Consider the following 72,089-nt stretch of genomic DNA (forward strand, 5'->3'; position numbering starts at 1 on the left):
TTCGATTGCGCAGCAAAGGTACAGAATGAACCCTAGTTTTGCAAAGCAGGTTAAGGAGGAGATAGATAAGTTGTTGACAGTAGGCTTCATCAAGCCAGTGAATGAGGTGTCATGGTTGTCTCCCATTATAGTGGTACCTAAGAAGAATGGGAAGCTGAGAGTATGTGTGGACTATAGAAAGCTTAATGCAGCAACTATTACTGATCCTTTTCCAATGCCGTTTTGTGATGCAGTTTTGGATGCAGTTGCAGGGCATGAAATATATAGCTTTTTGGATGGGTTTTCTGGGTATAATCAGATTCACGTTGCTGTGAGGAGGATCAATACAAAACAGCCTTCATTACTGAGTGGGGTGCATTTGTGTATACAGTAATGAGTTTTGGCTTGAAGAATGGACCACCATCATTCAACTTTGTCGCACATAAGGTATTTGAGCCATATTTGCAGGAGTTTATGAGGGTTTTTGTAGATGATTTTTCGGTTTTGGCAAGAAAGACTTGCATTTGCTGCATCTGAAGTTATGTCTAGATAGATGTAGACAGTTCAGAATGGCACTGAATCCTTACAAGAGTGTCATAACTGTTAGAAGTGGGGTACTACTTGGTCATGTGGTTTCAAGTGAAGGGATGGCCATTGATGTAAAGAAGATTGAAGCCATCCAATCTGCCAAGGCTCCAGTCAATGTTAAAGAGTTGATGAGATTTGTGGGTCAAATTAAGTGGCATTCAAGGTATCTCAGATATTTAGCTAATGTGTGTTTACCACTAACACACTTAAGTAAGAAAGAAGTAGCTTTTGTTTGGGCTGATCCTCAGGAAAGATCATTCCAACTTTTAAAGAAGATGATCTCTATGGCGCCAGTTCTACAGTCTCCGGAGTGGTCTTTGCCTTTTCATGTCTTTGTGGATGCGTCTGATGTGGCCGTAGGAGCCGTGTTGATGCAGGAAAAAGCCAGAGGTTGGTTTAGGCCAGTGTATTATGCAAGCAGAGTCCTCACATCAGCTGAGAGGAATTATGTTGTCACTACTGAAAGAGAAGCATTGGGCATGGTATATGCTTTGAAAAAATTTAGGCACTATTTGTTGGAAAATAGGGTAATTTTCCATGTTGACCACCAAGCTTTGTTGTACCTAATCAAAAAGCCAATGCTAACAGGAAGGTTGGCTAGGTGGATGTTGTTATTATAGGAGTTTGATTTTGTTATCCTTCATACTCCAGGAAAAGAACATGCCATTGCTGATTACTTGAGTAGGTTAGAGACAAGTGAAGAACCAGTGGGAGTGAATGATGATTTACTAGATGCTTCATTATTTGAAGTTCAGCCTGCTGTGTCGGATTCTTGGTATGACCAATTATTGACATTTCTGACTGACGGCACTATCCCAGGTGAGTTTACTGCAGATCAGAGGAGGAAGTTTGCCTTGAAGAGTAGACCTTTTTTGGTAATTGCACGGGCATTATATAGGAAGGGCATTGATCAAGTCATCTTAAGGTGTGTTCCAGATTTTGAACAGAATGCTGTTATTCAAGAAGCACATTCTGGTGCAGCAGGTGGACATTTCTCCGGAGATATAACAGGCAAGAAGATTCTCCAGGCTGGATTGTGGTGGCCCACAGTTTTGAAGGATGCACATGAGTATGCTAAGAGGTGTGTCATATGTCAAAATACTGGTCATCAGCCAGATAATAAGGATAGAATGTCAGATCATCCTATTCTGCCACTAGAGCCTTTCCAGAAGTGGGGGATGGATTTTGTGGGACCTCTTAAGCCTACAACAAGGAAAGGATGCAGCTATATTTTGGTTGCAACAGACTATTGTACTAAATGGGTAGAAGCTATAGCTTTGAAGGATAATAAAGCTTCAAGTGTTGCAAGGTTCTTGTATCACAACATAATGACCAGGTTTGGGTGTCCTGTGGAGCTTGTGAGTGATAGGGGATCTTGAGAAAATGCCTTTTATACATTTGGCCCTTATTCACACTTGGGCACCCAAAACTTACTTAACTAAGGCCTTGGGTGGCCAATATCTCATAATGTACACTTTTTATAGTGCCTTTTCATGACACTTATTAATGTCCTCAATTGGAGGATCATACTTGTTAATCCAAAATGGGATTAACATCCCCCCTACACCTGATGTAGGTTTTGTCCTCAGAACCTATTACTGCTGAGGTCGAAAGACATGGTCACCAAACTCATGACGGTAAAAGTTTCGGTGTGATTGAAGCTTTTTGAGGGTTCTTCTGAATGTTGAGTGTGATCGCCAGAATCCTGTGTCCACCATGTCCTCAAATGTGGTTACGATCATGAAGCATATGTGTTGTGAGAAAATGGCACCACCATACTCGTTTCTCCTGATCCCAAAGTGATGCACTTGTGCCCACTGCCCCTTCCAGTCCAGCATGCGACAGATTCAGTAACTCATCCAAGCCTTCCATAATTTCCTGTATGAACTGTTCATAGTCTATATTCTATAGGATTGACTGCTGTGGTATTCTTTCTTTGTCCTCCAGACACCTTCTTTTGCTCGGACTAGATGTATCTTCATCTCTTGGTATTTTACCTCTATTAAGTGGCACTACTGGATCTTGCACTGGGATTGATGTTACTATTTCAAGCTCTCATGGCACTGCTTTTACTGCTGTCTCTGGCTCCATTCCTGCAAGTGTGTCTGTCAAAGTAGAATCCTTGAGCGAGGACAGGTTTTTTAATATTATCTGAGCTTGGCTTTAAGGAGGAGTCGTTTGTTGTGTTTGTTCTTGTGTTATCCACAGGCTAATGGTCAAGCAGAGAGTACAAACAAAATTTTTTGTACTATCTTGACAAAAACCTAGTCGAATGGACTGGAGCATAAGCTGACAACAGTCTTATGGGCATACGTTCCATGGAAGAGGAAATTATCCTAGGACGATCCTAGATTTGCACCAGCAATTGTAATATCCAATGGGAGAAGAGGATTGCACTACTGAACGAGGGCGACAATATTATATCCGTACCCTTATGGAGCCTGACAAACACAGGAAAGTAGGCCATGATTGAGGAGATAGCAACACCAAGCACGGTGACATCAACTCATGAAGTAAAAAAGGCAGCAATTCCGTAATCCCAACGTAAAAAGCATCCGAAGTCACAAAGTACACAGCAATGGGTGCCCAAGGTTCAACTTAGAATCCAACCCCACAAGGAGGAGATGGAGGTTCATAAGGAAACAATAAAAAGGGTTCAAAAGGGAGTCAAAAATGAGAAATGGCCTTCACAAGCAGGTTGGCAGTACTCCAGACAAATCAACACTCCACAAGGCATTCGTAAGCAATGGGTCCGAAAGGATTTACTATTGGCACAAGGATACTACCAAGGCAATACGATAGTGTGGGTGCCCAAACCCCACCCAATGGCCACCGTTGCAAACAGCTCCGAATACAAAGGAAAGGGTAGTAAAAGCATGCGGAACCAACTCCCAACTAAAACCAATGCTCAAATTGCACAAACACTGGTGTGGAGGAAGAAGGCGACTCAACAAGATGGGTTAAATATTGCCAAAACAATACCAGTAAACACTTCGATCAAGGAGCTAGACAAGGACCTTGAAGGGAAAAAAAAGTTCAGCAAATGGACATGGATAAAAGCTCCAATCCACAGGACTCAGTAGTAAAACTGTTCAGTTGGGTGGAGGAAAGAATCAAACACTCCCACACGGAACTAAAATGTTTGCAACAATACCTACCCAGAAGTGCCAAGGTGTCACCTTGGTTCACATGGTAATAAAAGATGAAGGTATCCATTAGTCACGAAATGGATACAAGGTAAAACTGGGTATCATTCACTCCTTTATATGCATGTTTGAGTGACTGAGCATGAAGAAAAATAGAAGGTATCAATCTTGCACACTCATGATCTGAAAAGGTTCATGCCGTGAACGAATACAAAAAGGTTCACACCATGAACCAATGTTAAAAGGTTTACGTCGTGAACTAATCCAAAACAGTTCATGCTGTGAATTGGTGCAAAACAGTTTACGCCGTAAACTGGTGCAAAACAATTTACATCGTGAACTAGTCCAAAATGCTTCACGTCGTGAAACGGTCACTTCTCACGAACCAATCGCAAGATGACATGTGGAATTCTTCATTAAGGCAACCAACTAGTCTGACAGCTGAGCCATAAATTCAAAAATCTTTCCTTTTTTCGTCATTTTGCAATAGTCTTCCATCGTGTGCTCACCGCAATCGTGTGCTCTTCTTGCATCACATCCCTCCTCGCTTCTTCAAAATCTAAACGACATTCGCACATTGAGGTGGGAGATTGGGCTCTTCTTTGTTTTTCTTGTCTTTTCATCTTTCAAAACTTTGATCACATAATTAAATGAATGTCTCGGGCACACAAAGTCGTTACACATCAAACACCTGTCTTGCATTATTCATCAAACGATTTCTTGTTATTTTCTTTGTGTTCGCTCCAAACTCTGCTAGGCGGTCTCATCCCAACATACACTAATCAAATCTATGAGGAAAACAAAACATAAATACTAACTGCCCAAAACCTACACTTTCACGCTTTTAACTCTCACGGATTTCCATCTCACGAAAATCCACTTCATGCTTTTAACTTTCACGCTTTTAACTCTCATGGATTTCCATCTCACGAAAATCCTTCTCACATATTTCTGTCTCACGGTAATCCACTTCACGCTTTTAACTCTCACGGATTTCCGTCTCATGGAAATCCGAAAATCCTTCTCACGGAAATCCACTTCACGCATTTAACTTTCACGCTTTTAACTCTCACATATTTCAGTCTCACAGAAATCCTTCTCATGGATTTTCGTCTCACGTAAATCCACTTCACGCTTTTAACTCTCACAGATTTCCTTCTCATGGAAATCCTTCTCACGGAAATCCACTTCACGCTTTTAACTCTCACGGATTTCCGTCTCACGAAAATCCTTCTCACGGATTTTCATCTCATGGAAATTCACTGCACGCTTTTAACTTTCACGCTTTTAACTCTCACGGAAATCCACTTCATGCTTTTAACTCTCACGGATTTCCTTCTCACGGAAATCCATCTCACGGGTTTTCCCCGACTCACTCACGAGATTACTCCTCACGACCTGCACTTTCATGGTTTGAGCACCTGCACCTTCACCTACATAATTGACCACTTCAACTAACACACCTTGTTATTTCTCACACCACTAACACCCTTCATCTCACGGCGATTAAGCTTCTTGCCATTTATTTTTAAAAAAATAGGGAGTGGTACCTGTCCCACCAGTCTAGAGACTAATCTTCTTTACATGTACAGGTGTCGACCTCAAACCCCGAAGCCGCGAGACCCCCGCGGGTAACACAGGCCAGTGCTACGGGCTCCTCGGTGAGCCAGAAGAAGAGGCCAACATGGGGACCAAAGATGAATCACCTGGGCCCATATGCCCAAGCCTTCCATGGTGCCATCATCAGTAAGGAGATCCATACAGCACATGGAAAGGTGGCGTTGCAGTACCACAGCACAGATTGCCTCCAAATGCTGGAAGAGACAGAAGTAAAGGACAAACTAGAGAAGGTGGGCCTTGGCAGAATGGCATAGATACTTCCCAAGAATATCGACACGGAGCTTTGTGCCGAGTGCATCAAAACATATGATAAAGCCACCAAGCGGGGTACAGTAATGAAGGCTGATGGCACAACAGAGAAGGTCTCCCATCGATAATTAAGACGTGATTAGTGAGCAATTAACTGATAGCTTAATGTTGACATGGATAATCAAAAACTAGCAAATTCTCATTAGGCCAATGCCTCAATTTATAGGGTTTATATCCAAGCATCTAATCCCACTGATTTCTCCTTCATTCACTCCACCTCTTTTGCTTGATTCTCTCCACCTCTCCAAGAATATCTCCACACCTCCTAAATCTTCTCATGCTACCCTTTATTCTCTCCCAGTAGATTCTTCTCACCTTTTCACAGGTTCTCTCACATTTACACATTCTCTTTTACAGCCTCTAGCCAAGGGCTTGTTCCCGCACACACCCTATTCACTTGTATATTTCAACACCTCCCCTCAAGTGAATACTCCTAGCACACCTGGACCCTATACCAAGTTTCCCTCTTACTTGATAGTCCGAGCGACCAGTGCCTCAAGTCCCTAAACTCATAGTCCTTGACACTCTCTCTCTCTCTCTATGTGTCCAAGGCTACTACAACTGCCCGTGACCTTGACTAAAGTGCTCACACATACATCTACCACATGGCCTACATCATCGGTGGCTCAGAGGCGGTTTTACTCTATTGGGGCAGGTTACATTGGGTTGTGGGGTTTCTCTCTCTCTCTCTCTCTCTCTCTCTCTCTCTCTCTCTCTCTCTCTCTCTCTCTCTCTCTCAAAAAAGATGATCCGACTCCACTTCCTTAGGAGCCTCCATGAAGTTTGCCGATGTCGTTCCTTCTCCACTGGGTTTGCTATAGCAGTCTCTTGCCATGTGTCCTGGCTTTCCACAGTTGTGGGGCAAGTGAAGGTCCTTCCTCCTACTCTGCCTCTTCCTCGTCCTCGGGTGAAGAATGCTTTTTCTTCTCCTATTTTTGAGTCGAGCCATTTCTTCTCTTTTCCTCTGGTCTCTTGCTCTAGTAGAGCTCCATCTATCTCGTGTAGCTTCAATTCAAGTACATTCTTTAGTGTTGCTACAATGTTTTCATATTCACCTTTGTCCACACTCTTTAGAAGCACTGCTAGTGCCTTATCATCTTCTACCTTTTTGCCAATAGCTGTCAGTTGTTGCTATCCCAACGAGCTTGTTCAGCAGTGGGTAAAACAGCAGCAACAGTAGAGCTGCTAGAACCTGCAACATCCTCAACAGATCCTACATCCACAGAACCTGGACGTACATCCATACCCTGCACAATGTTCCACACTCCTTTTGCAACTAAAACATGCTGCATCATGTATGCCCAAAGTGGGTAGTTGCTGTCTCCATCCAATTTGTCATCAGCACAGATAACATGCGAAATACATCATTGTTGTTATCAGCCATGGCCACTGAGTGAAACTGATGCAAAAGCTACCTGTAATGAAGCAAAGATTGAACAGAAGACAACTTGTGCTATGTAGCACGGTCCACAATAGAACACGTATGCCTGTTTTGCAGAAAACTACATTGTCAAAATTTCTGCACAAAATGACGAAAAGACTTGTGCAGAACTTGAAATGCAAAAACGGAGCCCAAAACGAACTCAAATGCGATTTCTGAGAACGCAAATCTCTACGACACAATTTGCAGAGCACAGGGTCCTGCAAGCGCTTGTGAAAGCTCACCTCAATCGAAGAATGTGAGTCGGAGGGTGCCGACGACGTAGCCCTGGGAGCCGATGCCTGCTCTGATACCAATTGTTGGAATTAGGGTTGCAAGAAAGCACACAAAGCTTGGAGAAGAAGAATCAAGAATGCACACAACACAAAGTGTATTAGATTGTGTCAATGTACAAAAGATAAGTTAGCCCTAGAATGATGGGCGTATATACAAGCCGGGGGAAAAAACCTCCTAAAGAGGGAAAAAGTGCAATGGCGGTCCTAAGTGTGTTCACACACATCACTGCCTATATATATAGCAACACAAAGTATCAAATTAGATGGGTCTTAGAATACATAGTTAAAGTTGGGACCAAGTTATACGATGGAAAAGATATAGTGATGCTAGATCTTAACATCACACAAAGCTTACTCGAGATAGAAATAAAAAATCCATATTTAAAAGAGGAGCATTCTCAAATGAGGGCTCCCAAAATAGGGCGGGATATGGCCCTCCTTTGTATTTGTATTTTTGGATTTCATCCAAGCACATTATGGGAATGATTGAGATATTGTGAATGTTGATCAATTTTGTAAAGATCAAAGTGTGTATGCTAATGTTGTGAATGTTGATTAATGTACTTGTGCTTTCGGATTTCATCCAAGCACATTATGGGAATGATTGAGATATTGTGAATGTTGATCAATTTTGTAAAGAGCAAAGTGTGTATGCTACATAATGTAAGAAAAGCATACTCTGTGTTCTTTCATAATGTATGATTCCTCCTCAGCCTGAATAATGAATAGGCTCTACTTCAATCCCCTGTAGACATTCCCTCTTTCTGAATACAAGAAAATATTATTTTCCTTGTTTTTGTCTAGAGAGATAAAAAATTCTAGAGAGTGGTAAATCAATATTGAGATATTTTTGGATATAAAAATTTTACAAATATCAAAAATATATTTCCATGAAATTGAAAAATCAAAATAAATTTTCCAAGGTGCATTAGGAATCAATTAAAAGACCTTAGCCTAAGGGTCAAGATTTTTTGAAATTTTTGGATTAGGGTTCAATTAAGGTTCCTTTGACCAATAAGATTAATCCAAGTGTTGGGATGAGATAAATCCAATGAATAAAAGAAAATACCCAAAAATGAGTAAATTCCCACATAAGATGAAGAGTTGACTGAGTACAAGATTTATTAGTTAAAAATTATGAGATATTACTAAAAAAATGAGATATTTTAGAGTAATCATTCATTTTTGACACCTTGGTAAGGAGGGGGGGAGCCTTCAAGGAGGTGCCTATTTCACACATGTGAAGGAGTTTTAAACTCAAAAATATTAAGATATTTTTATCTCTCCTCTCTCTAGGATCAAACCAAATCAAAAAGGGAGCCAAACTAGTCCAAATTCGGCCAAACTGGATCAAACCAAATCAAAAAGGGAGCCAATCTGGTCCAAATCTGTCAAATTCAACCAAACTGAAGCTAAAAAATTCTACAACTTAGCTAGACTCAGTTAGTGGTCTCCCTCACCTATAAATAGCCAAATTCAACCAAACTGAAGCTGGAAAATTCTAGAACTTAGCTAGACTCAATTAGTGGCCTCCCTCACCTATGAATAGACTCATTCTTTTGCATTCTCATCTATGAGCTAGACCATGCCAGTATTACTCTAAAATAAGCATATTTTCTATTATCCTCTAAAAATCCTCTACAATTTGGAGAGATTGGAGCTTCTCTCTCTCTTCAACCTTCTTTGGAGCTTTCCTCAACATACTAACCAATTAATTAGTTAGGTGCCTCTCCTAAGACTAGAGAATCAAGCAAAACAAGAGGTAAAGTGTGACTTTATGGTCTTTTTTCTTAATCTTCTAAATGTTTTTCACTTCTCAACCCCTCTCAAGCTTGAGAAGTATTCAATCGAATGGTTTTTCAATGCAAATGAAGCTCTCTAATGAATTCTAATGATTAATCATAAAAAGTTTACATTTATGCTTAGTTAAAATGTTTTTTTAAGCATATCTCTCTCTCCCCCAAAGAATAGTCATTCCTATGACCAATTCTATATTCAAATGATGCTTCTCATGAAGCAATTCTCAAATCTAAAAGCAAACTCTATGCTAGTCAAGCTAGAGGCCAAAGGAGTGGCTTTTTAATGCTTTTATGTTACTTAAATTATGATAAGCTTAGGAATCAAGTCCATAAATTGGATATTGGTCCAAATGATAGTTATTCTATCATATTGTATTATTAAACCTTATGCTTTTCAAAATTATTAAAAATTATCAATAATAGCAGAGCGGAGCTATGGCAAAATTTTTAGAAAATTAACACATAAATCATTTTCATGCATAATGTGAAAAGAGGACTTCCTACCATATTCTAGGATTGGTCATCCTATATTAAATGAATAATTCTCATCATATCCATGGAAATTTAATTTTTAATGTTTATGCATAAATAGTTAATTAGAGAAAAAGAGAAATTTCTAGTAATTTCATTTTTATGATAAAAGAGAAATTCCCATGATAATGGAGATCCATGTATTCCAATAGAGAAAGAGAAAAATTGGAATATTAAAATAATGGATATTTTATTTAAAATTAAAGAAGAATTTTAGATAAATTATTTTTATGTATGAAAAATTTAAATGATGAAAGAGGAATTCCCATCATAATTGGAATTCAATCATTTAAATGAAAAAAGTGAAATTCTTAGTATAATGGAATTAATGGATATTTTTATTTAATTTTTAAGAGAAAATTTAGTTAAATTTATTTTTATGCATGAAATATTTAAATGATAAAAGAAAAATTCCCATCATAATTGGAATTCAATCATTTAAATGGAAAAAGTGGAATTTTTATCATATTTGAATTAATGGACATTTTTATTCAATTTTAAAGAGAAATTTTAGTTAAATTTATTTTTATGCATAGAAAAAATTTAAATGATAAAAGAGAAATTCAATCATTTAAATGGAAAAAGTGGAATTCTTGTCATATTAGGATTAATGGATATTTTTATGTAGTTTTTAAGAGAAATTTTAGTTAAAATTATTTTTCCATGAATAGATTTAAATGATGAAAGAGGAATTTCCATCATATTTGGAATTCAATCATTTAAATGGAAAAAGAAGAATTCTTGGTATATTGGAATATTGAATATTTTTATTTAATTTAAAGAGAAATTTTAGATAGATTTAACTTATGATAAAAGAGGAATTTCCATGATATTTGGATTGCACTCATTAAATGAGAAAAAGAAGGATTTGAATTAATTTTTAGTGTCAAAAGATGAATTTCCCCCATAATTCTACCTAGGAAATTAAGGTCGAGAAATTAAGTGATAGAAAGAATATCTTTAGATATTTTATTTGTTTAAATCACTAAATTGGTATTTACCCAAAAATAGATGTTTATCTGAAGGAAATCCTTGTTAGAACTAAACCGAATGAATTTGGTTAGACTACGAGAGGGATGGACAGTAAACCTACTTGTCCATCTCTTGATTTGAATCAAGCAAAAACTTCGTGGATCGATTCCAGTTCCTAAATACAAAGTGAACTAAACTAGTTTCCCTTTGACCGAAATCACCAAGAATCTAGTCAAATGATGGGTAGATTACCTGATGAGAGATCAAGGATCCTCATTATGAAATTGGGAATTATGAAAAAAGGGGTTTTGTGGAACCAATCTCAAACTGGGAATTTTACTTGCATTGGAACCTCTGTTTTTCATTTAAAGGACTGTTTTACGCCAGAATGCTGGTGGAGGAAGCATTTGGCATGTGTTTTACTAAGAGGAGGTTTGTTGCAACAACTGGCGGGGAGTCGTCAAGGGACGTCGCTCGCGGCAAAGCAGCTTGCCGAGGTCTTGACCAACCTCGGTATGGTTAAAATGGTGCGCTTCCGGTACGATGGGCGAGAACCGACGAAGCGGTCCTTGAGTGAAGTGTTAGGACACCTAAGGAGGATCCTAGAGGGTTCTGACCAGGTGATGCACGGGCTCGCGGTTGCTAGGACACCCATGCATGCGTCGAGGAAGATTCGGATGGACTAAAAGAAAAGATTTTGTGAATCAAATTTTGATATTGGATCTCGTTGGTTGGCCAGCTGGTCTTCAACGGAGAGTCCATAAGAGGGCACATTTTGTAATACAATGGACTCAGAATTTTGGAGGATGATGATCAGTAATATTATGATTTCTATTGAAGGATTGTTTTAAAGCCAGCCAAATCTGTTATAAATGGCAATTTCACATTGGGTGTGTACGTGGTATGCCTACCTTAATTTTTGCATGAATCACCGGCTAGGGGGCCTGGGAACTCTTTTCCTTGGTACCCGAGCCCAAATCTTTATAAAGGAATCCCACCAATATAGTTAACCCATGGGCCGGTTGGGGTTAGGCTGGATCGGAGGATTCCTGCGAAACAATTAAGATGTAATTAGATACATTAGTTAGATTAAGTCCTGAGAAGACCTTGTTCTGTGGGAGGGGATCAGCGGTTGTGCCTCGTTAAAGGAGGAAAAAAGCGTTGATTCCATGGACCAAGTGCAAGTCTCTTCTTGATCTGACCATGTGACTTCAGGTTTGGTCATATCAGTTTAACTAGTTAAGACTTTGACTCGTTAGAGTAGTTCCCGCGTTAGAAGATATTCCCATGGCGGAATCGCCCGTGCCTTCCGGGCGAGGGGAGTTTTTCCAGGCTCAGTTTTGGAGGAACCGCTCGGGCTAGTCTCTCATCCGGACATCCGTGCGAGGCCCCGAGTGTGGATCCCTGCCCCGTGCGGGAGGCCGACGCCGCTTCCACCGCCGGCGCCCCGGAGGGGGTAGGGGTCTCACACATAAAGGATACATGAACATGATGCTATACAGATCACTTTGGAAATGGGTTTCTCAAAGTTGGTCAAATTGATAATCTTGGTAAGTAGATCGTTATCTTGATCAAATGTTTAAGAGGCTTGGTCATATGTTCAAAAAGCAAGTATCCTTTTTGTGTGGTAGGCATCCTAAGTCCAAACAACAATGTCAATAAATTCAAATTATGATCTAGATTAAAACAATTCTGGAACAGATTGAAAATTTCCTAATCTACACAAAATAAGTTATTTTTCTTTAGATGTTGAAATCATTTCTTTAGAGCGATGATATTAACAGAATATCACATAGAGGAACTAAATATAACATCAAAATGTTACTATGTAATGTTTTCGATGCAACATATGTTACTATGTAATGTTTTCAATGCAACATATGTAGTGATGTAATATACATAACAAAAACTTTATAAAATTAGCATTGGTAGAAGTGCCCTATATGTAATAGTGCACTTTGGACCAGAATGATTTTTTATGGTACCTATAGGACCATATCTTTGAATGCCAACAATGACATGAGGTTCTATTGAATTGAGGGATGGTAATACTAATAGACATTAATTTTTGTATTGAGAATCCAAATTTCATGTCTCCTAGTGATTAGTACTAATAACACAAAAAACCATGCATAAGTTGTAACAAACTCAATGTCTCAACTTGTGGAAACTACTTTTTTCACCGCGCCAAGGTGGGTCCATTGTAAGATACAAGGGACTTTATTTATTAATTTGTAACAGACTCAATGTCTCAACTTGGAAACTACTTTACACTACCAAGGGGGGTCCACTTTACACTACCAAGGGGGGTCCACTATACAAGGAAATTTATTAATATAAATTTTTAAATATATTTTATTTAAATAAATGTGATACACACACACACACACACACACACACACATTTGAATAGTAAACCTGAAGTGATTTTGATGTCTACATATGACATTTTATATATATGCTATTTTTAAGGTACATAAAACTGATGTTTTTAAGCATCATATTAGGAAATTTAATGGCAAGACAACACTCTTTTTTATCTTATTATCTAGCTTACATGACACCTTGGTAACCTAGGAATCATGCTTCTCTTTGAGTTGCGAGAAGATATTTTATATCTCACATGAAAAAAATCTTCAACTTCCCCCATTTAAAAATTGTGACATCAAGCAAGGATATATTCTAAGCTCATGTTGTTGAACATTGATACGTGAAAAAAGTTGCAACTTTAATGATATAACCATTTTGCAAATATAACTTGATCATGAAATGATAAAGGTGTATGAGAGATTTTACTAATTCTACATTCAAGTCAAAATTTTTGAAATGATAAACCACCTTGGGCTTTGTTTCTGATAATTAGTCAATCTTTGTTTAAATTGCACCTATCTTAAGACCACACTACTACAATGATGAATGCATAAAATTAAATAAAGAATCTTGATTATTCATAACTCTTTTTAAAGTGAGTGTTGGTGTAAAAGGATTTTTTTTTGGGTTTTTAAAACTTTCATGCCTTTTCAATCATTATGTTCATGGTAATTATCATATAAAGCATAGGTATATCTTGAAAAGTTTGGTAATAAAATTGTATTATAATTTTACCTCTTCTATAGTTGTCATTACCACCTTTTCCAACTTTTCTCCATAGTTTAAAATTTAAGGATTATATCAGGCTAAATTATGACTATATAACAAACACAAAACCAATAAAAATTCATGGAAGTGCAAAACAACATGTAAGTGTGCAATGTAGAGGGTTCAAATAAAAAATCAAGACGGTGGTGAGTTTATTCTTCTCATCATAGAGATGTATAGTCACATCAAAACAAAGATCTTCCACTTGAGGCTTCAAAAGCTCGACCATGTATTATAAGCCAAATTAAAGAGGTCACTAAGCCTTTAAAATTGAAATTAAAGGCTCCTAAGAAGTTGGAGTAAAACTACAAGGTTATATACATGAAGAACAACATGATTTTAAACATCCAAGCCAAACATCCAAGCCTCTAAAATGTTTTATGTGATTTAATTCAACTTGAGTGAAGAAGGAACTCAATTTTCAAACATCATGAGAGAGTAGCATGACAATACTATTGTGAGCATTATTGCACCCATGTTACAATCAACACTTTTAACAACAATTTCATTGATGATGTTGCCCTTTTTAATTTGCATTTTATGACTTTGTTTAATAATACTAATATGAGAAGGTGCGACTCAACCATCACCAACTTCACTTTATAAAAATGGTTAAGTAATAACCAATACTAGTGGTGTTTAAAAGTGTCTTTGTCATTAATGGTAATTATAAATGTTATATTTTATTTATTATTGACAAGATTTCTTGAAGCATGTGGTCATTATTGTGAGGTCATTAGCATCTAGTGGTAGAGCTTCATTATAGGGTCATGGTCTTATGTTATCTAGCTTTGTTATTGTCATATCATTACTTTTTCATGTGATCCCTTTCCAATGACATGAATAAAGGCTCCCACATGATCACCTGGCAATACTGAAAGTTAGATTCAATAACAAAAGACCTTGAGGCTGTATATGTCTCCCTTTTGAGTGACAATGAAACCTCCTCTAGATGTACAACTTGAGTTGTTATGTGGAGATAATAATTATATATCCTTGCCACTTTGCAATTGGTTTTTGGGACACAAAATGTCTTCCAAGTAGGAAGAGGAAGAATAAATTTGTATTTATGATGGTAACTTTTTGGTATTTTATGGCATGTAGTTTATGGGCTTGGAGTGTATGAAAATACACGATTAATTGAAATTATACATGTATTGTTGTGAATGTGTGAAAATCTCATGCTTCTCATAGGGAAAACAAGATTACGACAAGTGGGTGAGGGCAAACACTTGGTTGACGACTTCATATAAAGCCTGCTCTTACAATCACTTGGTACAACACAAGCATTAAACTCATGCCAATAACTAGCCTCTTTATTTTAGAGGGTAAATAGGAGTAGGAATACAAGAAGCACGCAAGTAAAGGTTCATTCATATCTCCACATAATGCACATGCCAACAACAATAGAAGCATAATTCACAAAGTAGATCAAACCTAATAGCATAAATATAAATGACCCTTATTAAGTCATGAATTGTTTTAGTAATTTCAACCTCCATCATTTTAGCTTTAAATGACCCTTATTAAGTCATGAATTTTTTTTAGTAATTTCAACCTCCATCATTTTAGCTTTAAACATCATCATTGTGTTATATAAAAAGGGTCTCCACCAACAAAAAGTGGACTCTGCAATGATACTCTCACTCGGGCCAACCACGGTAGGCATATTGATTTGTGTTCCATGACTTTAAATAAAATCATGAGCTAAGGCCTCAACCAACCATCTAGTTCTATGGAACCCTCTCTACTAGCTTAACTAAAGTCTGAACCAAACATCTAGTTCTATGCACCCCTCTCGTTTGGAATGCTCATAATGATAACCAAGCATGGATTGCTGTTAAGGAGATGATATAAAGTGTTCCAGCAAAGGAAAGAATGGTACAATGAGTTTGGTTAGTTAGCTACTGGTAAAGCGTCTACACAATTACGCCATTGTGTTATTTTAGTCATGAGTGAACACATTAAACAAATCTAGTTCTGCTAATATTTGGTCTCTTTGTTTGGAGTTTCATGTGTTTGCCCCAACTATTGAAGCTCTCATGTAATTTGACAAGGATGGAGGTTTGCTAAAACACGAACATGCAATTTGGCGTGATGAGTTGAAGGCTTGAAGGCCGCTAGGAGATGATGTGTAAAGCCCCTTGATTGTTGATACATGCTATATATGGCTACATAGAGAACCAAGGCTTTCAAAAAACACTATGAACTAGGTAGTACAAAGATAAGGAGGTGATAGATACCTCTAGGAAATTGTCCTCTACAACAACCAAGTATATTCTCTCCTCCAAAAGAAAGTTTGTCTACCAATGGCCACACGACGACGGTGCACCCTTTACACACTTTTGTGTGGCGGTGTTTACAAGTCGGTGTTCACAAGGCTTCTTCAATGCAATGGAGTGGCAAAATCTCAAAGAAGTGGCATAGATCACTCCCTAATGTATGATGGTACATGGATATTGTGAGTTGTGAAAACCAAGGAAAATGAGGCACTATTTACTTTGACGTTAGAGAATGTCCCTTGGCTGCAAATCGCAAGGAAGAAAAGGGGAACTTGTTTGATGTGGCTTGGACAATCACGGGGGGGCCGATGAGAGTGTTTTTGTGTGAGTGGCAATGAGCGATGCCATGTAGGCGACGAGCCACAATGGGGAAGTGGAGAGGAAGTGCAGCTTGTGGACAGAACATTCAAAAGGGCAAAACAACTCCCAACGAACGGAGAAAAGCGGGATCTAAGACGCAGCAGGCAGGACCTACCATCTCCGAATCGATCCAGCGGGGAAAAGTTGAAAGAATGGCTATTACACTGTATTATTTTTTAGTCCCTCAAAGTTGTAAAATAATTGCCCCCCCCCAAAAAAAACCACGCGTTGGAATATGTTTTGTCCGCTGCGTCGAAATCGGGGCCCACGTAGATTCCCACGTCAGTGCCAGCCAGCCCCTTCCGCGGGGCCCTTTCTGCTACGTGGTGAGTGGTCATTAGTTCAGCAGAAGTTGAAGATTGGGATCGCAGATTTCCAGCCAATGGGAAGACGTGCAAGGCATGTTTGGGGCTGGGCGGGCCATGCACGTAGGCGGGGCCCGTCATATGTTTAAAGAGGGGTTTTAAATGCCCCGGATCAGCTAGATTTGGTAGATGGCACTGGTTTGGCAAAGCGTGCCAAAATAGGGGGTGGTATTAGCGGTGTCGCTAATGTTCTGGTTTTGACCTTCAGTTTCTGCCTTCATTTTTCATTCCCCGAGCTCGGGCTGGCTCGAGCTCGAGTTGTGGAGCTTCCTGCTGGCTATGGCGTCAAAAAGCAGGAAAAGAAAAAAAAAACAACCTTCTCTACTCTAGCCTGCCACCATTCATTCCTGCTTGTCAGTGGTTCCTGCCACATTCACGCCTGCTGCTTTCCTTTGACCTGTTCCTGCCACAGTAAAGTATGAAATTCTTTACCCATTTCTATTTTCCTGTCGTAATTTTGATCCAACTACTACTACCGTCGCTGGCCGTCCATGAGCGTCTCTTCCCTTCCGCGCGCCCGTCCATGGGATAGCTTCTGCAACAGCAGATCTACCATGTGCTGCGATCCGAACTCCGGCGCCATAGCTCTGGTTAGTTCACTCTCCTTCGTGTTCTGGATTTCTTACTCAAGTGTGGTTATGGCGGCTGTGTACGAGCTGATCTCTTGGAGGTTTATCGGTGCAAGCATCATGACAATTGTCATGTCTGCCGTCTGCGTACTGGGTGTGTGGGTCTAGACACCGTTCGTATGACGTGTGCAAGAGATGCGCTTGTAGCTTCTACTGTGAGACTATGGGATGGTCTTGTTCCCAAGAGAAACTCTTCGTCTTGATTTGGATGGCCGTGCGGAGTTTACTCTTCAGTTACTCTCTTACACGATACCTTGAGGATGAGATTTATGGACGGCCGTTTCAAACAGACGTTGATTACGGAAATCTTGTGAGGTCTGCGGCTGGAAGTTAATGACTGTCTCGGTCATGCGTATCGGATACAGCAAAGCGGTTAAGCATGGTTTAAGGTTTTATGTTTACGAGGTGAACCTGCTGCCTGCATAGAGGTCTTAGCCTTGCTGTCCCGCAAACACTTGGTGCGCTTACATGTGACAATTAAATCTACTTTTTCCTGTCGCCGATTAAGAGATGACAACCATATTGACTCCAGTGTTTTTCTTGTTAATTGGTAGAAGTCTGATTATGGGTGGTGGTGCAGAGGTGAAAGAAGAGAGGCGTAGGGATGGATGCGTATGAGGTGACCAGACTGGTGTACTCCAGAGTTCAATCTCTGGAGCCGGAGTTGGCTTCTAAGATAATGGGCTACTTGCTCCTCCAAGATCAGGGTGAACAAGAGATGCTCAAGCTGGCTTTTGGCCCGGACTCTCAGCTCCATTCAGTCATCTCCAAGTCTAAGCAGCAGCTGGGGCTTACTCTGCCGCCTGCCCCTCCTCCCCAAACGCCTTTCGCGCCGCTATCCTTCCGACTCCCTTCCATGTTTTCGTCCATAACTTCAGCTTCCTCCCCGTCTCCATTACTCTTGCCTGCCGACCCCTTCCCTTTTTATGTTGACGACGCCCTGTCGCCGTCGAACCCAGCCTCTGCCACCCCTTTCCACCACCCGCAGCAGCACCACCCCCACTTCGCTGGCAGCGTTAACGACGGCTACCCCCCACAGCCCGATGTGATTTCTAGCATATTAGTGGACAAGTTCCACCCAGATGCAGGGGCTAACTTTTACTCCCGCCCACTTTCCGCCAATGCCCGCCGCCCATCTTCGCTCTCAGACTTCCCCCTTTCGCCGGACAGCGCGTGTCTTTCTCCCGCCTGGAAACCTTGTCTCTACTTCAGCAGGGGTTACTGCAAGCACGGGTCAAACTGCAGGTTTCTGCACTCGCATCACACCGTGCGATCGGATCCGGCGTCTCCGAACTCCTACACATACAACGGACAGCGTGACTACCTTTACGACGACGGCCTGTTTCAAGGATCTCTAGAGAGGTTAGAAATGGAGCTGGAAGAGTTGCTGAGAGGTAGAAGAGCTCCTGTTTCCATAGCTTCCCTCCCCCAGCTCTACTACGAAAAATTTGGGCGAACGCTGCAGGCAGAGGGCTACCTAACAGAGAGCCAACGACACGGCAAAGCTGGCTTCAGCCTAACCAAGCTTTTGGCCCGCCTGAAGAACACAGTCACACTCATCGACAGGTGCTTCGACCCACTACTCCAATCTCAATGTTGCTCTTCGCCTAACGGCTTGGTTGTTTAACTTAGTTTCTTAAACTTCTCTTTTCGCACCATGACAAACAGACCTCATGGCCAGCATGCTGTTGTGTTAGCTGAGGACGCTTTGAGATTTACTGCCTACAGGGGTGAAAGAGATGATTTGAGTGCTGTCAATCCGGGCTCTCGCCAGATCTACCTGACCTTCCCTGCAGAGAGCACTTTCTCCGAAGAAGATGTCTCAGGATACTTCAGGTCTGCCCCCCTTAATGCACTTGATCTAGTTCTTTGTAGCTACAGCGGTTATGCTTCCTTGCTGTGGAAGTTTTACTGGGGAGATTAATGCCTCCAATCTCTTAGTGTGCTCCTTGTTGTATGGATGTTAACCTTTGCTTCTGGTATGTGCAGGGGCTACGGTCTTGTCCAGGACGTGAGGATCCCCTTCCAACAAAAGAGAATGTTTGGGTTTGTGACCTTTGTACACCCTGAGACCGTGAAAACTATTCTGGCAAAAGGCAATCCCCATTACATATGTGGGGCTCGGGTGCTTGTCAAACCTTACAAAGAAAAGAGCAAACACAATGACAAGTTAACCCCTTTCTCCCTTCTCCTTTCGGTGAAGCAATTGCTAGTTCTTATGGCTGGTGTGGTCATGTCTAACCCGTGGTGATCGGTCATGTTATCAGCCGAAGACTAGTAGAGAGGGATCACTCAAGATTTCTTCCAACTAGGAGTTTTGATGGCAGAGAGTTTCCCTTTTCTCCAGGTGTGGGATGGCGCAGGTTTACCTTTCAATCCTGCTTTAGTGCTTTGATGTGCAGCACCAATTGAGTAGCTGTATGTAGGAGATATGCAACCAAGTTTGCTCTGTTAAATAATTTTAGTTTTTTTTATTCAATTTGTGGTATGCAGGAATTCAATATTTAGACGATCATGATATGTTGAGGAGGCAAATTAATGAGCAAGCCTTGGAGTTAGAGAGAATGCGTTTTGCTGATTTGCAGTTCGAGTCATCACCAATGTTCGCGCAATTAGGGGCTCCTGATACTGAGCCCACACAAGGGCAGTTTGGCCGAGTCTCAAATGGGCTTGCCTCTTCGAGTGAAATGGCCAAGGCAGCTGATGGTTGGTGGTTCATCCTTCTTCAGCTCACCCTGCCTCTCTACGTGAATTATCTCTAAGTACTTTCCCTAGCTGTCTACTGCTGCCCTTTTTCGTGGGTAGAGATCACCAGAGGTATTGGGCAGCTGGTGTGTACTGTGTTACATGGAGCTGACCCATCTCATTGTTGAGAGCTCATAACAGCTTTCTAAGAACAGGGGTTGACCAGGATTTGTAGCAGTCGTTGATGCAGGCAACAAAGAGACCAGGATTTGTAGCAGTTATTGACGTTCTGTTGCTCTTGGTGCAGACCTCAACAATATTCAAGTTTCTAGCGCGTTTGGGTACATCTTGGACGTCTTGGATGGAGATCTCAGTGAGAATGAGCAGCCCAAAGAGAAGGGTCGAGTCACTCAACCAAGGTAGTTCAAGATCAATCATTAACAGTCAGAATCTTAATACGTTCTTGCTCTCAGTTGTTGATGACTATGTCCTGTGTCTGTTTATTCCACCTTGCCAGCGATGAGCACAATCTTCCTGATAGTCTCTTTGCTAGCCCAAAAGCCGACCAAGTTCAGTCAAGGCCCTCTACTGCTCTTGAGAGTCCGATAAATTCCACCTCAAATGTACTGTCTCTCTTCTCGTCTGAGAGCCTTATGGCTGCCTCTTCCAAATTCGAAGACGATGAGCAGCTTTTATGCCGGATCTGCAAGGGTAACACCTTTTAAGATGTATTTGTAAATAGTCAGGGACGTCATGTTTTGTCTGTGTCGTCTGAGATGTGGAAGTACACATGTAGATTATGTATGGTTATTCCACTTGTCTGTAGTTTTTTTATACCTATTCATGTCTCATTTGGGAAATTTACGGTGTGTGTGTATACCACATTCGGGAATACTAATGGTTACTTTGTGTGTATTTGACCAGGCTTCTCTGTAGATCACATACGGCTTGATTGCAACCATATGTTTTGTGTAAATTGTATACTGAAGGTAAGGCTGTGGCATTTGCATGGCTTGAAGGTTTAATCTGTTCCAGACACCAATTTCCTCGTTTGAAAAATTCAGGAGGGGTAGTATAGGCCAGCTTTTCCGAGGCTTAGTTTGATTGAATTTGCCAATCACTGTTCTTCCCTGTCCTTGCAGGTGATCAGGGTCTCCAAAGACCAATGTCCAGTATGTCAACGCCATATTGGAAGCCAGGTTGTAAGGCTCCTTGAGAGTAGAGGACTCCCAGTTTTAGACCCCTCTCTCACAAAGCCAAGGGTGGCAGCAATCTCAAACCAGAAAATCACCAGCTGGTAGCGAAGAAGAAAACAGCCAATGTTTTCCACATCCAAGAAAAAGAGAACCTATAAGGACGTCACATGAACCTCTGTATTTTGGCAGTTGCAGAAGGTTTAGGCAAACAAGTTGCATGAGAAATACAACATCAATCGAATTTGTCAAAGGCAAGCCCTCCTGTTCTATAGGGTTTGCCTTCAACCTTATTATAGTCATATGAGGTAAGCTTAATTATCAAAGGTGTTTATGAAGAAGAGAAGCAAAGAAAAGCAATTGTAAATACTTTCATTATTTAGGTTAGTTACATCAAAAAAACTTTACCGAAGCTACCAAATCAAACAAGCAATGAGGACGCATAGCTCCCCTCTTCTACCGTCTCTCTTCTTGTCGATACACATCAACACTGTTGAAATAGATATCATGTGGGTGGTCTAGAATTCCCCCCATGGACCCTCTCAATGGATGGGTGATTAGCATTCCTTTAATTCTCCAATTTCCATGCCCTTTTACAAAGGGTTTCATAATTCCTAAATTTGTCATGCCTCCTCATCATATAAGCTCTTAGAATACGTGGGTCGATTTCTCCGAAGATGTAAATCTCTCAAGGAAATGATTTTTTAAAATGGCCTCTCGCACTGATTGCTAGAATTTTGTTTTACACGTGTATAGCTCCTGTTTGCCAATTATACCATGAGCAAGAACGAGAGAGAGGGAGAGAGATGGCGCTTTGAAGGAGGGAGAAGGCACGTGTAAAAAGAAAGTCCAACAAAACCTTGCCAGAAAAAAATAATTTGCAACCAACTCAAATTAATGATTCGTAGTCCGTGTTGAACGAGGAATTAAGTAAGTAAAATATTTTTTTAAGTGCTGATTCCTATTTCACTTTAGCTCATCAAGTTCACCTCAATTATAATTAATGTCAGGCTCCTATACTAGGGTGCTATTGTGCGTGGCCCATTGTGCAAAATGTTCTTTCACATTAACTCATTAAGTTCACCTCGATTATAATTAATGCCAGGATGAAGAAAGATGGCACCTGTGCTAGGGTGCCGTTGTGTGTGGGCAATTGTGCAAAGTGTCATGGATGTGCAGTTGTGTGTGTGTGAGGGAGAGAGGGGCGGGGCATGGCTGAGAGAGAGACTGGAAGGGACTACAATTTTGCAATGGGGAGGACTAGTTTGAGAGACATGGTAATTCTCATGCCAAAATCGAAAGTTTGAAAACGATTTGTGCTGATAAGAAGTCCAATATGGACCTTTTAAAATGGCATACACAACACGAAAAAATAACAAAATTCTTTTCTAATGAAATTAGAAATGTCTTTAAAAAACAACTGGGGTTGAAAAAACAACTCGGGGTGTTTTTATTGAACGTCAGTGTAATGCAATAATTCAAGAAAAATTGAGGTCTTTGCCTATTTTTAAGCACAAAAAGCAAAATGTTTACTGCTTGGCTTTACATGTGCTCGCACTCCCACCTTGTCTGTCATGTGTCCCCCCCCTCTGCTTAGTAGATTATATAGAAGTCATGGACACACGTGTAGCATTGGTGTGTCATAGAATGATTGTTCTGATGCGTATGTGTATCTCTATGCTACTCACATTTATGTACATTCTCTCTCTCTCTCTCTCTCTCTCTCTCTCTCTTTGTACACACGCACACACACACGCAAACATTTAATGATTTATAATTATGTTCATATATTTCACGTGGAGTACTCTCTCTCTCTCTCTCTCTCTCTCTCTCTCTCTCACCCAACGTGTGGTAGATCGGTTAGCTCATGGAGTTGTTATAATTATGTTCACATAAACAAAATGGGCTAACCTTTCTATCACATGATGTGTGGTAGATTGGTTAGCTCATGGAGTTGTTATTCAACACATCTTGTGTGTTCGAATCTCACTCTTGTCGGATAGATCTTCTTAGGTCTCTTGGGATTGTTTCTACGACATTAAAACAGCGTTCTTATTGTATGTAGAGTTCACACACTTGTTTTGGCATGTAAGGCAGGGTCGTATGTAGGGCATCCTAGGTCTTTCGCATCATGTGTAGGATTGTGTTGCAACTATAGAGAGCAAGAAGGCATCAAGGTGGGCCACATACAGGTGTTCATTGTTTTCGTGCAGTTGCAAGATGAGAACTTGGGTGGCAACAAGCTGGGCATGAGTGCAAGGTGAGGCACTCAACATGATCGAGGTGGGCAACATGCAGGTGTTCATTGTTTTCGTGTTGTTGCAATACGAGAACTTGGGTGGCAACAAGCTGGGCATGAGTGCAAGGTGAGGCACTCAACATGATCGTGAGTGTAAGAATGTGATACCCTCGACCCGCGTTGCTTTGTTGCGACATAGATTGTCCCCCTTGTACACTACCACCACGTGGCTTGAAGAGGAGCATAGGAGATGGTTTGAGGAGATGGCTAGATAGAGTGACACATGGCATGGCGAAAAAACCTTTGCATAATAGATAGTAAGTTTATGTCCCACGCATTAATGTGGTATAAAGTTTTGTGTGTGTGTGTGTGTGTGTGTGTGTGTGGGCACGTGTGGGATTATGTGCATGCATGTGTGTAAGTCTATGTGTGTGTCCATGCACGTGTGAGGACAAGCATGTGCTTGTCCATGTGAGCATGTGTGTGCGTGTATCTGTGTGTGTGTGCCTTTGCACATGTATACGTGTATCTGTGTGTGTGTGCCTTTGCACATGTATACGTGTGGATATGTGCGTGTGTGTGTGTGTGTCTCTCTCTCACACACAAACACACACTCAATCTCTCTCTCTCACACACATATGCAAACACCCTCTCTCCCTTCACACACATACACATGCACATGAACATGAACATATACACACACACTCTCTCTCTCTCTCTCTCACACACACACACACACACACACACAAACACATCTCTCTCTCTCACACATATGCATGCACATGCACTCTTGCTCTTCTCACACCCTCCCTCACACACAGAAAAACTCTCTCTCTCTCTCTCACACACACACACACATCTCTCTCTCACACATGCATGCACATGCACTCTTGCTCTTCTCACACCCTCTCTCACACACACACAGAAACTCTCTCTCTCTCTCTCTCTCTCTCTCTCTCTCTCTCTCTCGCTCTCGCACACACGTGGACACACCTTATACGTGCATGTGTGACATGCACATGTTACTGTGTGTCAATTTTACATGCACGTATGTGTGTGTGTGTGTGTGTGTGTGTTGTGCATGTGCACGAAGTATGCATGCGCGTCTGTGCATGTATGTCTGTGTGTGTGCATGTGCGTATGTGTATATAACTCTATGTGTGTGGCACATCTATGTGTGCATGCCTATATGTCTATGCATGTGTGCCTGTGTGTGCACGTGCGTATGTGCATGTATTTCTCTATGTATGCACATCTATGTGTGCAAGTCTACATGCACATGTGTGTGGTGTGCGAGTGTGTGTATGTGTGTGCATTTGTGTGTGTGTGTGTGTGTGCATGCTCAACTCGGGGGGGAGGAGGAGGGTCACTCATAAATATGTAAGCGTAGCACGTGGGTTCAACAGAAGGAGTTTTGGGAGGCTCACTCATAAATACGTAGTGTAGCACGTGGATTTAACAATAGAAGGGATTTTTAAAATTCTTTTTTTTACATATTATTTATGTATAGAAGGGTACCATATAAAGAGGGTATTTATAGATTGAATAGAAAAAAGGTGTGTTTTATTCATGAAAAATTTACAAATAAGGGGTTTTTAAATTAGGCCGTGATATAGAGAGTTTATATATAGTGAACCCCCCAAGATGCTTAAGCGTATGTGTATGCATATTTGTGTGTGTGCATGCATGTGCACGTGTGAGTATGAGTGTGTGTGCATGTGTGTGTGTGTGTTTGCGTGTGTATGTCATGTACATGCATGTGTGATTTCAGTGTGTGTCAACATATATATGAATCTATTTACATATGCATACTATCAAGGATATTTGTACATGGAGACTTTGCAATTATCACACTCTCTTCCAAGGTAAGGATCGAATCAATAAACTATGAACAAGATAATTAAATTACTTAAGATAGACATAGAAATGAACATAATGTAAGTAAAATCGAAGACACAAAAGCACACAAGCATTGGGTTGAACTACTCTCTCTCTCTCTCTCTCTCTCTCTCTTTCTCTCTCTCTCTCTCTCTCCAACATGAGCCGACCCACTTTCTAATCTCATTTGGACATAATCTCTTTAAGATATTGCTGATTTCTCATTGCATTCTTGAAGGTAGTCTTTCTTCTCTATTCTTTTAGGAAAACAATTAGAGATAGGTTTCACTTTAGTATGTTCATGTTCTGGTAAACTTTTTTCTCCTTTGAATAGAAGCTCAATGAGATAATGCTAATTTCTCATGGTATTCATAAACTTAGTCCTTCTTCTCTTGTTTTTTTGGGAAAAACTTTACGGGTTGCATCCTCTCTCGTATGTTGTTCTTCTGCTATGGAGACTAATTCAAAATCTTTGGAGTGCAGTTTTTAAAGCTTTGGTGTTGGTCTGTAATTTTTTAAGTTTGGGAAAGGAAAAGGTAATAAGAAAATTTCTTTCTCTTTTTATTCAAAGTTTGCTAATCTTTAAATGGTAAGTTTTTGATTTTTTGTTTTATTGGTAATCTTGATAATGTAATATATGAAATTTGTCTCTTTGCTATTTGCAGGTTTTGAACCTCTGAGTTTTGTTGGTTTGGAGATTGCTTCGGACTTTGGCAAAAAGGTAATAATCAAGTCCAGTCTCTTCCTAGTTTAGTTTATGCGTGCAAAATTATTAATTTTGACATGTTGGTTAATCCAATGGCTTACATTGAGGTATCAATTTTATTATTATTTATCTATTTTATAAATTTGTTTCCTTACTGTAGATGTCTTGAAGAAGGAAGAGTATAAGTAATATACACACTGTGGAGGTTTTTAATCACATAGATCAGGAGGGAAAATGGAATCCTGAACAATACAGTAAATTCACTTGGGTCTTAATGGCGACCAAGCACTTAAGGCTCTTTCAAAGTGAAGCTAAGAAAAACAAGTGATTTATTAAAACATTATAAAGGTAGAATATTAGAGTTTAGAAGACGAATGGATGGTGCAACTATGAGAAAAAGTTCTTATTCAACACGTATATTTGCACAATCAAATCCGCTTGCATCTAGATAACCAAATTCCAAGGCACAAGCCAAATAGTGAGTATAAGGCATTTTTTAAATCAATATAGTTGTTTTTATTTTCTGATTCTGAAGCACATGATGTTTTCCAGCTTTGTATTCTTCCACTTTGGAAGAGTGGCAGTCTGTGGAGTGTCAAAGTGGAAAAATCATTGTTCTCCATGATGCTGAGATGGGTACATTGATGTATGAAAACAAGAAAGTAATTTGTTTGGTTGCTAAACAAATCTATTTTTATGACTCATTGTATGTTTCGCCTACGGGAGGAGATAATTTTGGCTCTTTGCGTAGAATATACCACGTCCTTCCTTGTCTAATCTTGAATGGCCACGTCCTAGCTTAGACCAGATTCAAGCTTACGCTACAATGAAACCATCCACAGGCTCAAAAGGTGTCTACTTAAATTGGTTTTTTCCTTTTGATTGCTTTGCCTCTTTTTTGGCATCTTGTGAAGAGTTGAAGAAAAGTAAAATCCCCTATGCTCTCAAAAGTCCAACTAATGACTGGATGAAACATTTCTTGGGTGATCAATGGAATACAAAGAGAACTTGTGGGACGATGATACAATTGAGTGCACAGTCACAAAGGCGGATGCCACCTTCAGGTGAGTTGCAATGCATATAGCTAGAATGAACGTGACTGCTAAAAATATAGTTTTACTAATGTTGTTTATTTTGATGGAATAGGTACTTCATTGTACGACAGACGTTATGTATGTGTTTCAGGTATAGAAGATGGAGACTCTTAAGAGGTGATTGGCTAAGCTTAGATCAATATTACGGGATCCCACACACTCTACTCCGGTGGATGTGGCTGTTCTTTGGGAGGGCCACGATACAATTTCATCCAATGTGGAGAGTAATTGGCCTCTAGTCTTTCTTAGACAAGAGATATCGTTGATGTTGAATGATCCTGCTACAAACTTCTATTTCAAGCTAGATGGTAGAAGGTTAGGAGTAGACATGAAAAGTCTATTACATGCAAGCAATGTATTGCCCCTCATATCCTTGAGATTGTGGAGTAGTTGTAGCATTCCCCATCTCAAATTAATGACATAAATTTTTGGATTTTTTAAAATTTATGTTCATTCAAATAATTTTTAAGTTCTTGAAAAATAAGTAAAAGTGTAAATTCAATCTACACTTGACGTAAAAAGCAAATCTACAATTGATGTAAAGCACTTTATACATAGGTATTAGTATAAATGTAAGTTTATACCATAGGCACTTTATACATAGGTATTAGTATCTAAATATTGATGTAAGTTTTTGATATGCATATAAGTGAGTATAAGTATAAGTAAGTTCATTTCTTTCATTATACCTTCACTTGCTTTCACTCTCTAGCCTTCCTCGCATGCAATTTCTCACTTTTTCTTGTATATTTTGATATCATCATGGCTGTTCCTCGAGTAGCCTTTGATGAGTGGATTAGTCACACTCACTACGCTCACCTTGCAGACTCAATTTACACTAGATTTTGTAAGAACATAGAGCTTGAGAGCTCGCTATTATCTAGCCTAGAACCTAACAACTATGTCTTGGCAAAATTTTGCTTCGGATGTGATGAAATTACCTTCTACATTTCTAACTCTGTTTTTAGGTGGATCCTTGTGGAATTCCTCTTCTCCATGAAGAGCGGAGATAGCCACAAGAAAGTAATTAAGAGAGCCTTAGCATATGTCTCCCTGGACCTCCTCACAACCTCTGTTCCTACCTCTTTCGAAGACGAAGAGCATATTCCAATCAATCTGATTTAATGGGATATTGCTCTTGTAATTTACATTCTATCAACAGATATTCAGGCGGAGCCTGAAGATGTTGACCCTTCCCGTTGACCTCCCATGCTTGACATTCCTTGATCTCAAGAGCCAGTAGAGATGGCTCTTAATCCTCAAGTAGAGGCTGAGAGAAGTACATAAGTATGAAGCATAGGCATCCAAGAGCCTCAAAATACAGAATTTAAAGACCCACCCCTTGAATCCCTAACACCCATCATCATAGAGGGTGAGGAGTACATGCTAATGCATGATGTCTTGGAGCTCCTAGACATGAGGGAAGATGAGTTGTATTGTACACTTGTTCGAGATGCTGGAGACGACTTCATTGACTTAAACATACATGATTCTCCACCTATTGTCAATGAAGTTGGTCACTCTACAATGATAACAGCTGGGATGATGTATCAGCCCATCATCCAAGTCCAAGAATCAATTGAAGTAGCTGCTTCCGAATATGATATTTTGGATGTAGATTTTGAAAGACTGCAAGAGGAGATGTTCAGGCCTAGAAACATTATGCATACTAAATCAATCTTTGTACTCCTTACCTTTTTAGCACTTTTTGGTATGTAGTTTGTCCCTCGTATCTTGTACTCAAATTTCAAGTTAGTACTTTGTTATATGAAATTTGTACCTTGTACTTTAATTATGGCAAATTTATTTTGTCTCATGGACATGTTTTTTGTGTGATAGTAATTATTTTTTGTATTGAGCCTATGAAGAAATTTGGATAACACTTTAGTGCAATTAAGCTGTGTATACTACAGATACCACTTAGGTTCAATTAAGCTGTGTATAGTACAGATAACACTCAAGTGAAATTAAGCTGTGTATAGTATAGATAACATTTCAATGCAAATATCAATATTATTGTTACATTTCATCTGATATTGGTTTTTTTCCAAAAAATTGACACAAGAATTTTTGGATATTATTAAAACATGACTCACATGTCTGCTATAATATATTTATGCAAAAATCACACTTCCATAGTCAAAATTTTGTTTGTCCGTAAACAGACCAGCTTTGTGAGAATGCTACGAAATTTAATGTATGCGTATATATAGGCTTGCAGGACACCTTAACACTAGTTCTGTAATTGGACACTTAAGTGTCTTGAGACACTAAAGTGTCCTGAAAAGTTCTTGAATTTTTGTGGGCAATCTATTAAGAGTTTTGAAATGCTTAACATCCAAAGATGTTCCTCAAGACCCCAAAAATCCTTGAGATTTTTAAATTGCACTTTTCTTAGCTTTTGCAAGGCAATATTTTAATTTTCTTAGACACATGCTGAAAAAATGCACGATTTTTGCTGTTTTCAAAATAGTAGTAATTTGGACATAACTTTTAGAAGGGACATAGTTTGATCATGAAACTTGGCTTGATGGAGACCCCATGATGTAAACTAAATCCTGGAATCATCAAACGACAATTATTGGATAAATTTTTGACTCGCTAATATTGAAATGACGTTTTTTATACAGGTGGAGCATGAATTTTTCTCCTTCCATATGCAAGCTAATAATGTAAAACTTGAGGTGCACCCATGTTATATAGGGTAAATACTACTTTGTTTTGAATTTTCCAAAACTTTAGAGCCACTTTTTGGGCCTCTTCTCATACATGGCCTTTTGCGCAACCTGTTTTTAATACATAAAATGTCTAATTATGAGCCTAATTTTGATTTTCATCAAAGGGAAAAGCTGTGTAAGTGCATTATTTGTTGTAACTATAAGTGTAGACTACTTGTGCAAGCATAGTTATGATTAGTTTTTGATAAAAGATGATCAAATTTTACATTTTTTTTAACAGTTTTTTTAGAACTAGGCGATAAGAACCTACTTAAGTGGAGGCTAAGCTAGTGTCATACACATCAAATTATGGCTTATTTATCTCATCTCAAGCATGAAAACCAATAATCAACATTCTCATTGATAGGGCTACATTATTTTTTAGTGGCGTGATTGAGTTTTGATAATACGCGTTACTTTTGCTGATTTTATGCAACTTTTTTGGAAAAAATTCTAGGAAAGGAAAATGCTTTTTTTGGTGAACTCCTTGGACTGATGTATGCTATCAAAATATCTTGGGAAAATGCTATTGATATCATTGGATTTTTTTTTGAGAGAATGATGCTTGCATATTTGGAAAAATCGTGAAAAATGTTCATTTTCAAGACATATGCTACTTTGTTGCTTATGTACTTCCAAATAAAAAGGCATTTTATATGTTTAGCATTTTTTACATAAGCATAGGGTTATGTTCTACATGCCCAATGAAGCATTTTGGTTTTTAAAGCCTACATTAGGAGTTTGTTTTTTTTTTCGCAACCCCCAAAAAAGGACACTTAAGTGTCCTGTTTTGGTACCAAACTAGTGTTAAAAAAATTTAGAGTTGATATGAGGCCTGTAAGGCCCCTCTAGTAAGGTTGTGATGCATCGATATGCACATGAAATATGAGATCCCAATTGGGGGGCCTTAGAATTGGCGCACTAGACAATGCCTGCTTCAATCGATCATATGCTTCCTGGCATTCCTAAGTCCATTCAAAGATAATGAGTAGCTTGTACAATGGCCTGGTGATTTCAGCATAGAAGATTATGAAGCGGCGGTAATACCCAATGTGGCCTATAAATCTTTGCACACCTTTGTACTTAGTGGGTGGTGGTGGCAACTCCAAGATCAACTTGACCTTGCTATCATTCGTGGATATACCATTCTTTGAGACAATGTGTCCTAATGTCACACCATGTTTGACCCAAAATTGGCACTTTAAAGGGTTTAGGGATATACGATATAATCGACATCACTCAAACACCTTCCTTAAGCAAACCAGATGGTCTACCCATTGAGAGTGTGCACACAGATCATCAATGAATACCTCCAACCACTTCTGCAAGTAGTCTTTGAAGGCTGTGCACATCAATCATTGGAATGTTGCTGGGGCATTTGTGAGACCGAAGGGCATGCCTTTGTATGCAAATGTCCCCCACATTGTATTGAAAGATGTATTATACTGGTCCTCTGGTGCTATAGACACCTGATTGTAGCCTAAAAATCCATCTAAGAAGCTATAACAGCTACTTCAATTGATTCTTGAACTTGGATCATGGCTAATACATCTTGCATTAACAGGTACTCCTTACCCTCTATGATGATGGGTGTGAGGGATTCAAAGGGTGGGCCTTTAAATTCGAAATTTTCATGCTCTTGGATGCCTATGCATGATATTTCTGTACTTTTCTCAGCCTCTACACTTGAGGATCAAGAGCCGTCTCTACTGGTTCTTCTTGATCAAGGTATGTCAATAGTAGTGTTTGCATTTTCAGGCTCCACCTAAATATCTGTTGATAGAATGTAAATTGCAAGAGCAATATCTCATTCAATCAGATTGATTGGAATATGCTCTTCGAAGGAGGTAGGAATGGAGGAGGTTCAAGGAGACATGTGCTAAGGCTCTCTTGATTACTTTCTTGTGGCTATCTCTGCTCTTCATGGAGAAGAGGAATTCCATAGGGATCCATCTAGAAACAGAGTTAGGAATGGAGAATGTAATTTCATCACATCCCAAGCAAAACTCTGCCAAGACACAGTTGTGTCAGATTGTAGACAGCAAGCTCTGAAGCTGTATGTTCTTACAAAATAGTGTAAATTGAGTCTGCGAGGTGAGCGTAGCCGAGTGTGAGTAATCCACTCATCAAAGGCTACTCGAGGAACAGCCATGATGAGATCAAAATATGCAAGAAAAAATGAGATATTGCATGCAAGAAAGGCTAGAGAGTGAAAGCAAGTGAAGGTATAATGAAAGAAATGAACTTACTTATACTTATACTCACTTATAGTTATATTAAAAACTTACATCAATATTTAGATTTATAATTAAACTTACATTTATACTAATACCTATGTATAAAGTTCTTTACACATCAATCGGTAGATTTCCTTTTTACGTCAAGCGCAGATTTAATTTACACTTCTTCTTATTTTTCAAAAACTTAAAAATTGCTCGAACAAACATAAATTTTGAAAAAGCCAAAAATTTATGTCATTAATTTGAGTATGAGGGGCAATACATTACTTGCATGTAATAGACTTTTCATGTCTACTTCTAACCTTTCTACCATCTAGCTTGAAATAGAAGTTTGTAGGGGGAGCATTTAACATCAACGATATCTCTTGTTTAAGAAAGGCTAGAGGCCAATTACTCTGCACGTTGGATGAAATTGTATCGTGGCCCTCCTAAAGAAAACCACATACACCATAGTAGAGTACCATAGTAGAGTGTGTGGGATCCCATAAAGCTTGATCTAATCTTATCCAATCACCTCTTAAGAGTTTCCATCTTCTATACTTGAAACCCATGCATAACGTTTTTTGTTGAGCAATGAAGTACCTATTCATCAAAACAAACAACATTAGTAAAACTATTTTTTTAGCAGTCACGTTCATTCCAATGATATTCATTGCAACTCACTTGAAGGTGACATCCGACTTTGTGACTCTGCACTCAATTGTATCATCGTGACAAGTTCTCTTTGTAGTTCATTGATCACCCAAGGAATGTGTCATCCAACCCAACGGTGTGCACATCATTTGAGAACTTTAGCCTACAAGCTTGAATGTGGTCCAAGTTGGGACGTGGCAATTCAAGATTAGAAAAGGAAGGGAGTGGTATATTCTATAAAGAGCCAAAATTGGCTCCTCTAGCAAAATGTACAAGGAGTCATAAAATAGATTTGTTTGGTAGCCAAACAACTTGCTTTCTTGTTTTCGTACATCAATGTACCAATCTCAACATGGAGAACATCAATGTATCAATCTCACCATGGAGAATAGTGGTTATTCCACAAACACTCGACAAAAAGTGGAAGGATACAAAGTTGGAAAACATTATGTGCTTCAGAATCAAAAAATAAAAACAACTATATTGATTTAAAAATATACCTTATACTCACTGTTTGTCTTGTGCCTTGGAATTTGGTTATCTGATGCAAGCGGATTTGTTTGTGCAAATATACGTGATGAATAAGAACTTTTGTTCTCATAGTTGCACCATCCATTCCTCTTCTAAATTCTAATAATCTACCTTTCCAATGTTTTGATAAATCGCTTATGTCTTTTAGCTTTACTTTGAAAGAGCCTTGAGTGCTTGGTCACATTAAGACCCAAGTGAATTTACTTTATTGTTTAGGAATCCATTTTCCCTCCTTATCTCTAGTATTAAAAACCTCCATAGTGTGTATATTACATATATAATTCCCCCTTTAAGATACCTATAGTAAAGAAACAAATTTATAAAATAGATAAATATTAATAGAATGATACCTCAAAGTAAGCCATTGGATTAACCAACATGTTGAAATTAATAATTTTGCACTCATAAACCAAACTAGCAAGAGATTGAACTTGATTATTACCTTTTTGCCAAAGTCCCAAGCAGTCTCCAAACCAACAAAACTTAGAGGTTCAAAACCTGCAAAGAGTAAAGAGACAAATTTAAGATATAATTAATATATTACATTATCAAGATTACCAATAAAACAAAAAATAAAAAACTTACCATTTAAAGATTAGCAAACTTTGAATAAAAAGAAAGAAAATTTCTTATTACCTTTCCTTTCCCAAACTTAAAAAACTCCAGACCAACACCAAAGCTTCAAAAACTGCAGACTAGTACCAAAGATTTTGAATTAGTCTCCATAGCACAAGAACAACCTAATACGAGAGAGGACGCAAATTGTAAATTTTCACCAAAAAAAACAAGAGAAGGACTAACTTTATGAATACTATGAGAAATTAGCATTATCTCATTGAGCTTCTATTCATAGGAGCATGGTCTAGGAAAGTTTTGACAAAATTCTCACCGCCTTCATGCTGGTGTTCATTGATGATTTTAGTGTTTTTGGGAAATCAACTCAGCATTTGATGCACTTGCAATTGTGCCTGGCCAAGTGCCACGTTTCCAAATTAAGCCTGAATCCAGCCAAGTGTGCCTTTTCCGTCCAAAGCGGTATGCTTTTGGGCCACATCATCTCCAAGGAAGGAATTGTAGTTGACCCAGCCAAGGTAGAGGTCATCTGGAAGGCTCCGATTCTGACAAATGTGAAAGAGCTCAGAAGGTTTTTGGGGCAGGTCAGATGGCATATTCGCATGCTCTAGTATCTGTCTCATGTAGCAGTTCCATCAAACCAAGAGATGACATAGATCAAAGCACCTTTGACCCAGATGGCGGCAGGCCGATTTCAATTAGACTGGGGAATGCGACATTGCATTCCGGTGTCTCAAGCTCATGCTATCCGAAGCACTTGTTGTCCAAGCCCCGAACTAGGAATTGCCCTTTCACGTCTTTGTGGATGCCTCTGATGTGGCAATTGGTAGTGTTTTGATGCAGGAGACTGAAAAGAAATGGTTCTGACCAATCTACTACGCCAGTCTCAAAGACTCTCCGATGCTGAGCGTAATTACTCAACCACACATCGGGAAGCCCTTAGCATGATCCACTTAGTCACAAAGTTTCATCACTGGGTAATAAGTTTACCTTTCATGTAGATCACTCCGCTTTGCTGTATTTGGTGGATAAGCAAAGTTTAGCAGGAAAACTAGCAAGGTGGATACTAATACTCCATGAGTTTGAGTTCACAATAGTGTACACCTCGGGCGCAAACCATACAGTAGTGGATTATCAATCCTGGATGGAGTTCGGAGAAGCCCCAGGCGGAGTAGTAGATGACCTACCAGATGTTGAGCTATTTAGAGCTACAGCCGATCACAACTCCCCAGACTTGGTATGATGAAATGCTAACATTTGTTGCCACAGGTCTAATGGAGGATAATCTTTCAAGAGATCAGTGGAAGCGGATTGCAGTCTATAGCTGGAACTTCCAAGTCATAGCCAGCCAGTTATACAAGAAGGGGATTGATTAGATCCTCCAGTGGTGCATTCCACCACATGAATAGGAGGCTGTCCTCTGAGAAGATCATCAAGGAATTATTGGTGGACACTTCGTCGCAGAAGTAACCGGGAGGAAAATCCTCCAAGAAGGTCTCTGGTGGCCAACAGTCCTCGGTGATGCCTATAAATGGGCCAAGCAGTGTGATGTATGCCAACGTCTCGGCCATCCAATAGATAGAGACAGGATGCCACACAACCCGATCCTTCCCCTAGAACCATTCCAAAAATGGGATCTTGACTTCGTAGGACTGTTTAAGCCGCCAACCCACTTCATCGATCACAAGTATATCCTGGTAACCATAGCTTACAGCACACCAAGTGGGTAGAAGCTCGTGCTCTGGGGGATAACATAGCAAAGTCAACTGCTAGATTCCTCTACGAGATGATAATCAATCAATTTGGATGCCCAATTGAGCTGATTAGTGACCAAGGCAAGCACTTTGTAAATGATGTTATCAGGGAACTAGTCACTAAGCATCTCATCATCCATAAGCGGTCCACAATGTATTATCCCCAAGCCAATGGTCAAGCTAAGTCAACCAACAAAATCCTCAAGTAGATCCTCACAATGTTGGTCAATAAAAATTGCAATGACTGGGATGAAAAGCTATATTGAGCCTTATGGGCATTCTGCATAGCATATAAAGTCTCAACCGGAATGACCCCATTCAAACTAGTTTATGGCACAAAGGCAGTCGTCCTGATGGAATTCCTAGTACCAAGCCTTTGCATTCCCATTATAGAAAAGTTAAGCCCGGAAGAGTCCCTGCTACATCACCTAGACCAGCTCCTCAAGCTGGAGGAAGAATGCTTCAAACGCTTCTTCATCACCACAATTGTCTAGAAACGAAGGAAGAAGTGGGGCGACCGTGCCACTCCAAGTTTTGGATGTTCAAAAAGAAGAAGATCCAGTCCTACTATTTCAGTCTCGCATGGGTTCGTATATCGAAAAATTGAAGCTCCGGTGGACAAGTTCATTCTAGATAGTGGAAAAATTCTATGATAGCACCTTCCTACTCGGCAAGCTCAACGAAGAACGATTCTAGAAGCTGGTTAATGGCTACCACCTGCAACCCTACCACGCGCCAATGCCACCAAATCCCTTCATTGATGCGGTAAACCCACTAACCCACTACTTGGGAATCCATCACTTTGATGATACTGCCCCTCTCCGAACAATCATGAAAGATTCATCCCAAATGCCAAGTGATGTGATGTAGCCCCATCAAGACTTTTCAACTGCTACATGCCAATCATGCATGGTAACTCTTTTCTTTATCATTGTAGACTCTGGCTACTTTTTGTGTATCTATTTGTATGCATGCAATGCCCCTTCTCGCTTAAAGCCTCAACCTTTCGCCTCAAACTACCTTCTACATTCCCTTCCCTAAACCATATGCTCTAGACCCACCAGCCATGGTGACCTTCACGACTTTCTCTAGCTTCATTATATTGACACTGCCGATGCACCGCGGTGAAAAGACTCCTAAAAATCCCACTGCTGCAGAAGAGCAACACACCTAAGAAGAGAGGCCATCCACTAACCCAAGAAAACCTATCCCCAATTGAAACCGAAGTACCACCTTTTTGTATGCTCGCAATCCATGAGGTACACCACACTCCAAAAGTCCCACAGAGCCGAGTTTCTCCTTCTGGTTATTGGTACATCGGCCAAGGTTACCACTACCTTGAAGGGGAAGGTGGCACCTACGGCATCTTCCAAGGCCCTCTCTCGCAGGGGTTTCTACAATAATGAAGACCAGTCATCTGGTGGTGGCAGTAGAGACCTTTACAACAAAGCAAGAGGAAGAGGAAATCCAGGAAGTGTACTGCCTTCTATGCAAGACTGGAGATCAAAGGGTGGGTTCCAAAGGCCCGCTTTTGACAATGGTGACCTGCTATAAGATAGTCATGGATCTGGTGTGGCAAGGATAGTTAATTTGGAAGGAGAGGGAAAAGAAGCTAGCATTCTAGAAGATGGAGACCCAGGAACAATGCCAGCACAAGACCAACTAGAGGCTAGCATGGTTATGAAGCTGCAAGTAGCAATAGTAGTGCGAAGGATCAACCAAACACTAGGGCTCATATTCAAGGATCATGGGTAGATCCTTTGCCTTCCTTGTCAGTGTGCTGCTACCAAATATCACGGGTATATCACTAGAAGAGGAAGAGCCATCCTCACCTCAGCCCGAAGAAATCATCACTTTACTCTCTGAAGTAAGTGGTGAAGTTAGGAAAGCAATAGAAGCAGAAGAAACGGCAATGCCTACAACATCAAGGTTTGTTTTTTGGTTGCTCCCAAGAGGCCCCAGGCCGAACCAAACCCGGAGGCAATTGGCGGCATGGAAAATCTGTCATTATTGGCTTTGCTTGGAGATTATGCCACTGCTCTCCGAAAGAACTATGACTAGGTGCATGATTGATTAATCACCATGATAATGTCCTACAAAGAGTAGTAAGAAACAAAGGGATGAGATCCTTGCTCACATCATGGATCTCAAGGCAAGCTCGTTGTGGGAATTAGTTAATACTACACCAGAAGTTTTCTTCCAGAAGTTTGCTTCTAGAAACCAATCCCTAGAATTAATCTCGTAGAAGGCATGCTTCATCTTCCGTCTTCCAGCCCCGTTCTTCCACATCAAGGGCCTGGATGTTCCTGCTAATGTGTTCAGAGGTCTAGGCACTAAATTTGCCTAAGCAGGGAGATCATTAGTAAAGCCCCTGCTAAGCTGTGATTAGAACTCCCCCAGAGGCTAAGGAGAATCTAACATGGTGCTCACCTCTGGGTTAGAGTCATTAACGAACATACTAATAAGGAGCATCTAACATTCCAAAAGGCAATATAATTTTAGGTTCGAGTCGTCGGATTAGGAATCCAACCCATCGGGCGTGCCAAGTGTTGGCCGTTGGGCTAGCCTGTGCCATGGGCCAGAGCTGAAGTAGTAGCCAAGCAGCCGCCTTGCCATAGAGCCACATAAAAGCATTGCCAACTGTTAGGGGCTAACCGAATGTTAGCTAGAGTATTTATTACAAGAATAGTGCTTCCTTAAACCCAATCGGTGCACCTTTTCACTAGGGAATCATGGTACCAATGGATACTGCAAGCAAGCAGTATAAAAAGATGAATATTGAGCTTCGCATGGCTAGCTGCTCATTGTATTATATTTTCTCTTGGAAATAGAGCAAAAATGTTCTTTTTGTTTCTCTTTCTGTATATGCGTCTTCATGATTGTGTCTCTATATATTCATTTCCATTCATATGTCATGCTTAGTAAGGTTATCTGTTAAGTCTTCATGTCTCTTTCATTAGGTTCGTATTTTCCTAGTGTATGCTATGCACATAACCAGAGACTCTCACATTAGGTTTCTCAGGGGAATAAGCGGTCAATTCCCCTGCCCAACATGTAGACAAGATCACTTTATTGATTTAGCAAGAGGCTTACAATGGTGATAGCCAGCAAATGGGTGCTACAATGTGCTTGAGGATGTAGATGATAAAGAAGTGATAAGAGGAGGCCTTTATAAAAAGGAGGCAAAGACCTGGCCGATTGCACCATGAAGTTGGGTGACTGGTACCACCACGACTTATAAAAAGATGGAAAAATACACGTGTGTGCCAATAAAAGGGCCGATTCCCTCACACAGAGATGCACAAAATTCTAACACCCCATCTGTAGCTCATAGTGTGCAAAATTCTAAAGAAGATAAGTTGATGAAGATGCAACCATGGACACTCTAGTATTGTGCAGTACCAAAAACACCTCGGAAAGAGCACCTACCAACCTGGATCCTCGAAACAAAATGCCACCCTAAACAACAAAGAAATCTACTTAGCTCCGAATTTCTTCACCAATGTGCAGTGAACTCCAAAAATGTAGAATGATGACTTGCCCCCCCAATGGTGGACTGTGAACACCACGCCCCAAAACCTCGAACAATGAACTTGGAACACATCTTGCCCATAATAGTCTTACTACACCAAGTTCATAGTTCATAGCTCCCAAAGTTGGAACAGATCTAGTTCATCGCTCTCAAAGTTGACCTTATCCTACCAAATTTTTCATGCTTGGAACTTTGACTCACGGCTCCCATGCACCGAAAAAAATGGAGCTGCTAATAGTTCCCTCGCCTGCCCCACAAGCCACCTCTGGCTCTGGAAGCACATGGGGGAAAACTATCAGTATAACTAGACAAGAACACCATCTTGGTCCTCCTAGGCTGAAAGTGCCTTGGGAGCCCTAGATAAGTCAATAGAAGTATTTAAATCACTATTCTGTGTCCTTCCTTTGCCCTTCTTTGGGATGAAGACTTACCCTTGCCCTTGTCCTTCTTCTTGGACAAGCGGTCCTTAGACAAATGTCCTTTCTTCCCACATGAGTAGCAACGACTTCGACCTCTCTTCTATATTGTAGAAAGTGCTTTATCATGACCATTAAGATATATCTTGATCTTTCCCTGAGAAACGAGAACAAACTCTTCTTCCAAGAGAAGGGAGCTGAGGTCATCAAAATTTATTTGTGACTTGGCACTGCAAAGCTTGAGAACCATATTGTATTTGAAGGAAGCTTTGTGAGGATAAGTGCAGCCAACTGAGTAGAGGACAAGGCAGCACCCATTGCCAGTAACTAGTCATAAATAACCTTAGCCTTTAGTAATAATTAGTGCATCAAACTACCAATAGAAAATACAAGACTGTAGATTTTTCCTTGTAGAGTAACTGCCCTCATCGGAATCTTGAGTAGTATAAAGATCCTTCAACTTGGACCAAACTTGATGTGCACTGGCAAGAGTTTGCATGGTTGGTGAGACCTCCTTCGTAATGGTGCGCACAAGCATCGAGTGCACCTTTGAATCACTATCCTCCTAGTCTTGTAATTCCACAAGGAATTCATCCTTTCGAATCTAGGTCGAACACCTCGAATTTTGAGGACACTTAAGCTTCTTCTCATTGCCCTGAACAATCTCCCATAGACCCTTATGAATAAACTAGACCCACAGATTTAGCTTCTAATGAGCATAGTTGGTTCCATCCAACTTGTCCTCCTTGTTTGTATAGGGGGGAGCCATATCCACACATAGCAACTTGTCCTCCTTGTTTGTATAGGGAGGAGCCATATCCGCACACAGCAACTTCTCCTCCTTGTTTGTACAACTTGTCCTCTTTCTTTATATAGGGGAGCCATATGCATAGCAACAACAAACACCACAAAAAACACAAATCTCAACACTCCAAGAATTCTCTCGAGAACTTTCTATCAGAGCGAATCATGAGGACCAATTAGCCCCCTCTCAAACCTTAGAGAGAAAGGAGCTAAACAACAGCGAAACAATCCACCAAAACGAACGAGAAAGACCCAACCATAGGGAGGGGAAGCCTGTTGAAAAACTGGTAGAGGGAGAGAAGACACACACACAGGAGCAAACCCTAATGTATATTGCAAACCCTAACCATAGAGGGAAGCCATCACCCTTCTCACACAATGCATAAAGCCATAATCCATAATACACACAACACACTTTGAGTTGTGTCCACACACTTCTAACCCTAGCTAATGTCCACACACTATGACCAGCTGGACGCAGTCATTTATGTCTCACACATGTTCCTACTACCTAACATGCCAGCACATAGCATAGCTGGCACACACTGACATCGAGCTTGAATCTCAACAGCCCCTCTCAAGCTCATGATGTACTGCCATAGATGAAGATGTAGATGAGCTTGGGATATCAAAGCTCTCAACACTCCCCCTCAAGCTCATCCCACGTAAACATAGTACGGAAGTACTCAAACTTCTCCCTGCTAAGTGGCTTTGTAAAGATGTCTGCCACCTGCTCATTAGTCTTCACATACTGTAGATCCACTGTACCATCCAGCACTTTCTCTCTGACAAAGTGATAATGGACCTCTATGTGTTTGGTCTGCGCATGAAATATTGGATTCTTGGCCAACTGTATACTGCTCATGTTGTCACAATGAATGACAACTTTGCCATAAATAGGCTCACCCAAATCTGCCAAGAGACTCTTTAACCAAATTCCTTCACAAGTAGCAATGGCTGCTCCCTTGTATTCAGCCTCTGTACTAGATAAAGCAACTGTAGGTTGCTTCTTGCTACTCCAACTCACCATGGCACTTCCAAGTGTAAAAGCATAACCACTAGTAGATCTCCTGTCATATGAGCTACCTGCCCAATCAGCATCTGTGTAGCCATGTATATCTAAGCCTTTACCACTCTCATAAAGAAGACCATAATGTGCAGTGGTCTTTACACATCGCATAATGCTTCTCACTGCATCCAAATGAGGTTTTCTGGGGCTCTACATAAACTGGCTTACTAGCCCCACATCATAACTCAAATCCGGGCGTGTGAGTCATGTAAATGAGACTACCAACCATCTTTCTGTACATAGATGGATCATCCAACTCCTCACCAAAATCAGCTCGTAACTTCACATTCAGCTCCAAAGGTGTACTCATAGGCTTACACCCTGTCATGCCATATTTTACCAACATATCCAATGCATATTGGCATTGCACTAATCATGTACCTGCATGGTCTTTGATCACTTCAATTCCAAGAAAGTATCTCAACTCACCCAAGTCTTTCATGTCAAACTACCCACTCAATGCTTTCTTGACATGCATCACATCTGAACCATGATCACCTGTGATAATTAAGTCATCCACATAGATGACAAGTAGAACAATCCCATGATATGTTTTCTTCACATAGAGTGAAGTATCTGCTGTAGAAACCTGAAATCCAAGGGAGATAAGATATCTGCTCATCTTATCACTCCAAGCACGAGGTGCTTGCTTCAAACCATATAATGCCTTTTTCAATCTGCATACATGAGTGGGATACTTTGGGTGTACATAACCTTCTGGCTGTGCCATATACACTTCGTCTTGTAGATCACCATTTAGAAATGCATTTTTGACATCCATTTGATGCATTTCCCAACCATTAGCTGCAGCCATAGCAATGACTGCTCTCACTGTTCCCATCTTTGCCACTGGACTAAATGTTTCATCATAGTCCAAGCCTTGGGTTTGTGCATAACCCTTAGCTACCAATCTTGCTTTATGTCATTCAATGGAACCATTTGACTTGCATTTCACTTTGTAAACCCATTTACAACCAATGACATTTTTGTCCTGTGGTAATGCAACCAAATCCCATGTATCATTATGAACCAATGCTTCCATCTCAACATCCATTGCCTTCTCCCATACATGCTTTCCAATAGCTTCTGTATAGCATGTAGGTTCCACATGCTTCACCAAAGAAGTCATATATGCATAATGCATAGCAAAATCATGGTATGTCAACCTGTCAACTGACCCTTTGGGATCTCCGCAATGCATGCGGATCACTCTGAACACCTGTCACTCTAGCATGTGGTGGCACATATCTATCCTGCCTAGCACCAGGTGTACGTAAAACAGGTATGCCAAGCTCCTCATCCAAACTCTCTGAACTTGATGACTCATAACCTGTAATTCCAATGCCTTCAACCTTCTTCTTTCCTTTATCCACAGCACTGCTCTCATGCCTCAAACATCCTGACCATGGACGTACAGTGCTACTCTCAGCTTCTGCTGGCCCAGACATAGAAGTAGAACTAGAACTTGCTTGTGGCAAGTTCACATGCACATCAGCTTCAAGTGACTCAATGACACCCTCATCCTTTGCTTTGTACCAACTACCTAGCAAGCTCATCAAACACCACATCTCGTGAGATAACCACTTGCCTAGTTTGTGGATTGTAACAGTATGCCTTACGATCCTGTGCATATCCAACAAACACACACTTTTCTACCTTAGGATCCAACTTCCTTCTTCTTTCGCCAGGCACATGTACATAAGCTATGCATCCAAAAGCTTTGAGGTGTCCAATGTCTGGCCTAAAACCTGTACTGCGAACCGAGATGGATGTATCAAAAGATTTATACTCCTTGCCAAGACCACACGCAATGTAATGTCTACCAAATCATCATCAGGCATGGGGGAATTTATTGTTGCCAATGCATCTGCAAACTTCTTTATCTCTTGTACATAATCATGGATGCTTCTTCTATTCCGCTTCACATTATGTATCTGTTGTCGCAAAACTGAGACTTGCAAACACTCGTGTCTGTATCAAACAACTTCACCAATGTATCCCATGCATCCTTGGGATTCTCAGCATCATGTATGTGTATGAGCATAGCATCCAAAATACATATCGACAGATAATGCAACACTGTGAATGCTCTTTTTGACCATTGCTTATGAGCTATAACCTGCTGTGTAGGTTATCGGGGTAGTTCCGGCTCTGGCTCAGCACCTGTAATAATGAGATTCTAAAAACCTTTTCCCTTCAAAAAACTTTTGATCCCGTACTTCCATGCCTGGAAGTTCTTCCTATCCAGCTTTTCACCAACAATCTGTACTGGATTATCCGACATATTGCTCAATGCAAATACACCTTCCGCACAATTCCAAATCTGTAAACGAGCCTTCCTCAGCTCAACCACACTCCAACGAGTGTTCCAGATACTTCAAAGTACACAATGAACTTCAATTTTGATGTAGAAAATCAACCTGTATGCATCCAAAATGAACTGGCTCACGCAGTCCAAGATACCCTGCTTTGATGCGATTTCCAAGGCTCCAAATTGCAATGCAGTGGTTCAATCAAGTGTTGATAACTTGCATTGACACCTAAACAACCTCAATGTTGAATATCAACACCATTTGACATGTGTACATATCAATTTTGTCAAACCCCCTTCTCTGTTTTGGGAAAAACCAGAAAAACTAGTAGTAAATTTGCTCTAATTTCTTCAATCCTTGTCCAAATTGAGCAACCAGGCATTCATTAGCTTAGCAATGATGTCCACTAACTCCATGTAAAAGGAATTAGTCCAATTGTTTAAGACTAGTGAGTAATTGATCGATTAAACACACTCTGTTTCTCTGCAACTAGTAGACAGCCTGTTTAATCAGCTCATTTCCAGCCAAATTAATGATAATTGATCAATCCAATCATATAGCCTTCTTCTCAAGTGTGTGTAGAAACTAATTTCTAAGTCAATTTTGGAAGTAATCAAGCACCCAAGTTGATTTTGGTCCTCCACTCAGTAAAAATACTACAAAATGCTCTGTTTCTGCTGTCCAGCCTGTGTCGCCTGCTCCTGAGGGATTTGGGAGTGATTATAGTATTAATTGATGATGGAATAGAGTCCCCAACACACCTAGGCATGTGTGCAATCCATCAATGCTTTGATTTTTGCCAAAAAATTGCTCCAAATGCATCAAAATTTGACTTCCTTTTCTCTGTTTTGTGAGAGCTCAAAACTAGTAAATTTCACACATTCAATTGCATAAAAAATGCTCCAAAATCAGTGTAGGGCATGTACATGAGTTGCCAACACATTCTTGCTTGTCACATACACATTTCTTTGCCAGATTTGCATGTATTTCACCATACATCACCGCTTCCAAGCTTTAATGGAAAGCTTCCAAAAACCAGAATTTTTCTTTGCTTTGGGTTGCCCAAATTTATTTTGTTTCTGCCTGAATCACCTGCAATCCGCTCAAGGATGTTTAGAAGACCTTACCCGATAGGCCAAGCTCTCAGATCTGATAGTAATCAGTGTGCTCCAAGCTTCACAGCTTCAATGGCAAGCTTCACAGCTTTTCTTCATAGCTTCTTCTCCCTCTTCTTTCACTCACTCATAAACCCTAATAGAGAGCACCAGGCTCTGATACCATGTTTAAAAACTGGTAGAGGGAGAGGAGACACACACACAGGAGCAAACCCTAATGTATATTGCAAACCCTAACCATAGAGGGAAGCCATCACCCTTCTCACACAATGCATAAAGCCATAATCCATATAATACACACAACACACTATGAGTTGTGTCTACACACTTCTAACCCTAGCTAATGTCCACACACTATGACCAGCTGGACGCGGTCATTTATGTCTCACACATGTTCCTACCTAACATGCCAGCACATAGCATAGCTGGCACACACTGACATCGAGCTTGAATCTCAACAAAGCCATGGAAGAAATAAGGGAGTTAAAGTCACTTGTCGGGTTGCGCCACATGTGAAGAAGGCACCCTCCACTACTATGGCTCCTGTTGTTGGATAATTAGAAAAAAAGAGCCAAAACATCAACAAACTGCAAATTACTCCAAGAAGCAAAATGAGCTTCTTCAAGGATGCACCTTGGCACAAGGCGAGACTTAAAAGAGAAAGGAGACCAAGAAGAGAGAAATTACTAATGAAGAAGAGGCACCAAAGAAATGTAGCAGCTCCTCCTTGAAGAAAACACAACACTTTAATGAAGAAAACATGGTGCCTTCATAACGCAGGAGGAGAGGGAAGCAAAAACAATGCTGAAGATAACCCCATGAACCCAAGCGGGCTGATACCATGTTGGAGTATGCACAGGTGGAAGCATAGAAAAAAAAGAAGAGAGAGAGAGAGAGAGAGAGAGAGAGAGAGAGAGAGAGAGAGAGAGAGAGAGAGAGAGAGAGAGAGAGAGAGAGAGAGAGAGAGAGACAAAGATTGTAGAAAAGATCACTTTATTCATTAGCAAGAGGCTTACAATGTTGATTAGTACCCAGAAGATGGCATTCTAATGTACTTGAGGATGTAGATGATAAATAAGTGATGAGAGGAGGCCTTTATAAAGGAGGCCAATAGCTAGTCCACTGCACCATGAAGCTTGTGCGCCGACTGGTACCACGGTGCATAAAAAGATGGAAAAATACATGTGTGTGCCAATAAATGGGTCAGTTTCCTCACATAAATGCATAAAAAATCTAACAATGCATGCATACACACACACACACACACTTTCTCTCTCTCTCTTTTCGTAAATAGAAGATATATTACCAAAATTACTTTACAAATGGCCACATGGTTGCCATGTGATGTACTAGATTTTCCTCACTAATTACTCTGATCCACAGGTGTAGCTTAGAGTACCCTCATCCAATATATAGCCATGTCATTCTCCACCAAATGAGCTGACCACCACAAGGAAGAGACTTCCCACTTTAGTAGCCCTTTTATACGACCTATGTGAGTTGTAATACCCACTTTTGCATCAAATATGAAGGCATTCCCAATTAACTATATATGCCACAAACTTGTCCCCCTTAAAAAATGAAAGAAAACTGAATGTTTTGGGTTATTTGGCCCATTTGGAATTTTGCCAAAAATCCAATTACGGGCTTATCTATATGGAATCCATACGTGAGAAAGGAGATCCCACACCTTCTTTGCCATTGGACATGAAATGAAAAGATGCGGGAATGTTTCCAAGCATGTAGTACAAAACACAATTACTAGAAGCAATATGTTGCTTTCGTATAACTGGTCCCCCAATGGTAGGCCTATAGGAAAACCTTCCTTAATATAGAATCTTACACCACTAGCCCTGTAAGATTACTTCCTTTCACCAGGCCCTACTTTCTTGATGTTCCATAACTTATTAGCCTTCTTAGTGATCCAACCTTATCTTCCATCATCATATGGTACACTTGATTTTGTTGTATGCCGAACAATGTCCTCAGGCTTTCTAAATTCCCAATCTAACCAAGATTGTTGATCCTCCAATTGAGGAATATCACCAAACAGTGTAAGGCCTATCCTCACCTTTTACCATAACTATACATATCCACATGGAACCCAAAAATATTGATGGATTTTACAAAAAGAAAATAAGCGACCTGTATGTGGCAACAAAGCATCCATAATTCTCACTAGTCCCAATCGAGCCATTCTATTGAATTTTGGCTACTCAACAAGTTTGTCAAGCCACTCCAGAAGTCATGAAGTAGCCAACACCTCACCTGCCATAGAATTCAATTGCAACCAAAGGCTTCCATTTAGTGTGTGCCAACACCTCCTTCCATCAAATCATCAAATGAGAAAGGAGAGGTGAAGCCACCACTCGAACCTATTGGGAACCATTCACTACATCCCACAATGTACCATGGTCCATCAATCTTGGTATTACCATGCACAAGTGCGACCTCCTCTATGAGGGCCTTAGCCATTACCACCCATGGATCTTAAGATACACACATATCTTGCAATAAAGGCCATCTAGCAACCATATGTAATCTGACATCTAATAGGGCTGCCCCTCCACTCCGCTTTGGAGTAGTAACAAGTTCCCAAGAAATCCACGTCTGCCTTGGCTTATTTCTTGCTTTTTTCCATAACATAAATCTAATTGGTTGTTGTATCTGATACAAAGATTTGCCTGTCCATGGCAATAAAGGCAAGAAGAAAGGTATCATGATAATCATAATGGATTGTGCCACTTTGAGCCAAACATGCATAGGCCAACCTTGAGATTTCTACTACACAAACTTATCATGTATCCTTGCAGAAATCCATGCCAACAAAGCCTTTGAATCAACATCAACTCCAATCGGATAACCCAAGTGGCGTGTGATGTATCCCCTTTGTATGACCTACCCATTCCATCCCAAACCAAGAAAATCACTCTCGATACAACTTATCAGAGAGCAAATTTATGCATATTAATGTATAACCCTAAATCAAGACCAAAAGTATCCCAAACAACAATAGCCTTCTGAACATTATCTTCTTCAGCCCCTTAAGGAACATGAAAGAATCATCTACCAATGCCTGGCTGACATTTGCTCTTTGCTTGGACGAGTAAGACCTACAACTTCACCATCCTCCACTAGCTTATTATCCAGTCGAGATAAGATTGGATGTGTAACAATTGCAAACAAGAGAGGGCTAAGTGGGCATCCCTGCCTGACCAATCTCGTCAAATTAATGGGCTCAATCACCCCACCATTAATCATAAGCCTAGCCACTACATGTTGGCTAATAGTATACATCAAAGAAGACATGCGAGAGCCAAATCCCATAGCCTGCATAAGCTGTGAAAGAAAAGACCAACTAACGTGATCATAAACCTTTTTCAATATCTGGTCGAATCATAAACACCTCTTGCCTCGAAGCCCTTGCATGATCAATTCCAATTTGTACATTCAGTATATTATGCAAAATATTTTGACTTTTAATAACTCCATATTACCTTGGATGAATCAAAGTAGGAAGAAATCGTTGTAACATGTTGGCCAAGGCCTTTGCAAATATCTTATACATGGTCCCCATCAATGTGATTGGTCTCCATTTATGTAGATTAACTAGGGATTGAACTTCAGACAATAAACATACAATCCTAATCTTCCAACTTGTAGGCATGATACCTATATTCCACACCTCTGAAAAATAGACGCAAGAGGGATCTTCAACTCATCAGCATGCTTCGTGAAAAGCTCATTGGGGAGCACATCCCATCCTGGACTTTTCCCTTTAGGCAAATGCTTCAACACATCTTCCACCTCATCTCGCAGATATATCTCTTTCCAATTCATTTGTAGAAATGTCTAATACCTAGTGACAAACCAAGTGAAACAAAGACCCTCTAGCTGCAATGACATCAGGAGATATGACTTCATGTGCACCCAACAAATGGTGATAAAAGTCCATGCACATATCTATAGCACAAGTAGGATCAGTAATCAATACCCCTTGCCTATCTTGCATCCTGACAATGTTCTCACATGGATGCTTTTGCTACAAATGAGCAAAGAACGTATGTGAATGAAAATTAGAATCCATTAGGGAATCCACTCGAGCCATAAACTTATATTTCACATATTGATTCTCGCACAATGCTGCAACCTGATGGGACAACTAATCAATAGCTATCTCAATGTAGGGGCAAGAACTGTCCTCTTGAACCACCTGGTTTAAATCAACCAACTGTGATTCTAGGTTCTGCAACTTCTCCCTAAAATATGATGCATTACGAATCCCATACTAGCGAGCAAGCTTTTGAATATTGAACATACAACACTCCCAAGCTGACACCCCAACAGAGATTACATGGCCTCGAAAGTTTTGTAACACCTAAAATATAAATTGATGGAAAACAGTATGCTCCGAGAAAGTCTAGTTGACCTTAAGAGGAGCCTTTCCCAATAATGGCCTATAAGCATCCATAGAATGGCTATGCATCTCCAATACCAAAGGGAAATGATCTCTATTAAAATATGATTACATTCCTACATGGAAAATATCTTTGGCACAAACAAATCATGCTTGCAAATATGCATTCGGTCTAAACGCGCTCTTGTACCCACCTATTGTTGAGAGGCATATGTAAATCCTCTCTCATGCGGGTGTAGTGATGACCACATATCTTGTTTCAAAACGTGATTGGCATTCTAGCTGAGCCTCTCCTGCCCATCTATAATAGAGTGAGGTGTAGAAGCATGCTCCAGCAATTCACATATATTAAAATCACCCAACACAAAGCGAGGCTTGGCGTTGCACAAACACAATAAATCATCCCATAATTGACAACGCTCTGCAACACCATTAGGTGCATAAAGCCCCACAAGCCATAATGTTTAATCCACCATAAACTCCACTTCCACAATAATGAACCACCCCCGAACATCGTGCATAACCACCTGATGGCTTAAAATGAGATTTCACTACAATCATGACCCCTAATTGTGTAGTGGGTGCCCACTATAAAACAATACAATTACTTGTAATTATACACTTGTCCATCCACGGAATGTTATTTATGCTCCACAGCACAAAACATATCCCATTGACCTTGAAACACAGTGTGCCACATGTGATAATTTTTGGACAGGAACATGCTCTCTCTCTCTCTCTCTCTCTCTCTCTCTCTCTCTCACACACACACACACACACACACACACACACACACACGGTTTTAATTAATTAAAATTTAATGGTGCGAATGGGTGGTGAGGTGTTCTCACTCTCAAATAATTGCATCTTACATGTAATGTCTCTATTTATCTCTCTCTCTCTCTCTCTCTCTCTCTCTCTCTCTCTCTCTCTCTCTCTCACACACACACACACACACACACACACACACACACACACACACACACACACACACACATGCACCCTCTCTATAAGATCAACTTTTTCCTCAAGTTGGTCGTTAATCTTTCAAGATGATAGGGACTCCAAACTCCAATGTTCTTCTACCCATTTCTTTGCAAGATCAATGCTTTCCTTATGTTGGTTTAATCTTTCAATATGTAAGGGTATACATTCATGAATGTGTGCTGGAGCCTTTTAAGCTTTCATATGTGCTCTTTCCTCCCTCGAGGTTTAGCACTCTATGGCCTCATGAGGCGGATAAGGTTTTGCTAGCCTCCTTGATGATGTGAGTCCTGACATGACTCTTCAGCTGGGACCTCAAGCACCCGCTTCCTATATATTTCGAGCATGGGAGGATAAATTAGAGCCTTGTTAGCATCCATTGATGTTGGTTCTATTAGTGGAGGCAATTGCCCATTACGAAAAAAACCTTAGCAGCATGCAAATGAACCTCAAGGAAAGCCACAACGCTCTTTGATTTGCAAATGCCTCATCTTCCTAAGGTGCTCTAAAGTAACCAAATGTCTTTGTTTAGCACAAGAGCATTGAAGAAACAGGCAGTTATATGATGATTATTATTATTTTTTTGCTGTGAGGTGTTTGTTGTAGGAGAACTCCTAGGAACTTGGCAAGATTCTGTTGAGTAGAACACTCTTGGGACCTCGTCATCAAGAGTTGAAATTGAGAGGTAAGCTACTTGTACATGATTCACAACATATCATAGTTTTGCAACTATAAACAAGAACTGTTCTCTTTCTTAATTGTAGCTTAACTTACATGGCTTTTATTTGTAGGAAAAGATGTCAAACTTTGGGCATTCAAGTTTACTTGGGATGCGTGGCTTCACAAGAAAAGACACAATCTTATGCACCATCATCAAGGTTTTAAAAAAGAAAAGTAAGTAGTAAACATGTCTCTACCATTGCTAATGATGAGGTAGCTAAAGTAGAGAATGATGAATTCAAAGAAAAGGATAAGTTGGTTGGGGAGATTGAGGCACTTAGATGAAGAAAGGTAAGACAATGAAGCATGGGTAAGAACATTCATCTAGGCATATTTTGATACAGATTTATACCATATTTTTTTGCAACTTTTGCAAAACCAATTCAAAATGCCAGGTGAGTTTGGTAAGTTTAGGTCTATAAATATTCAAATTAGTGGTCTTTTTGAGCATGCTAAGTCAAATCTTCATAAACTTTCTTCTTATCATTGTAACACCAATAAAGCCCAGTTGCGAAAAGATACAGCTGAGCTTGTGACTATGAATCTCTTTGCTATAGCCTATCACGTTGCAAAAGAAGATTTATCATTTAGTAAGTATGCTTCAGTATTGAAGTTGTTATTATTTTTTGATTGTCTTTCAACTCTGCGATGTATCATAATGATAAATCTTGTTTGATTTTTGTATAAGATATAAGTGAATCTTTGCTATAATCATAGCTTGATAGATAAAGAATCTTTGCTATAATCACAGCTTGATAGATAAAGAAAGTCACCTTTTTATAGTTTAATGATGGATGCGTGTACGATGATGGATGAGTCTAGAGACAAAGGAACCAATAAAAACTTGATTGTTTATGTACCATTTCTTGAAAATTTTGGGTATGTGACTATTTTCTTAGGGCTATTAGAACTAGAGAGTGGAGCAGCATCTTGTTTATATGATTCATGCACTCAATTTCTATCAAGTCTTGGACTTGATATTCGAAATGTAGTTTGTTTTGGATTAGATGGAGCTTTAGTGATTATTGGTTGTCATACTAGCTTATCTACTCATTTAAAAAAAGACAATCCATTTATGTTGAGCATTCTTTGTATTTCCCGTAGAGCAAGCTTATGTTTGGCAGAAGTAGTCAAGCAATCAGAAATAGCCCAGGGAATTGGCGTGAACTCTATCGCATTACTCTTTTCAAAAACTCCCATTAGAAAATCCATACTTGAAAATTTACAAGAGGAAATTGGTTGTGGAATTTTGCACATGAGTCGTATTCACAAGGTATGTTGGTTAAGTAGACAAATGATTGATTCTTATGAGGCCTTGTTAGAATTTACCAAACGAGGAAACAAGAATCTCTTTGAAAAGATTTCTACACTTGAATTCATGTATAATCCTCACTTTTTGTCTGATGTCTTAGATAGACTTACCATATTAAGCAAAAATTTTCAAAGTGCTTTTGTTGATTTACATAATTCGTGGTTAGATTTATTGAGCTTGAGATCAAGGCTTTAGAGATGTATTTTGTACTTGATCGTGAAGCTGATATCAATGCATCAACTTATGATAGATTTAACTTTATTATCATTCCTAATTATGGACCTCTTGATGGTCAACTAAATGCTCTATGTACTTCTATTCCAAGTGACACATATAGGAGTATCCGTATTCATAGAAAAATTGATGGCTCTAGTTTGGATGATTGCATAAAGTTTCAAAAAGCCATTTGGAAAGTTAGTTATTGAAAACTTGAAAGCAAGGTTTTGTGATAATAACATATTGGCTTGTTTCAAAGCTTTAGCTCCATGTAGTTTTCCATCACAAAAATAATCTTATAGAGAGTTTGGAAATTTTGAGATAGAGAAGTTAGCATTTGTTTATGGAAAGACCTTTGAACCGATAGTAAGAAAGTTTGAAACAAAATGCAAGTTCCAATACTTTAAACTCCCAGCCCCTTCTGAATGGAATGATTAGAGCTTGAAAGATACATGGGTTGCCATTGGAAGAAACTCAAGAATGAGAGAGAAGTATCTAATGTTGTTAATGTTGGCTAACATTGCAATGTTACAGTGTTATAGCACAACACATTGTTGTGAAAGGGGCTTTAGTGTTCAAAACCTCATAAAAAATAAGTTGTGAAATCAATTGAATACGAGAAACATTGATTCTCTAATGAGGATATCCATTGAGGGGCCGAGATTAAGTGAATTTGATTTCTCATACACTATTAATATCTGAAATTGTGGAGCTAAAACAAGCAGACATATCTTTGGTGACACTATGTAAGATCCCTGTCCCCACCGCGTAACGAATTGAGGGGTGCTAGTAGCAGAAGTAGCACTTCTTGTGCGGGGTAGGGTCTTTCACTCGGGGCCTCACCCACGTTATCCGGACAAGAGATTAATCCATCGAAAACTGAACCCGGAAAATGATGGGATCCAATTAAGAATTTGGTTGGGTTTTGTCCTGGGTACCAGGGAAAAGAGTTCCCAGGCCCCTTAGTTGGGTATTCATGCAAACTTAAAATTAGTCACACCACTTACACACCCAATATGAAATTGCCTTTTTCACAGATTCAGCTGTCTTTAAAACAATCATTTAATGAAATCATAGAGTCACTGATCATAATCCTCCTTAATTCCAATCATTCCTTCACATCGGTGTACCTATGGCATCATTGGCAACTAGAACGCTCACCACCTATCCACTCAGGGGGCCTTTTCGATAGTTCCTAGCTCATAGTAACCGAAAATATATTCACATATCAAAATGGAATCTCCGTTGAAGATCAGCAAGGTCAACCAACGGATCCATATAAAAGAGCCATGGACTCATCCGTTGAGGACCAGCAAGGTCAATCAACTAGATCCATGCCCGAATTCAGAAAACAACTCTTACTCCTTGTTCCAATATCTTTCTCAATGCACGTGTGGGTATCCTAGGCAACCCAAAGCCCAAGCACCGTATGGTCAGCACCCTCTAGGATCCTTCGCACAACAGGTGACCTAGCGCTTCACTCATAGGCCGCTTCCTTGGTCCCTCATCCACCGAACCGGAAGCTCACCATTTTAATCGAGCCGAGGAGGCTGGTCAAGACCTCGGCTGACCTTGCTACTCGAGACATCCTCCATTGACTCTTCGTCAGCTGTTGCAACTTTATCAGACTAGGTCTCCACAACCTCATTCACAAGACGATCAAAATGCTTCCCCAACATTCTTAACATAAAACAACCATTTAAACACAGGTGTCATAAATACAGTTTCTATAACAAAGTCTCGTCTTTCCACATTGTTTCACATCAATTCTCATTTATTTCATGTGTATTCCCATTCTCATCACATCATTTTTCATTTCATCACATTTTTCTCATTTATCCGCACATCAGATCTCATCCACTCGCATCTACCCATATCCACATCTCCTCACATCACATTCATCCACATCTCATCCACTCGCATCTACCCATATCCACATCTCATCCACTCGCATCTACCCATATCCACATCTCATCACATCACATTCATTCACATCCAATCCATTCAGACCACATCATATTCACTCACATCACATCTCATTCATTCACATCTACCCTGATTCACATCCCATCACATCACATTCATTCATATCCATCACATTCACATTCATTCATATCCATCACATTCACATCCACATATATTTCTGATACATCACATCACATTCTTTCATATACACATCTATATCCATTCTTTCACATACTCATTCACATCAATTCTTTCACATACACATTCACATCCATTCTTCACTTATACATTTACATCCATTTTCATCACATATCATCCACTCCCATATCATTCATTTACATCCTAATTCACATGACATCACATCTTATCCATTCATTCACATCTATCTCATTCACATCACATCTTATCACATCTACACATCTCATCACCTCTATTCACATCACATCCATCCATCCATTCATTCACACTTATCTGATTCTCATCACGTTTTGTTACATCTATTCACCTCACATCTCATCACCTCTATTCACATCACATCCATCCATCCATTCACATCTATCTGATTCAAATCATATCTCATCACATCTATTCACCTCACATCTCATCATCTCTATTCACATCACATCCATCCATCCATTCACATCTATCTGATTCACATCACATCTCATCACATCTATTCACCTCACATCTCATCACCTCTATTCACAACCACCCATCCATTCATTCACACTTATCTGATTCTAATCACATCTCGTTACATCTATTCATCTCACATCTCATCACCTCTTTTCACATCCCATCCATCCATCCATTCACATCTATCTGATTCAAATCATATCTCATCACATCTACTCACCTCACATCTCATCATCTCTATTCACATCACATCCATCCATCCATTCACATCTATCTGATTCACATCACATCTCATCACATCTATTCACCTCTATTCACATCACATCCATCCATTCATTCACATCTATCTCATTCACATCACATCTCATCACATCTATTCACCTCGCATCTCATCACCTCTATTCACATCACATCCATCCATCCATTCACATCTATCTGATTCACATCACATCTCATCACATCTATTCACCTCACATCTCATCACCTCTATTCACATCACATCCATCCATTCACATCTATCTGATTCACATCACATCTCATCACATCTACTCACCTCATATCTTATCACCTCTATTCACATCACAACCACCCATCCATTCATTCACACTTATCTGATTCTCATCACATCTTGTTACATCTATTCACCTCACACATCTCATCACCTCTATTCACATCACATCCATCCATCCATTCACATCTATCTGATTCACATCATATCTCATCACATCTATTCACCTCACATCTCATCACATCTATTCACCTCACATCTCATCACCTCTATTCACATCACATCTATCCATCCATTCACATCTATTTGATTGACATCACATCTATTCACCTCACATCTGATCACCTCTATTCACATCACATCCATCATCCATTCATCCATCCATCCATTCACATCTATCTGATTCACATCACATCTCATCACATCTCATCACCTCTATTCACATCACATCCATTCATCCATTCATTCACACTTATCTGATTCTCATCACATCTCGTTACATCTATTTATAGAATTTAAGAGAATTTTAATTTTTGATATAAAGATTCTTTATGCATCTATTTATGCATAAAAAGCAACTTCAGTGGGAATAACACTTTTATAAAAATCCTTTTATGCATCTATTTATGCATAAATTTAATTTTAAGAAAAATAACACTTCTGAAATAAAATTAAATCCTTCATGCATCTTTCTATGCATAAAATCAATTTTAATGATTTTATGCATCTTTCTATGCATAAAATCAATTTTAATGAAAATAACACTTTTGAAAGAAAAATAAATCCCTTATGCATCTTTCTATGCATAAAATCAATTTTAAGGAGAATAACACTTTTGAAAGAAAAATAAATCCTTTATGCATCTTTCTATGCATAAAATCAATTTTAATGAGAATAACACTTTTGAAATAAAAATAAATATTTTATGCATCTTTCTATGCATAAAATTAATTTTAATGAAATAACACTTTTGAAAGAAAAATAAATCCTTTATTCATCTTTCTATGCATAAACTCAATTTTAATGAGAATAACACTTTTGAAATAAAAATAAATCTTTTATGAATCTTTCTATGCATAAAATCAATTTTAATGAAAACAATACTTTTATAATAAAAATCTCCATTATGCATCTTTCTATGCATAGAAATTAAATTCAATGAAAACAACACTTTTATAATAAAAGTTTCCATTATGCATCTTTCTATGCATAGAAATTAAATTCAATGAACACAACACTTTTATAATAAAAAAATTTTCAATATGTATCTTTCTATGCATAGAATTTAAATTCAATGAAAACAACACTTTTATAATAAAAAGATTTCCAATATGCATCTTTCTATGCATAGAAATTAATTTCAATAATTAATATCAATGATATCCATGTATATTCATAGGTGAATATGTACATGGAGTAAATAAAATATTTCTTTTAGAATGTACAAATGGTGGGAATTACTCTTTTAGAATAACATAAAAATAAACTTTATTTTTCATAAAATTTAAGAAAATTTTGCCATAACCTCCTTTGGCAGGCTGACCATTTCTCAATTTTTAACATTCTATTTTCAATGTAAAATTATCCCCAATTTGAAGTAAAGTACTCTAATCAACTCAATTTTCACTTTCTAGTGAGTAAAGAATAAGAAAAGTTTAATCAATTTATTTGTTACTCAATTTAGGATAAAGAAAGGGTGAATTCTTAAGGAAGAGAAGGGGCAAGCCTTTTCATCAAGGCATAACATCAGGATTCACTTTAATCAACTATAAAAAAAAACAAGGAAATAAAAAAACCATAGATTTGAAATTAAAAAGTAGAAATCTTAGCTTACATGGAGTTTTGTAAGCTTTCATTTGGCTTGAGGGATTGAGGGTTCTACTCTTGTTTGGATCAAGAGTGGCCACCAATTTCTTTGGAGAGGACTTAGTAAAAAACAATTAAATTATCAAGTGAATTCAATGTAATTGGCTCTGGGTAGGAGTAGAGTAACAGTGCATAAACACTATTATTGTTTTTCAAAGGGGGAAGCTACTATTTATAGGAAAAAATGAGCCTCTAACCAAGCAAACTGATTCTAGAATTTTCCAGATCAGTTTGGTCAATTTTTGACCATTTTTGGGTTAGTTTAGCTTACTTTTTAGATCTAGTTGAAACAGGAGAGAGGAGAGATGAAAATATCTCATTATTTATGAGTTTAAAACTTCTCCACACATGTGAAATAGGTGCCTCCTTCATGAGGGGAGATCCCCACACTGAGGTGTCAAAAATGCATCATTTCCTCTAAATATACTTCTTTTTTAACTAATAAACCTTGTCCTTAGTCAACTCTTTATCTTATGTGAGCATTTACTCATTTTTGGGAGATTTTCTTTTATTTTTTAATTTATCTCCTCCCTACATTTGGATTAATCTTATTGGTCCATAGGAACCTTAATTGGAGCATAACTCAAATTTTTTTAAAAATTTGGATCCATTTTTAATTAATTCCAATTGCACACTGGAAAGTTCTTTTTGACTTTTTGATTAAGGGGAAACCATTTTAGACACTAGGAGGATTTTTATATCCAAAAATATCTCAATTTTGAATTACCTCCCTCTAGACATTTTCTCTCTCTAGGCCAAAATAGGGCAAAACAAAATCTTTCTTTTATTTCGGAGAGGGCAATAATTATAAGATCAAAAGGGGAAGTTCTTACACCTACACATCTCAAAAGCCGGAGGGAGGAATCTTACATCCTACCCCACTTAAAAAACGTGAGATATTCTCATCTCGCAAAATTAGAGGAGAACTCTTTCCCTTAAGATCCAACTGGTTCTGGGGTTCCTTAAAGTCTGGTGAACCTAACAGAATCCTGGGATAAAGATCCCTTATATAGAACTCATCATTACATAACAATTCACTCAGATCATTGCCATATATATAGGCAGTGATGTGTGTGAACACACTTAGGACCGCCGGGGCACTTTTTCCCTCTTTAGGAGGTTTTTTCCCCCGGCTTGTATATACGCCCATCCTTCTAGGGCTAACTTATCTTTGTACATTGACACAATCTAATACACTTTTGTGTTGTGTGCATTCTTGCTTCTTCTTCTCCAAGCTTTGTGTGCTTTCCTGTAACCCTAATTCCAACAATTGGTATCAGAGCAGGCATCGGCTCCCAGGGCTACGCCGCCAGCACCCTCCGACTCACGTTCTCCGATTGAGGTGAGTTTTCACGATAGCTTCCAGGTCCCTATACTCTGCAAATAAGCCCGTAGGGTTCTGCGTTCTCAGAATTTGCATCTGAGGTCGTTTCGGGCTCCGTTTTTGCATTTCAAGTTCTGCACAGGTGTTTTCGTCATTTTCTGCAGAAATTTCGACAGTGCAGTTTTCTGTAAACCAGGCATACGTATTCTGTTGTGGACCGTGCTACATAGCACGAGTTGTTTTTTGTTCAGTCTTTGCTTCATTACAGGCAGCTTTTGCATCAGTTTCAGTCAGTGGCCATGGCTGATAACAGCAATGATGTATTTCGCATGTTGTCTGCTGAAGACAAACTGGTGAAGACAAACTGGATGGAGACAGCAACTACCCACTTTGGGCATACATGATGCAGCATGTTTTGGTTGCAAAAGGAGTGTGGAACATTGTGCAGGGTACGGATGTACGTCCAGGTTCTGTGGATGTAGGATCTGTTGAGGATGTTGCAGGTTCTAGCAGCTCTACTGTTGCTGCTGTTTTACCCACTGCTGAACAAGCTCGTTGGGATGGTAAAGATGCGCAGGCTCATGCCTTGATTGCACTTTCTGTCAAACGTAACATCACCCCACATATTCGTTCAGCTAAAACAGCAAAACAGGCTTGGGATATTCTAGCTGGTTTGTATGCAGGTCGTAACGAGGCAAAAATCGCTTACCTGCGTAAAGAGCTAGAATTGAAGATTATGCAAGAAGATGATGACATGAATGTTTTTCTTGCTGAGATTAAAGATCTCAAAGAACAGTTGATTTCTGCAGGTGAGATTATTCCTGATCATTCTCTTGTGCAGACTGTTCTTGATGCTTTACCTGAGACATATCAGACTTTTGCTTCCACGTGGAGACTTCTTAATGAGGACAGACCTGATGCTGTCAAGTATGATACTTTAGTCAACAAGCTCTTGCAGGAAGCGCAGTCCAGGCAAAACAGGGCCAGGCAGCGTGCAGTTGATCAAGCATTTATTGCTGCCCAGCACAGCAGAGAAGAAGTGGCAAGGCAATCCCTTCCACTGTTTCTTCTCCTATTAGTAGGTCTGCAACTTCTTCTCCTTCCACAGGTAGCAACAATAAGTCTGAGAAGGCTCTTGATAAAGGCAAGAAAAAGACCAGGTGCAACTATTGTAAGGCAAATGATCATGTCATTAAGAATTGCCCTAAGCTAAAGGCTAAAGAGGCAAAGAAGAAAGAGTCAAATGCAGCCACAATAGCGGATGCTTCTACAAATGCAGATTCTGCAAATGTTGTGCAGGATACAGAATGGGCGTTTAGCGTGTATTGCCAGTATGACCCATCTGTACATGATGCATGTTTGGCAGTTTCTGTTGACTCTCATGTTTGGTATTTTGACAGTGGTGCTACAAAGCACATTACCTCGCATCGTGATATGTTCACTTCTCTTGAGGCTGTCCCTAATGGGAATACTGTCACATGTGCCAATAATGCTTCTTACCCAGTGAAGGGCATTGGTAAAATTATGCTTACTGCTGCAAATGGCAGCGCTTTCACACTTTCAGATGCTTTGTATGTGCCAGGGATAAAGAAGAATCTATTGTCTGTCTCTGCGCTTGCTAGACTTGGATTTGTAATCAAATTTGTGGATGACAGATGTACTGTTCATGATTTGACTTCTGGTGATACGATTATTGTATCTGGCACCTTGTTTCGTGGGCTGTATAGGCTCAATTCTTATGACAAGTGTGTGGAAGATTCAGCAAATGCAGTTTCTGATGAAAAGGCAGTTTCAGATGCAAAACTATGGCATGCTCGTTTTGGTCATCTGAACTTTGCTAGTTTGCTGCGTTTGCAGAAATTTGATATGGTTGCTTCATTGCCCCCTCTTGAGGCACCATTGAAACATGTTTGTGAAGGCTGTATTTTGGGCAAAATGCAACGTTCTGCGTTTCCAAAGGATGGTTCTGTGCGGGCCACTCGCAAATTGCAGCTTGTACATAGTGATGTATGTGGGCCTATGCAAACTCCGTCATTTGGTAAACACTTGTACTTCGTGACTTTCATTGATGATTACTCAAGGTATGCATGGGTATATCCACTGAAGGCAAAGTCCGAAGTGTTTTTGTGCTTCAAACAGTTTTTTCTTATGGCTGAAAATGTATCCAATTGTACTATGGGCACCCTCCGTACTGATCGAGGGGGGGAGTACATGTCTAAAGAGTTTGATGCATTTCTGGCTAGTCGTGGGATAAAACACCAATGTACAGTGCCGTATACCCCTCAGCAAAATGGTGTTGCTGAGAGGAAGAACAGGTCACTTATGGAGATGGCACGATGTATGGTAAAGAGCCAAGCTTTGCCACATGCGTTTTGGCTTGAGGCTGTCATGTGTGCTGCATATGTACTCAACAAGTGTCCTACTAAGGCCTTGCAGTCTATTACTCCATACGAAGCTTGGCATGGCAGGAAGCCTTCTATTGGTCACTTGCGTGTCTTTGGTTGCTTGGCCTATGCTTTAGTGCCTGTGCAACAACGCAGAAAATTGGATGATAAGGCTGTCAAATGCATTTTTGTTGGTTACAGTGCTGAGAGCAAGGGTTACAGATTGTATCATCCGCAGTCAAAGCGTATCTTGATTAGTCGAGATGTTGTTTTTGTGGAAGATGCTGTGCAGCCCTTGTTATCATGTACCAAAGAGACAGGTGTAAGCTCACGGGATGTATTTGATACGTTGTTGCCTCTCTTTACAGGTGGGAATTCAAATGTAAGTCCTAATGAGGCAAATATTCAGCCTATGCAGATTTCAAACGACATCATAGATCAGCCTATTTCTGATGCAGATTTACAGGATGTAATTCATGAGGATAGGGCTGAAAATGAGCAGGCTAGAGGTATGCCTAAATGGCTGGTGCAAACCTTACGTGATAGTAAGATTGATGCACCTATGACTAGTCGTACTCGTTCAGGTTTTCAGCATGCCTCTTATGCATCAGATTGTTATGCTTTGGCTGTGTCTAGTATGTGTGAAGAGGAAGAACCTCTTTCATTTGATGAGGCACAAAATTCAGAAAATTGGTTGGCTGCAATGCAAAGTGAATATGATGCTATAATGAAGAATGGTACATGGTCTTTGTGTGATTTGCCTATTGGTAAAAAGGCCATTGGATGTAAGTGGGTTTTTAAATTGAAACGAAAGCCAGATGGTAGTGTTGATCGCTATAAGGCTAGACTTGTTGCAAAGGGTTATGCTCAAGAAAAGGGCATTGATTTTGATGAGACCTTTGCTCCCACTTGTCGTATGACTACCATTCGTAGCATTTGTGCATTGGCAGCTCATAATGGTTGGAATGTACATCAGTTGGACATAAAGACTGTGTTCTTGAATGGAGATTTGCATGAGGAGGTGTATGTATCGCAGCCTCGTGGTTTTGTTCAAAGAGGGCAAGAAAACAAAGTGTGCAGGTTGAAAAAGGCTTTATATGGTTTAAAGCAAGCTCCATGAGCTTGGTATGAAAAGATACATGCATATTTGACTGCACATGGGTTTCAGAATAGTCCAACAGAAAGCACTTTGTATGTTAAACGTGTGGATGGTGTACATCTAATCATTGCTCTCTATGTCGATGACATGCTGCTCACAGGACCAAATGAGAGTCATATTGCTGATTTTAAGGCTGATTTGAATGCCTCTTTTGAAATGTCAGATTTGGGGCATTTGCATCATTATTTGGGGATACAATTTAAGCAGTGTGATGGAGGTATTGCTTTGTGCCAGACAAAGTATATTGAGACACTGTTGCGGAGATTTGGCCTTGAAGACTGCAAGCCTATTGCTACTCCAATGGAGACAGGTTTGAAGTTGAGTCTTCATGATGCTGGAGATCACTTTGATGTCACACTCTATCAGATAGCTGTTGGTTGCCTCATTTATGTATGCATTACGAGGCCGGACATTCAGTTTGCAGTCTCACAGGTGAGCAGGTTTATGCATAGCCCAGGGTCTCAGCATTGGAAGGCAGTTAAACGCATCTTTCGCTACTTGAGTGGCACCATACATCTTGGGTTGTTTTATCCCAAGGGGGATCGTTGCCGCCAGATTTACATGCTTTTTCGGACTCAGATTGGGCTGGTTGCTATGACACAAGAGTGTCCACAAGTGGTTTTTGTTTCATGCTCGGTAGCTCATGCATATCTTGGTTGAGCAAGAAGCAACCTACTGTGGCCACTTCTAGTTGTGAAGCTGAGTACAGGGCAGCTTTCACAGCTACGGTTGAGTGTGTGTGGCTCAGACGGCTTATGGCTGACTTGGGTGTTGGACAGGAGTCTGCCACCTCTATCTTCACTGACAGTCAGAGCGCATTGGCAGTTGCGAGAAACCCAGTTTTTCATGCTCGCACAAAGCACATTGAGGTGCATTATCACTATGTCAGGGAGAGACTCTCAGCAGGAGAGATCAGCTTGGCCTATGTGCCAACACAGGACAACCTCGCCGATCTTTTCACAAAGGCGCTTCCTCGTGAGAAGTTCGAAGCTTTCTGCAAAGCTTTGGGCTTGCTCCCCTTTGTGGATTGATCTACTTCGGGCATGGCACTCCCCTATACATGAGTGCCAGCTCTCGTTCACACCATCACTCCCAGGGGGGATTTGTTGCCATATATATAGGCAGTGATGTGTGTGAACACACTTAGGACCGCCGGGGCACTTTTTCCCTCTTTAGAAGGTTTTTTCCCCCGGCTTGTATATACGCCCATCCTTCTAGGGCTAACTTATCTTTGTACATTGACACAATCTAATACACTTTTGTGTTGTGTGCATTCTTGCTTCTTCTTCTCCAAGCTTTGTGTGCTTTCTTGTAACCCTAATTCCAACAATCATAACATTCAAATCCTTATCACAATAATGGTCCATTAGACTGAAATTTCTAGCTGAATAGTCCCTAATGGGAATTTTCAATTATACAGATTTTTAATTTGACATCCCTTAACTTGATCCCCTGGGTCGTGTTAACAGCAGCAATCTCTCAACACAATCCACTAATCTCATAATGATTTGCTGAACTCATTAACGTCATTCCAGTTATGAACATCATCACAGGGACTCGTCCCATTCATCCTCATTGTGGTTTTGCTCAGCTTATTACATATCAACCAAAATTCTGGAATCATCATTTTTCAATCAGAATCCAAATAAACTCATCAGTTTTCTCAACCAGAATTTAAAAATCATATCAACCACATTTCAATTCATCATGTGGATAGCATTTTTGCTTATAATTTCAAGTCTTAGTTTTTTTCGTATATATTGCCAGTAAAGAGCTGCAGTTATACCCTCGGTATATACGGTAGTCACGGTCCTCGGAACTATAAGGTAAATACCATCATGTCTAGGTCTAAAGCAAGTCAAGGTTTCCATGCAATTGCGGTACTTCCATCTGAAGACCCAATTACCAATTTATAAATTTCAGTCTGAATAACAATTTGTATGAATTTTATCACACAATTACAACCTTTTACTGCTACTTCATAAATTTTTGACACATTTTTGGCTTCTCGGTTGATCCACATTAGAACCTTTTACTGCTACTTCATAAAATTTTATTACAACCTTTTACTGCTACTTCATAAATTTTTGACACATTTTTGGCTTCTCGGTTGATCCACATTAGGCAATTTGCTCTGATACCAGTTGAGATCCCTGTCCCCATCGTGTAACGAATTCAGGGGTGCTAGCCAGTGGAAGTAGCACTTCTTGCGGGGCAGGGTCCCTCATTCGGGACCTCGCCCCCCACGGATATCCGGACAAGAGAGTAATCCATTGGTTTATCCAAAACCGAAGCCGAAAAAACTTCCCTTGCCCAAAAAGCACGGGCGATTCCTCCAGGATAAATTTTCTCTAACGTAGTCAAAAGCCTTAACTAACTGAACTGATTTGACCAAACCCGTAAGTCCCATAGTTAGATCAGGGACAAGATTGCACTTGGATCATAGAGACAACGCTTTTTTCCTCATTGAGAGGCACAACAGTTGATTCTTTTCCATAGAATAATTTTTGTCCAGGATTTACTTCATCTATCCTACCATAACAGAATTGAGTCTCAATTTAGGGATACATCAATCCAGCCTAACCCAGTCCCATGGGTTAGCCAACCGACCAACCACTGTAGTGATGGGATCCAATTAAGAATTTGGTTAGGTTTTGGCCCGAGTACCAGGGAAAAGAGTTCCCAGGCCCCTTAGCCGGGTGTTCATGCAAACTTAAAATTAGTCACACCACTTACACACCCAAATGAAATTGCCTTTTTCACAGAATCAGCTGTCTTTAAAACAATCATTTAATGAAATCATAGTCACTGATCATAATCCTCAAAATCTCTGGTTGAATCCATAATTCCAATCATTCCTTCATCGATGTACCTATGGCATCATTGGCAACCTGAACACTCACCACCTGTCCACTCAGGGGGCCTTTTCGATAGTTCCTAGCTCATAGTAGCCGGTAATATATGCACATATCAAAATGGACTCATATCAAAATGGACTCATATCAAAATGGAATCTCCGTTGAAGATCAGCAAGGTCAACCAACGGATCCATATAAAAGAGCCATGGACTCATCCGTTGAGGACCAGCAAGGTCAATCAACCAAATCCATGCCCGAATTTAGAAAACAACTCTTACTCCTTGTTCCAATATCTTCCTCGACGCACACGTGGGTATCATCGGTGCCCGGACCCAGAGCTCGAGCACCGTATGGTTAGCACCCTCTAGGATCCTTTTGCAGGTGACCTAGCGCTTCACTCATAGGCCGCTTCCTTGGTCCCTCATCCACCATACCGAAAGCTCACCATTTTAATGGAACCGAGGCTGGTCAAGACCTCGTCCAACCTTGCTATGTGAGACATCCTCCATTGACTCTCCGCCGTCAGCTGTTTGCAACTTTATTAGACTAGGTCTCCACAACTGCATTCACAAGATGGTCAAAATGCTTCCCCAGCATTCTTGACATAAAACAACTATTTAAAAATAGGTCATAAATATAGTTTCTATAATGAACTCTCGTCTTTCCACATTGTTCCACATCAATTCTCATTTATTTCATGTGTATTCCCATTCTCATCACATCATTTTCCATTTCATCACATCTTTTCTCATTTATTCGTATCAGATCTCATCCACTCGCATCTACCCATATACACTTCTTATCACATCACATTCATTCACATCTCATCCATTCAGACCACATCACATTCACTCACATCACATCTCATTCATTTTATCTCACATCTCATTCATTCACATCTATCCCGATTCACATCCCATCACATCACATTCATTCATATCCATCCCATTCACATCCACATATATTTATGACACATCACATCACATTCTTTCACATACATATCTATATCCATTCTTTCACATACTCATTCACATCAATTCTCTCATATATACATTCATATCCATTCTTCACTTATACATTTACATTCATTTTTATCACATATCATCCACTCATATCCCATATCATTCATTTACATCCTGATTCACATGACATCACATCTCATCCATTCATTCACATCTATCTGATTCACATCACATCTTATCACATCTACTCACCTCACATCTCATCACCTCTATTCACCTCACATCTCATCTACTCACCTCACATCTCATCACATCTACTCACCTCACATCTCATCTACTCACCTCACATCTCATCACCTCTATTCACATCACAGCCACCCATCCATTCATTCACACTTATCTGATTCTCATCACATCTCGTTACATCTATTCACCTCACATCTCATCACCTCTATTTGCATCACATCCGTCCATCCATTCACAGCTATCTGATTCACATCACATCTCATCACATATATTCTCCTCACATCTCATCACCTCTATTCACATCACATACATCCATCCATTCACATCTTCACATCACATCTCATCACATCTATTCACCTCACATCTCATGACCTCTATTCACATCACATCCATCCATCCATTCACATCTATCTGATTCACATCACATCTCATTACATCTATTCACCTCACATCTCATCACCTCTATTCACATATCAGTTCTCAACCAAAATTTAAAAATCATATCAACCACATTCGAATTCATCATCTGGATAGCATTATGCTTATAATTTCAAGTCTTAGATTTACTCGTATATACTGCCAGTAAAGAGTTGCAGTTATACCCTCGGTATATACGGTAGTCATGGTCCTTGGAACTATAAGGTAAATACCATCATGTCTAGGTCTCAAGCAAGTCAGGGTTTCCATGCAATTACGGTACTTCCATCTAAAGACCCAATTACCAATTTATGAATTTCAGTCTGAATAACAATTTGTATGAATTTTATCACACAATTACAACCTTTTACTGCTACTTCATAAATTTTTAACATTTTTGGCTTCTTGGTTGATCCACATTAGGCAAACTTCCCTTGCCCGGAAAGGAGGGGCGATTCCTCCAGGATAAATTTTCTATAACATAGTCAAAAGCCTTAACTAACTGAACTAATTTGATCGAACCCATAAGTCCCATAGTCAGACTAGGAAAAAGATTGCACTTGGATCATAGAGACCAACACTTTTTTCCTCATTGAGAGGCACAGCCGTTGATTCTTTTCCATAGAATAATTTTTGTATGGGATTTACTTCATCTATCGTACCATAACAGAATTGAGTCTCAATTTAGGGATCCATCAGTCCAGCCGTGGGTTAGCCAACCGCCCAACCATTGTAGTGATGGGATCCAATTAAGAATTTGGTTAGGTTTTGTCTCGGGTAGTACTAGGGAAAAGAGTTCCCAGATCCCCTAGTTGGGTATTCATGCAAACTTAAAATTAGTCACACCACTTACACACCCAATATGAAATTGCCTTTTTCACAGAATCAGCTGTATTTAAAATAATCATTTAATAAAATCATAGAGTCACTGATTTTAATCTTTAAATTCTCCGGTTGAATCCTTAATTTCAATCATTCCTTAATCAGTGTACCTATGGCATCATTGGCAACCAGAACGCTCTCACCACCTGTCCACTAAGGGGGCCTTTTTGATAGTTTCTAACTCATAGTAACCGGCAATATATTCACATATCAAAATGGAATCTCTGTTGAAGATCAGTAAGGTCAACCAACGGATCCATATAAAAGAGCCATGGACTCATCCGTTGAGGACCAGCAAGGTCAATCAACCAGATCCATGCCCCATCACATGCACTCACATCACATCTCATTCATTCACATCTATCCCGATTCACATCCCATCCCATCACATTCATTCATATCCATCACATTCACATCCACATATATTTATGACACATCACATCACATTCTTTCACATACACATCTATATCCATTCTTTCACATACTCATTCACATCAATTCTTTCACATATATATCCATTCTTTCACATACTCAATCACATATATTCTTTCACATATACATTCACATCCATTCTTCACTTATCTGATTCTCACCACATCTCGTTACATCTATTCACCTCACATCTCATCACCTCTATTCACATCCATCCATCCATCCATTCACATCTACCTGATTAACATCACATCTCATCACATCTATTCACATCACATCCATCCATCCATTCACATCTATTCACCTCACATCTCATCACCTCTATTCACATCACATCCATCCATCCATTCACATCTATCTGATTCACATCACATCTCAGCACATCTATTCACCTCACATCTCATCACCTCTATTCACATCACATCCATCCATCCATTCACATCTATCTGATTCACATCACATCTATTTACCTCACATCTCATCACCTCTATTCACATCACATCCATCCATCCATTCACATCTATCTGATTGACATCACATCTCATCACATCTATTCACCTCACATCTCATCACATCTATTCACCTCACATCTCATCACCTCTATTCACATCACATCCATCCATCCATTCACATCTATCTGATTCACATGACATCTCATCACCTCTATTCACATCGCATCCATCCATTCACATCTATCTGATTCACATCAAATCTCATCACATCTACTCACCTCAAATCTCATCACCTCTATTCACATCACAACCACCCATCCATTCATTCACACTTATCTGATTATCATCACATCTCGTTACATCTATTCACCTCATATCTCATTACCTCTATTCAAATCACATCTATCCATCCATTCAAATCTATCTGATTCACATCACATCTCATCACATCTATTCACCTCACATCTCATCACCTCTATTCACATCACATCCATCCATCCATTCACATTTATTTGATTCACATCACATCTCATCACATCTATTCACCTCACATCTCATCACCTATATTCACATCACATCCATCCATCCATTCACATCTATTTGATTCACATCACATCTCATCACATCTATTCACCTCACATCTCATCACCTCTATTCACATCACATCCATCCATCCATTCATTCACACTTATCTGATTCTCATCACCTCTCGTTACATCTATTCATAGAATTTAAACATAGAATTTAAGAGAATTCTATTTTTTGATATAAAGTTTCTTTACGCATCTATTTATGCGTAAAAATCAACTTCAGTGGGAATAACACTTTAAAAAAAATCCTTTTATGCATATATTTATGCATAAATTCAATTTTAAGGAAAATAACACTTTTGAAATAAAATTAACTCCTTTATGCATCTTTCTATGCATAAAATCAATTTTAATGAGAATAACATTTTTGAAAGAAAAATAAATCCTTTATACATCTTTCTATGCATAAAATCAATTTTAATGAGAATAACAGCAACCGCTCTAGGCCGAGGAAGATCCATTCACCAACATGATGTTGACAAATGATGATTCTGCCCCTCATGCGCCTCCTCATCCTCCTATGTCTATTCCACAAATGGCCAAGCCCAAATCCCCTATTCACATTGAACAACTCGATGTGAACACTATGTGCACCATACATCAATGTGAGATACATGCTAAGAGGCGGGCATTAAGCATATACTAACACCCCCCTCTCAATGCAAAATAATCAGTGTTGTACTTTGCTTCAATTGAAGAAAGTGATGTTGTGGGTTGTTTCTTACTCATCCAAGAGAACACACCAAATCTAAGTGAAAAGCAATATCCAGAAACTGACTTTCTGGTGTCACAATATCCAGGCCAATTGGAGTCACAATATCCCACTAAGAAGTTACTAGACATGTATGTAATTACATACTGACCTTTGATGTACATGAGCACATGCATTGCTGCATTCCAATGACTTTCCCTTCGTTTTTTGGAGAACTTGCTCAACACACCAACTGCATAGCAAATGTCTGGTCTAGTATTACACAATAAAATCAAACTCCCACAATGAGCTTTGTGTACATCTTGATGTCAACCAAAGGTGAAGTGTCCTTAGAAGAAAGCCTAGAGTTTACCTCCATCAGTGTACTTATTGGCTTGCAGTCTGTCATACCAAATGCCTTCAAGATCTATGTTGCATACTTCTGCTGAGAAATGAAGATCTTGTTAGACTCCTGCAAAACCTCGATCCCCAAACAATAATGTAAGAGCCCCAAGTCTGTCATCTCAAACTCAGAGCCAAGCCTTTGTCATGTTTGTTATTAAATCAAGTCTTCATGGTTGCCTATGATAATCAGGTCATGCACATAGAGAACAACTATCTCATATTTGCCATCCTTTCAGAGTACATACAAGTTAGCATTAGATGCACTTCTAAAAAGACCAATTTTTTTTTAAAAATATCTATTCATTAGTACCATGTCCTCGGGGCTTGTTTCATCTCATATAAATCCTTCTTCAACTTGCAAGTCTTATTTTCTGCTCTAGGCGGCTCAAACCCTAGCGGTTAGAGACATATGTGAGAAAGAAGAGATGAGAGAAGAGACAATGTACTCAAGAACTCATCAATGAACCACTAGCCAACTTGATTAGAAATGAACTACAATGCCTCATATATATAGGAAAGTTCCTCCACCCTTTCCTCCACCCAAAAATGTGTGTAAATAGGGAAAAATGGAAATGAATGCTATAAATCCCAAAAATGCCTAGAGGTCAAAGAGTGTGCCACTAGTGTGACACCATCTGGAGATGACACCATGTGAGGTAGAGAGGAAGAAGGATAAGGAGGCTCTATGTGCACCACCACCTTGCTCTGATCCCATGTGAGAAAGAAGAGATGAGAGAAGAGACAATGTACTCAAGAACTCATCAATGAACCACTAGCCAACTTGATTAGAAATGAACCACTAGCCAACTTGATTAGAAATGAACTACAATGCCTCATATATATAGGAAAGTTCCTCCACCCTTTCTTCCACCCAAAAATGTGTGTAAATAGGAAAAAATGGAAATGAATGCTATAAATCCCAAAAATGCCTAGAGGCTAAAGAGTGTGCCACTAGTGTGACACCATCTGGAGATGACACCTATCCAACAACATACACCTCCTCCTTTAGATGACACCTATCCAACAACATACACCTCCTCCTTTAGATGTCCATTTAGAAAAGCTGATTTTACATGCATTTGAAAAACTGGCCACTTCTTATTAGAGCAGCGAAGGCAAGTATTGTGCGAATAGTGGTCATTTGAGTTGTTGGGGAAAAGGTTTTATTGACATCAATACCTTCAACCTGTGAAAAACCTTGTGCAACTAGCCTAGATTTCTATTTCTCCAATGAATCATTGGATTTATACTTAACTTTCCAAACCAACTTGATGCTAATTACCTTTCGTTTTGGTGGCCGATCAACCAGCTCCCAAGTGTTGTTTTTGATGATGCTATCGTACTCTGACTCCATTGTTGCCTTCCGCTTTGGATCTACCAAAGCTTCTTCTACATTTGTGCGTTCCTTCACTAAATCCATTATCTCAGCCACATCAAGGCCATATTGACAATGTGTTTACAAGACCTTCTCTTCTCCTCTATTCTCTTTGATGCCATTTGCTAAAGTTTCAGTAACATCAGCTGGGGGGTTACGATCATTAAAGACTTGCCTTACCCACATAGAAAGTGGCTATCCTTTAGGTGCAGGGGAAGGCTAGTGTGAAATCAGAGAGTCTTCATCGTCTGTAAACTCCTCCTCCTTCAGTTTTTAGGTGGTCAAACAAAAAGGGTAAATCAAGTCATTGAAGACATACTTCAAGCTTATTGTTGCAATCGTTGGTCTACAAGCCAAAGCTATG

General features: G+C 39.7%; 1 protein-coding gene across 5 annotated transcripts; it reads left to right on the forward strand.

The window, feature by feature from the left end:
- Window positions 1-16,873: 16,873 nt before the first annotated feature.
- On the forward strand, window positions 16,874-22,021 carry LOC147619671 (zinc finger CCCH domain-containing protein 18-like). Of its 5 annotated transcripts, none has more exons than XM_086773364.1 (11): window positions 17,252-17,394; window positions 17,542-17,861; window positions 18,014-18,999; window positions 19,102-19,269; window positions 19,423-19,602; window positions 19,701-19,780; window positions 19,927-20,139; window positions 20,426-20,537; window positions 20,636-20,829; window positions 21,043-21,107; window positions 21,261-22,021. In XM_086773364.1, exons 3-11 carry the CDS (start codon window positions 18,038-18,040, stop codon window positions 21,417-21,419), a joined length of 2,133 nt encoding a protein of 710 aa, XP_086629490.1. In that variant the 5' UTR covers window positions 17,252-17,394; window positions 17,542-17,861; window positions 18,014-18,037; the 3' UTR covers window positions 21,420-22,021. The 5 variants fall into 5 exon arrangements, with proteins under 5 accessions (XP_086629487.1, XP_086629491.1, XP_086629490.1 ...); XM_086773363.1 differs by having other exon boundaries at window positions 17,253-17,394; window positions 17,542-17,891; XM_086773361.1 differs by lacking the exon at window positions 17,542-17,861 and having other exon boundaries at window positions 16,874-17,394.
- Window positions 22,022-72,089: the final 50,068 nt, after the last annotated feature.

Source organism: Cibotium barometz, chromosome 33 (assembly GCF_041138505.1).
Source record: "Cibotium barometz isolate CiBa-2024 chromosome 33, ASM4113850v1, whole genome shotgun sequence".
NCBI classification, from domain to species: domain Eukaryota; kingdom Viridiplantae; phylum Streptophyta; class Polypodiopsida; order Cyatheales; family Cibotiaceae; genus Cibotium; species Cibotium barometz.

Coding starts and splice junctions, on each gene's coding strand:
- LOC147619671 (XM_086773361.1), top strand. CDS start 18,038: ATGGATGCGTATGAGGTGACCAGACTGGTGTACTCCAGAGTTCAATCT. Junction 19,270..19,422: donor GATGTCTCAGGATACTTCAG/GTCTGCCCCCCT, acceptor TGGTATGTGCAG/GGGCTACGGTCTTGTCCAGG. Junction 21,108..21,260: donor GTGTAAATTGTATACTGAAG/GTAAGGCTGTGG, acceptor CTGTCCTTGCAG/GTGATCAGGGTCTCCAAAGA.